This window comes from Ischnura elegans, chromosome 2 (genome assembly GCF_921293095.1).
Source record: "Ischnura elegans chromosome 2, ioIscEleg1.1, whole genome shotgun sequence".
NCBI classification, from domain to species: domain Eukaryota; kingdom Metazoa; phylum Arthropoda; class Insecta; order Odonata; family Coenagrionidae; genus Ischnura; species Ischnura elegans.
In genome coordinates this window covers 16278408-16350496 of record NC_060247.1, presented here as the reverse complement: position 1 = coordinate 16350496, position 72089 = coordinate 16278408, and the positions used below count along the sequence as shown (strand labels likewise).

Here is a 72089-nt window from a genome sequence, read left to right as displayed (position 1 = left end):
TGCCGACGCTGGGTTTCTCTCCACCCTTCCTTCCATAGCCTTCCCCTATGGCGCAAATGACCTCAGCTGTCGGTCGCCTCCTCCAAATACCATACCATACCATAGTGATTTCTAAAATTATAAGACAGAAAAAAAATTAGCCATCACTTGGTCTTGAACCCAGGACTCACCTAATGGGGAACAATGACAAAGCGCCTATTCAACCTCGGCTATCAAGGCACTTGTAAACAAGTGCCGTACAAAAATGTACAAAATCTTTAAATGAGAATATCTTACGCACCCAGGCCAGTGTGGATGAAAGCAGTGACTTTTTTCTTCCATTCCTATTTCGTTTCAGAAAATAACATCAGCATTCAAATACCGACGCATCACTCTCGCGATGTCTAAAATGCCCCCCCCAATATTTTTTCTATCACTACTTATCTACTACTCATTATATGTATATAGCATTGACAAAATGTTTTTATTTTTTAATGTATCAAATTATTTTCAACATATTTCTCACACACTGAAGGGGTACCCAAGTGCCCAGGTAGTATTGGCCCTTCTTAAACTCTTGATTGGCAAATGTAGGCTTTTGGTTGGCTCAACATTGTTACCGACATACATAGATCTTTCATTGGCGTGTAACATTTTCCATTATACAGCCAATGGAGAAACATTGACCTTCACTTGGATTAATATGGAGTGATTAACATGGATTAACATGCCCACTGCAGAGGCATAGCCAGGATTTAGAAATGGGGGAGATTTCCGGAAAACACCCCAGGGCATGGGGGCTGAGGACCTCTCCCCCAAATATTTTGGGAGTTTTGTGGTTGAAAATGTGATTTTTAGGACTTAAAATCTGTAATTTTATATGAATATCTAGCCCCAATTTTAAGATCGGAATTTGATGCGGCTGTAAGAGACCTCAGGATAAATAAAGCGTCTGGCATTGATGACATTCCTGCAGAACTAATCAAAAATTCAGGAGAGAAGACGTTGAACCAGCTATACAAAATCATTAGTGAAATGTATAAGACAGGTGAGATACCAAAGGATTTCGAGAGGAACATTATAATCCCTATTCCTAAGAAGAAAAGAGCGGAGAAGTGCGAAGATTTTAGGACCATAGGCCTTACTACACATGCATCAAAGATACTGACAAGGATCATCTATAGAAGAATAGAACGAAAAGCAGAAGATTACTTGGATGAGGACCAATTTGGATTCAGAAAAAACAAAGGCACAAGGGAAGCAATATTGGCCCTAAGACTGCTCATAGAGAAGAGAATGGAAAAGAACAAGCCAACATTCGTTGCGTTTGTGGACTTAGAGAAAGCATTTGACAACGTGGATTGGAGCACAATGCTTGGAATCCTAAAGGAAATTGGGGTTCTTTATAATGACAGAAGAATCATCCACAGTTTATACAAAAGCCAAATAGCCGTGATAAAATCAGGGCCCAGCTGTGAAGAAGCAAGAATTAAGAAAGGAGTGTGACAAGGCTGCACATTGTCACCCGTAATATTCAACGTTTAAATTGAAAAAGCCATTAATGAAATCAAAGAAAAGGAATTGGGAGTGAATATCCATGGAGAAAAAATTAGCATGCTAAGATTTGCCGATGACATAGCCGTTATAGCAGAAACAGAGAAGGATTTGAAAAATATTCTGGTTAATATGGGTAGGGTAATGAGTAGATATCAACTGAAAATAAGCACGAAGAAAACCAAGATCTTAGTATGCAGCATAAGAGAAGAAGTCAAGAACAACATTAAAATAGGGAGGCAAAAACTGATAGAGGTGGATGAATTCTGTTATTTGGGAAGCAAGATAACTAGTGACGGGAGAAGCAAGAAAGAAATTATCAGCAGAATAGCCCAGGCGAAGAGAGCATTCCACCAAAAGAGAGACCTGCTTACAGCGGGAAACTTAAATATGGAAGTAAAGAAACAATTCATAAGAACCTACATCTGGAGTATGCTACTATACGGAAGTGAGGCATGGACAATGACCGCAGTGGAGAAAGCAAGGATAGAGGCCTTTGAAATATGGTGCTACAGAAGAATGATGAAAATCAAATGGATCGACCGAGTTAGTAACGAGGAAGTCCTAAGAAGGGTAGGAGAGAAGAGAAGCCTCATGAAAACCTTAATAAGAAGACGGAACAACCTTATAGGCCACATCTTGAGACATGATGGCCTGATGAAGACAATCGTCGAATGACAGGTGGAAGGCAAGAATGGAAAAGGAAGACCTCGAACAAAATATATGGAACAAGTAAAGAGAGATGTGAAAGAGAAGAAATACATAGGAGTGAAAAGATTAGCTGATAGGAGAACTGAGTGGAGAGCAGTGGCGGATACAGATGGGGGGTGCAGGGGGCGCGTGCCCCCCCCTTGCGGGTCCGGCTGTATTGCCGAACATTGCAAAGCCACAATTGTAGCTTTTTTATATCATAAGATGGCATTGTATTTTACATGTTTATAATCACTTTACATAAAATTTTCTTATACTTTGCCTGTGACTTGATCATCTCTTATTACGATAAAAGTAAAGACAACTCAAGATATGTTGCGCCCCCCCCTTGAGTTTTTTCTGTATCCGCCACTGGTGGAGAGCTGCGTCGAACCAATCCTAGGATTGTTGACCAGTGATGATGATGATGATGATGAAAGAGAGATGTGAAAGAGAAGAAATACGTAGGAGTGAAAAGATTAGCTGATAGGAGAACTGAGTGGAGAGCTGCGTCAAACCAATCCCAGGATTGTTGACCAGTGATGATGATGATGGCAGTTGCATATTAATTGTTCAGCAAAATTACTCTCTTCATCTTTGATATTGTTTAAAGGTTATTATAAAATGTACTGCCGAGCATTGCCTTATTTGTATGTAATGGCAACCCCTAATCAAGACTCATCTTAAGGGGTGTCTAATTTCACTGTTAATGTATGCATATGTTGTAATATTTTGGGGCAGTGAAATAAATATCTTTATCTTTATCTTTTTGTAAGCACTTAAATGTTCTTTCTTCCTGATTTCAAAACTTCTTCCTGTCTTTCCAACGTATACACCATTTTAATCGCTGAATTTAAATGAATATACTCCACATCTATCCAATTGGTCTCTCTGATAGTTACATTTAAAAATCAGTCTCCTTATGGTAGCATAGGATTTAAAAGCCATGCGGAATTTGTCCTTGGGTAAATGATGAGCCATTTTCAGAGAAAGTGCATCGCGGTACGTCACTGTGTACCACTGCTTCTTTTAAGATAAACAAATCATAATTAGCGCCTAAAGATGATGATAATTCATTGAAACCCGGGTCACGCTCTGATAAAAAATAAGTGGTATAAGTAATTGTGGATATCGAGGAAAAACTTATAATGGAATATCACAGAGTAAACCAAGAGTTGGTGAATTTTGTATGTAAATTGGGGTCAAGTGAAATATTTGCATCAACAGGGCTGTTAAACGATACCTATGCTCCGCTACATAAATGCGTTAAACCCGCACACCCCCTCACATGAGCTTGGCAGCTTTGACACCGTGCATGTACAGGGTCCGTTCGATAAGTATCGGGACTGGTTCGCTGTAGCCTCAGCAATGCGGTGGATGTGGTCCGTCTTTAAGGCTCGGTAGAGGGGTCCTCCAACACTCAGGCGCACTTTAGTTCAGTCGCCTACAGAAGAATGATGAAAATCAAATGGATCGACCGAGTTAGTAACGAGGAAGTCCTAAGAAGGGTAGGAGAGAAGAGAAGCCTCATGAAAACCTTAATAAGAAGACGGAACAACCTTATAGGCCACATCTTGAGGCATGATGGCCTGATGAAGACAATCGTCGAAGGACAGGTGGAAGGCAAGAATGGAAAAGGAAGACCTCGAACAAAATATATGGAACAAGTAAAGAGAGATGTGAAAGAGAAGAAATACGTAGGTGTGAAAAGATTAGCTGATAGGAGAACTGAGTGGAGAGCTGCGTCAAACCAATCCTAGGATTGTTGACCAGTGATGATGATGATCTATTAAAATAAAGTATATATATAAATTGGATGAATTAAAAGTTTTAAAGGCTCAGGGGGTGTTGTAACCTTGAAAAAACCTCCCCACCCCCGTTGCTACGCCATTGGCCCATTGTTTTACTAGCAGCGGACCATTATTGGCCCACTATCAGCCATATACTTTACCAATAGTGGACTAATGCTATTGGCCCAATACTATGCCTATATGCAGTGACAGATCCAGGATAGGGACAATGGGGGGGCTAGGATTACGATTCTATCTAGTATAAATTGGAGGGTTGTAGTCCCCCCCATCCCCTTTTTGTATGTACCACTAGATTGTAACTTACCAAAAGCGAGTAAAATAGGCCCTAAGTTTTGAGCTAATCTGTATTTCAATTCATTAAGCTAGGTAAATATATTGGAAAATATACGTAAACACTTTTGTACAAAGTGGTAGCCCCCAAAGACTTAGATTTTATCTAGCGTGTGTTTTGACCCAATTGACCCCCTTAACCCCCCATAAATGTGCCACTCTCTATGTTACAGTTGAGGGACAAGAGCTTTTGTTTTAAATAAAGGATTTCCTGCTTTAAATATCCTGGTAAAATGAGATAAGAAAAATAATGAAGAACAGACTACCCGCAGGAAGTCTTATATGAAGTCAAAAGTGGAATGTTAGGAAGGGCATAGGTATAAGAGAGTAAAGGAAGACAGAGGGAATTTGAAATGGTGTGAGTTTTGGGGTAAGGCCGAGAAAATGAAAACATCAAATGAAGAATAAGATACAACTATCCAAATGCAGATCAATAAATCAAATATAGATAACATTTTCAGATATTTCAAAGCAAGAAGCTTAGAGTAGCCTAACAGAGAAAATAGATGAAGAAAGATTTCCCAAAAGTGTTGCTTAAGAAAAGTTCCATCATTCAAGAAGGAGAGGCAGACGAAGACGAGAGGGGTTTAATGATGTAGGTGCAAATCTGCTGCTGATGAAAGACAAGGGATACATGGAAGAGAAGATGCAAGACTTCAAAGACTGAAGACGAAATGTGTAGGAGTTCAATGCCCACCCAATTATACAATGCCACAAAGAGAAAGAGACGGTAAGAAGCTTTTGTTTTAACAAAAGAGTTTCCCTCTTCTAATATCCTGGTAAAATGAGAAAACCAAAATAATAAAGGGAAAATTACCCGCAGGAAATCTTGTACACACAAAGCCCACAAAGAGCCTTACACATGAGTAAATTCATTAAACATCATAACTTTTAAGTTAGATTATGAGGTAGTGAAAAATTCAATATTAAAAATAACCAGCCAAATATTGAAGTCATAAGGGATTTGAAAAATGTCTCCCTAAAAGATATATCACCACCAGATATCACGAAATTCCCTTTAATTATCGAATATCCCTTTCTCAACCCCGTCTCCCACCCACCCCCTCTCGCTCACTCTTCTTCCACCCTTATCCATGGAAACCTTCCCCTCCCCCCTCGGCGCACCCCCTCGAATTTTTCCTCCCATCCCCTCCTGCTTTCAACCCCCTGGCCTGTCTCGCTCCAGCACCCCTCCCCACGCCCAACCTCTCCCCTCCACTCCCTGTCGGATGGATACATCCCCACCCCCCATTTCTCTGCGAAGCCATTCCTCTTCCTCTGCCTGGGCCCGTCGTCATAGCGACTGACGAAAATCAAATCTCGTGTCCCGCCGAGGGGAACTAAAATGCAATTATTCAGAGGGACGCAGAGACGGAAGGTGGTTTGGGTGGAGGATGATACGGTGGGTGGCCAGGGGTTTGGGAAGTGGCGTCCCTTGCATCATTTTGCGTCCCCGGTGCGGAGGGAAGGCGTGCAGGTGGTGCACTTTCGAGTGCTCTGGCTTGGGCTTAAGAGGGGCTGCTTGTGCTGCTGGTGCAGGCAGGCATTCGAGAATCGTCAACTTTTCACCAAAACCGTCTCTCGACCATTTCCACCTCGGTGTGAGCTTGCGAACTGTTTCAATCAACACTAGCTATGAATTCAAAGTGAATGAAAACAAATAGCTTGGGCATATTCTCAAAAGCAGTTTTCAATTGCAAGGTTGAGGGAATCTTGGAAAGGTGCCCTGGCACTTGGATCGTCCGTCATCAATGGTGCCATTTTTTTTAAGCTTGCTTCAAACTGCCGGTAGAGTAGGAATCAGTACGGTCGACGAATGGATAGTCGCGGTTCCAGACTCAGTCCGGCCCGATGTTGCTAAACTTAAGTGATCTTAGAGGGACGGAACGTAAATGTCACGAGGTTCTTGCTTTTTTAAATGTAACTCAATAGTCAAGTACTATGGAAAAATAGGGGCATACACGGAGTATTGCTTTCATTGACTGTCGCAAGTCCTGAATCAGCCAAGAATGTTTTGATAAGGATGAAGAAATATTTCAACTAACGTAATAAAAATCTCATTCGTAAAATCCGTAGATGTGAGTAATCGTTTGACGTCCGAGTTAGACGTTAGGTATCCGGAAATGTTCAGTTATTAGTAGTCATATAACGTTAATCTGTTGTTATTTTTCGCACTCTACATTGCAATAATTAAATTAATTATAATTTAAAGACTGGCAGATAAAAATATGAATCATAACCTATCTTGTATGCAATCTCTATGGTGCTATTGGTCAGCTTAATCCATCCGTACCGGATGCTGTCATTAGATATTAATTTTGAAGAATTTTATTATGATTTACCTTTGCTAACGCTTTGTGGTACCTTTTTGTTGTAGTTTGTTGGAATTGAATAGTTTTTCTCATTCATGACTGAGGTAGCTCAGTACATATCAATCCTAAAATAATCTTTTAATTTATAACTATTTAGGAATTCGAAGTTGAGCAGTCATAATCATAACCTTTGTTCTGTCATGACGAACATATTCAACTTATGTGATGAAAAGTATGTCTAGAAGAAAAAAAGAAATTATTGCCGCAATATTTATGATGTTTTGGGAAATGCACGTTCTTTGTAGACAGTTTATGGAGAAAGTTAATGGAGAAATTTGTGAGAGATAGTTCTAAAGTGATAATGAAAGCAGGTAGTGAAGCCAGATGAGGCTTACATGCCTTTATTAAAGGCTTATTGAGACGAAATTCGGAGGTGCCCTTCTCTTTCCAATGATAATTTGTACAGGGAAAACCCTAGTCAACATTTATATTGATTCATTTTAAATTAAAATCGGCTTCTTATAAATGAGGAAAATAAGCTTGAATAATTCCATTCGGTATTGCCAATTGACTAATTTTCGCCGTAATGAATTGAATGTTCTCTTTCTACCTTGCTGCTCGAAATTAACGTTTGTAATATTCACAATAATTACTGTGATGAAGAACGATGTTTGCTTTGATTTCACATTGCTTGATTCATACGCGCATATTAAACTGTCCTGCGGTTCAAATGAAAACATAATTGCCGAATATTCATTTAATGCTTTCCCACTGATAAATGTCGCTCATCACTGAAAACGACCGTCAGCCATCTTTATGAGTTTTCATTTCATGAATCGTGATGGCAATGGTGTTTATCATTTAGGTAGTTGTCTACCGTTCAGATTTAGCATCCACGCGAGGAATATTTTGGGCGGTTTACAGTGGTTTTTTTATATTCCTGAATGAGTGGCTAACGTACCTACTATCGTTTCCAAAAGTATGTAGACACCCACGAGCCCCACTGAACGTTTTTTCTCACTTTGCCCTTTATTTCACCACTAAACCTAACGACCATTCCCTGGAATTGACCAAATCTCGCGTTTCCCTGGAAGAAAAACAACTTTATGCTTACCTGGACTTCAGGGGTTCGGTGGTCCAGAGTTCTTCATTCAAGGACATTAACCCCTTTCTCAGAATGCCATCCGCCGAGATCAAACATATTCACCGAAAGATAGAATCAAAACTTAAGGAGTTTTTTTATGCTATCCGACTGACGCTTATTGAGGTGGCTTTCGTGGTGATATGTACTATCGTTTTCAAAAGTATGTAGACACCCACGAGCCCCACTTAACTGATGTGGTAGGGTCGGTAAAAACTTGGAAGGTTGGCACATGAGGTAGCCTGCATCCCTCACCAGTACGCCAACAAGAGCCCACGAGGACGGACGCGGGGGCGATCAGGATAGCGAGACAGGAGTCAAAATACAGGCTCAAATGCCCTAGCGGATAGAATGCATCGAGGAAACTCGCGTTCACGCACAGGTTGGGCCGTCAGAGTGTTTTCTTGCGGGCTCCGAGGTGAGGATTTCCTCTTAAGATTCATATTTGGACTTACCGTCAACACGGATTGTATATGTGGCTCCGTATCTTAGTAGGATTACTTCACGCGAATTTGTTGCACTGAAGTTGTGGGGGGCATTCGAATCTTATCAAATTGTATTTTTTCCACTTTATAAAAGATTAATTGATAGCATCAACATAATAGAAACAGTTGACTCAAGAAAAAAAATTAATACCGAATTTTTTTAGCGGCAATTTGTTTAAAAATTAATGACTCAATATGCGTTAACACATTTATTTCTTGGCAGATTTATTGAATGAGTGGAAATCAGTAGGGGAAGTGGCAGAGGGTGAATTTTATCCTTGCGACTGTCAAATCTCCGTTGAAGAAGTGGATGATATCCATTATGTCATAAATTTATAATTATTTATTGTTGTCCAATCGGTTTGGTCAGGCTGGTTGGTCGGCAATATCCGAGGGCCCCCACAACTCTATCGCGAAATGTACTATATGAAAGGTGTAGTAGAGAAAGACTCAGATTACCTGAACCAAAGTTTTTTTATCAATTCGAAAATTCTAAGCTTTGATTATTTGCTTTATTTACAGCATAATCAGCATACAAGGGTAGTAAAAATATAAATGAAATAAGGTGTTAGAAAATAAAAGAGAACCTTATGCTTTTTGTAAGGGTAAGTCGAAAAAGTTAATTTAGAAGTTTTCAGATTTCAGTACGGTTTCAAGGGAAAAAAATCAGTAAAAAGATAATCATAATAATAATACCATTAGAACCATCATACATTATTAAATTTTATAAGCTGTAAATTCTCGTTTTTCTTAGTAATTTTATTTACGAAATTGCTGTCTTTTATCTAGATTTCAAGAGCCAGAAAAACGTCAAAATCTATTCTGGGCAAGCGATTTCCCAAAATCTTCTCGGGGAGGACCCCCGAATTCCCCGGTAAGGGAGGCCCGGAGGCCCCATCATGAGTGGCGGCTCGCGAGTCAAATGTTTGGGTGGTGGGGGCACACTTCACCGGTTGAAATTTTTGAATATTTTGTGTATTTTAGTGAGTTTTAAGGCAATGTAGGTACTAAATTTGTGATGCCACATGTTCTGTTTTTTTTAAATATCTAGTTTTCTTAATAATGCTGGATTAAAAAATACTATTATATATACTAAAGCTTAAATATACGATTGGCATCTATCAATCTTAATACGTAACGGGCTTTTGACACTTATTTATTTAGTTTTTGTATTCTTAATCACCACGCACTATCAAATGGAACTCTTATGTCATCTTTGCCTGACTCAATGTAAGCATTACTACGTTTTTAACTCAATTTATGTTTTTACGCTATCATTTAAATGTTTTGAATCCGAGACACCATCCATCGTCCACGCTCGGTCTGCAACTCCAATAACCAAACAAGGATAGAAAAAAAGAATGTTTAACTTCGCACCCACACAACCTATCAGCATAGTTGTACGAATTATTGGAAAATTTCCGAACGAAACCGTTTCGTGCTCATGAGGCTTTTAGTTGTTGATTTATATTTAGTATAGGCCCTAGAGAGCCTAAATTCTTGAGCTCGATCTTATGTTCCAAGTACTTAATTACATTACTATTAATAAAATTCACATAGTTGGAAACAGACGAGACTATCATGACTCAGTTATACACAAAATAATCATCTACATCTACATAATACCCTACGAGCCACCTCTAGGGTATTTGGCAGGGGGTGATCAATCACCAGTATGCAGGATGCAATTGGATTCCCACATGCACACCACACGGTCCAAAAAACGTTACGCATACTTAAAAATTATAATACCGCATTATTATTATAGTATTCGACCGATTAAGGTAGGTTGCCATGGAGTACTAAAGAAGTGATCTGGGAGCCTCCCTTTCCTTCCACCACTGCTTTCTTCAATTCACTGTAAGGCCTACTCTCTTTCAATCCATCTAAAAATCCTAATCTTTTCCTTCCCTCCCTCGTTTCCCTAACATTCTACCCTTCAATACCATTTTCAACATCCCCTCCCCGCTAAGCACTAACTCCATCCTCCGTATCTCATCTAATAGCTGCCTCTCCTCGCCAACCATATCCAGCACTTCGTCGTTCCTTTTCCTCTCCGTCCATTTCACCCTCTCCATTCTTCTCCATACCCACATCTCGAATGCCTCCAATCTTCTCTCGTCTTCTTTCCTCAGTGTCCACGTTTCCGCACCGTAGAGAGCTACACTCCAGATCAAACTCTTCACTAACCTTTTCTTTAAACTCTTACATAACGATCCTCTTAGAAGCTCCTTCCTGTTCACGAACGCCTCCTTCGCTAATGCAATTCTCTTCCTGATGTCCTTACTACTGTATCCGTTTCCTCTAAAGTACTGCCTAAATAGTTGAATTGCTCAACCTGCTCAAGTTTTTCACCACCTACCTTTATCTTTAGTCTCACATTCCTCGCTCGTGATGCTTTACAAAACCGCATAACCTTAGTTTTCTTGTGATTAATCCTCATCACATACTCCTCGCAACCAGTGGCGGCTCGTGAGTCAAATGCCTGGGGGGGCGCACTCCACCGGGCACCACTCCACTTTTTTAATATTTCGTGTATTTTATTAAGTTTTTACGGCAATCTAGGAATAAAATTTAGTAATGCCATATGTTCCGTTTTTTTCAACAAAAATACCTAGTTTTCCTAATAAAGCTTGATTAATAAATACTAAATGCGGTAGACTCTCGTTCATGCGGATCCGCTTAGTCCGGACTCTCGATTATACTGATCAATGATCTTGAAGAATAAAAATATAATTGCTGCGATATTTTGCAAATACAAACGAAAATACGTAACTTTAGGTTTTAGCGCCTACATTCTTCGTGCGGATATGCCCGCAATACACTTATGTTGTTCGTTTTGCAATCATAATGCGTTATTTGTCAAATCTATTCGACATTTGCAAAGATTTAGGTAGAAATGACACTTGTAACACCTGAGGAGGGAGGGGAGTGTCACTGACTTCCACTAGGCAACAAACACTACTAGAATGCGCGCGCTTTGCTATTGTAGATGTAAACTTTGATTGCGGTGTTCGCGTTGCTTCTTGAATACAGTATGATTTAAACTCAATAATTAAATATTTCTCACACATTTTTAACAAAATCTGAAATACTCACATGCCTTTAGTTATATTGCACAAGTCCATCCTTCTTTCCTTTTGTCCAGCAAAGTGATCAATTACACGTTCGTTGAAATCAGCGCCGGACAACAATTTCTTTCCGATTGAACACATAGCAAGGGCACTAGTCTATATATAAACAAGGGACGACACAAAATGAGCCGACAAAAAATACGACCAAAAAGAACAAGGTGCCAGGACACAGATTTGGGGACAATTTTTCCCTATATTTCCCTAAAACAAAAACGAGCACTGTTGATTAATTCAAAATTGTCTTCTTGAATGTACACTTAGCACTAAGAAACTTCTTAATCGGCAATTAAGCACAGTTAACTCCTCAAAAATGATGTCTGAACTCATTTCACTCCGTTCTTAAGGAGAGTCTTGCGTTACTATAAGGAAGACTCAAGGGAGATAGAAGTCGTGGTCCACAAATGATGATTCAGCTGAGGGACGAATTTAAGGTCAGCAAAGGCACTCAAGCAAACAAAAGACGTCACGCACCATCTCCTTGAGTCTAAGATTCATATGTGGCAAACACACGGAACGCCAACGGGTCGCACTTGGAATAACCATGTCTTCGAAATCATTGCCATGATATAATAGAAAATAAATTCTAGATCGTAAAAGAAGACGGCTCTGAACCACAAATAGGAGCTGTAAGGATCTCCGCACTGATATGAACTCTTCGAAGCCACTTAAATCAGACCCAAGTGGACATTTTCCGTCAGACAGCTACCGCTCTGCCACTGAGGAATTAGGTGAACATGAACTAATACAACAAGGACGGCTAGAAAAATGATGAACCTACACACAAAAGGTGCATTGTACGCGAAACTTCTTGACATTCATTGAATGACTCCATTTAAAGTCACGTTTACGGGTTAAATCATGTTTAATCCTTCACACTATCACGCACGCACCTATTTCTTAAATTATAAATAAGTGGGGAATGTTAACTGATTTTTCCTAATACTGCAGGTCTTTTGATAAATTTATCTGAAAAATAGGTACCGCATTTCTAATCATCGGGAAGATATGAATACATTGTTCAGGCCTAAACATTATAACATTAGTTTCCCCAAGGTTCTTGAAATTCGTAATCATAACAGAACTGTGGCAAATACTCGAGAATAGTTTTCATACGTCAATACGGCCTTTAACTGGTTGGATTTTATGTGTTCCGGAATTCAAACACCCAAAAACGCAAGCATAATGAGATAATTTATTTTCTGTAGCAATATCTACCAGTAATTAAAAATTAAAATCGTATAACTACACCCAGTACAGTGACCATTCTGATTCCGTACGTCCCTTTTCTGTGGCAGCACCAAGTAGACGCCAGTTTATACGCCCGCCGGCCTGCGCAGCGATGTCAACTCACACGTCGCTCTGCGCATTCTCGGACGACGTCCCAAGACCTCCATAAGACACAACGTTAGACGCGTCATAGCACCAGCGGCCCCCACCACTACCACTCTCCATATAACTGCATGGGGATGGATTGGGACGTTCTGGCCAGCGCCCCACGGCTACAAATACGAACTTCTCGCGCCATTTCTTTTCGTGTTTTTCCAATACTTTCGATGTATGGGACTGAAAAAACACTTTGATTAATTAGATGTTTAATTATAAATTAATGGATATTTATTTTTTTTACTTTTTCAAATATTTGGGAGGGGCGGCGTCCGAGAGTCCTTATGGGCAAGCCGCCACTGCTCGCAACGCTCGTATAACGCATCCACTAATGCCTGAAGCCCCCTCGCTGACTGGCTAATCAGCGCCTGATCATCCGCGAATCTCACTGATTTGAACATCATTACTCCCACTTTTATCCCAGCTGCTAACTCATCCCACGCTTCCCTTACCATCTCTTCAGCGTACACGTTAAAGAGCAGCGGCGATAGAGGACAGCCTTACCTCACACCTCGGCCAATGCTTGCCCACCCAGATTCTCCGTCCGCTACCCTCACTCGCGCAGTCTGGGCCATATACAGATTACGAATTAGTCGTCTATCCCTCCAATCTACACCTATTCTCTTGAGAATCTCCATTAACTTTACCCAGTTCACCCTATCAAACGCTTTCTCAAAATCCACGAAACACGCGTATACGTCCTGGTCATATTCTAGGTTCCTCTCGACGTGGGACCTCATTATTACTATTGCATCACGAGTTGACTTCCCTTTTCTGAAACCAAATTCATCTTCGCCCAAATACTCGTTTGCCCTCGCCTCCATTCGTCTGTTCAATATCCTCAGCACCACTTTCGCCGCATGCGATATTAGGCTGATTGTCCCATAATCTCCGCATTCCACGGCTTTCTTCTTTTTCGGAAGCGGAATTAAAACCGTCTCCACGAAATCCTCCAGCCATCATCCCTCCTCATAGATCCTGCGCACTAGTTCGAAAAACCTTTTCTTACCTTCCTTCCCTAGATTCTTCAGAAGCTCACGAGGGATATTGTCCACGCCTACTGCTTTCTTAGCCTTCATATCACGAAGTGCTCTCTCTTATTTCCGAATCTAATATCTCCAGCACAAGATTATCCTCTTCCACTGCACTTTCCTCCTCTAAACTCAATGTCTCAGGCATGTTTCTTCCATCATACAAGTCCTCCACGTATTCCTTCCATCTACTCTATATCTCTTCTCGCTCCGTTAGCATCCTCCCATCTTTAGCATTAATTTTAGACATGGCTTTTCCTCTTTTTCCGCCAGATAGCGACTTAACTTTGGCGTGCAACGCGCCTACTTCTCCATCCTTCTGGAACTTTTCCATTTCCTCACACTGTCTTTTCCACCAAGCCTCCCTTGCCATCTTAGTTTCACGTCGTAATCAATTATTTAGTTCCCTATACTTTCTTTTGCCCTGCTCTGTGTCCACGTTCTTCCACTTCCTCCTCTCCTCCATTTCTTTTACCATTGCCTCAGTAACCCAAGGCTTCTTTATCCTTCTGCTGTCAACGTAGCCAATTGACTTCTCCGCCGCATTGGCTATTCCCATTTTAATATTAACCCATCTTTCTTCAACAGTCTTAGTACTTTCAATCTCCCGTATACTAATGTCCACTAGTTCCTGATATTCTCTCCTCATACTCCCCTTCAGGTCTTCTACGTTTCATTTCTTCGCCTTCCTAACTTTCGTAAGTCTTTTGAATCTTACGTTGCATTTTATGAGCACTAGATTGTGGTCCGAATCCGCATCCGCTGCGGGGAAACTGCGCGAGTTTTTCACACTATTCCTAAACCTCTGTCTTACCATAATGTAGTCTATTTAATATCTCCCCACATCCCCTGGACTTTTCCATGTGTACCTTTACCCTTTATGATGATTGAACCACGTGATTGTGATGAATAATTTGTTTCTCCTACAAAATTCTGCTGCTCTCTCTCCCCTGTCGTTTCGTCTTCCTGACCAAAATCTCCTATTTCGTGTCCATCCCTCCCTTCCCCGACTGAGGCGTTCCAGTCCCCCATCACTACCAGATGTTTCTTACCCGGTGTGTCTCTAATTATTTTCTCGAGCTGTTCGTACACCTCATCTACCTCTTCTTCCCTATGATTGCTAGTGGGCATGTAAACTTGGACCACCTAAAGGTTGGTGGGCCGCGCCTCAATTTCTACCACCAGAATACTATCGCATACCTGGTCTATACCTACCACCCGCTTACCCATCTTACCGTTTAATACTAAAGCTACCCCTCGCTGGCTCTCTTCCCCTCCACTATATATAACCCTATACCCATCACTCTAATAGTCCTCGCCATCCCTCCACCTCACCTCGCATAATCCTAAGACATCTATCCTCCCTTTATCCATTTCCCTTTTGATATTTTCTAACTTTTCCCCGCCCTATCATAGTCCTCACATTCCACGTCCCTACATTTATAGCAGACTTCTTCTTCTCCATCTTCTTGGTCCTCTTTTCTTCTTTCTTCATTGCTGCTGCTGATGATAATGATGATGATGATGATGATAAGTCTCTGCAAGGATTTCGCATGTTGGCGACCCCGAGGACCTTGCCGACCTCGCTGCCGTGCCCGACACCCGCCCTTTGCGGACGGGTCCCGGGCGATGAGATTCCGAGGCTCATTTAGTTGTACTCTATGTTTTCAGGGAAGAGATAGTTGGTAGTCTTTCCCACTTCCATTCCAACAGTGTTTTTCACGTGACACCATCACGTGGACTACCTTTCGTCTGGCTCCTACCCTTCGACCTATCTGGCATGGGTGGCCCTACCGGGAATAATTTAGAATTAATCCCGCCAGTGCAGCTCTAGGGGTCATAGAAACGCGCAAGCCTTTCCACCGCGACAAGGTTGTAGCCCAAGGGAAAGGATACTACCGCATGCTGTTAGAAATAATAATAAAATTCGGAAACATGCATTAAAGTACCTATACATAAGTAAGTAGGCTACACTACAAAGTCATCTAATCTATTTGTGAGTTCTTACGCTGCCGTTATAATCTCTTATTGATCGTGGGAAAAAAGACATTCTGAATCTGTCTGTTCTGCAGTCAATCTCTCTTATTTTATTTGCATGATCTGATCTACTGTAGTATGTTGGCTTTCAATCGATGGTATCAATTTGGTGGCTCCTGAATTTGTACGGTAAGTTATCCGAAAAAATGTCGTCTCTTCGTCCTCCGCTCCGACCGCACATTCCGCATGGCGGTAAATTCCGGAGTCTCCATCTCCTCCTTGTGCCTTTGTAGCACAACATCCAGAAACTGAAAACAAATGTCTCGATTACGAAGGGGCTGAGATTTTTCTGAAGCGATTTGAATCAAATAATCGAAGGTAACCACTCCAAAAGATAATCTTAGGTATTTTTTATTCGTTTATTCCCTTGTTCCCGCTGTTCCGAGACGATAATTCCTCACCTACAGAGGGGAACACATATACTTAAGAAATGCATTCGGATGGGCCTTGAAGAAATTATGAATCGTCAAGCGTGAACTGTAAAGGTTCTGTGAGGGTAAGGTAAATAAAGTACAACTTAACACTCGCCTGGAAACATCTAGAATAACTGGGAAGAATATCGGGTCAGGAACAGGAATTTTAAAATCATGAACTAATAAAATTGTAAAAAAAACGGTGCCAGGGAACTTAGTGAGTAACAAACTTAAAACGGGAATTTGGCAGGGAGCCACTAGCGACTAGGCACTTGGCTTGAATCGTTTGATTATTTAAGAACAGGTATATTACAGCGTAACGCGAGGTAATTTACTTAAAAACAACATCACATTTCCAGATCCGACGGCATTATCTCTTAAAAGAGAGAAAAAAATAAAATATGTAACCTATTCATATAGCGATGAACTTTTTTCAAAGTTAAAACACCAATAAATCGTCGTGGGTGTAGTGTTTCAAATGTGGACATGCCGTATATGAAAGAAGCATGCCGCATATAATTGATATTTTACGATAATTTTGAAATAGATAATAATTAGCTCTAAATGGAATACACAAACAACTGTTTAGTAACTATACACAAAGTCACTCTTTACACGCAGTAGTGTAGAAAAAGTCAATCGTTGATAATGACGAAGGAGGGTTTTAATCTTCAGCAGTGGCGCACTAAATCCGATTTTATCTGCTGTGCTACAAAAATCATATTCAGAAATTTCCCATTTTGTCATTAACGTCGGAAGAAGGAGGCCATATGATGAAACTGGTGGCGTATATTACCGGAAATGTGGAGTTCTTGTCTCGAATCCCTGCTCTGCAAATTGATTTTTTTTTGGCGAATTTCATCCATGTTGTGAAAATTATTCTTTTTTCTATCATAAGTTTCTGGAGATTTATCGCATACTTTGCGCTCAATGCATGCTCCCACCGACTCAATTTTCAGTACTCTTTTTCCGTGTCTCACCTATCATTTGCTAGACAACTTCGGGCGCGCGTGTGCTCATCCCCTTTCGCTGCGGTGTAAAATAGAGACGAGGCTATAAGGAGGTTTGGAGAAGGGTGTGCGATGAAATGGGACCCGGATGAGGAACGAAGGCTGAGTGACAGCTGGTTGGTAAAATTTAGCGAAAGAGAATGAATAAAATCCCACGTTTTTTGCTTGATTCTCCTTACGATGGAGAGTGGAATATCTCCTCCAAAGAGGGTAAGGGAGGATCCAGGTCGGAAGGATACGAGGATCCTTACTGATCCCCCATCCTCTGCGCTCCCTCCCCCCAACTCCAAAGCCTCCGTCTCCAAGGTGGAGAGAGCAACAAACGAGGATTTTATGAGAGTCGTGTCGTCGGGAAGGAAATGATTTATGACAGCGTGATATATGTTTCCTATTGCTCTCATCTGCAGCATCCTCTCACTGCCAACATTTTCACTTCCTCTTGCACACTGCTGTCTCCCTATCTCTCTCTACACCTTCTTTCACATCGTCCTTCATATGAATCTTGACGAGCTTGACAGTAGGTTCGAACAAAGGAAAGTTGCCCATCAAAAACAAGAGCGCAACATCGGTGTCTCTACTGCTAAGAATGCGGAAAATATTCATACTTTGAAGTTGAAGAGGTGCTTCCCGTCAACTTGAGTTCTTGAGTAATAGGTAGATGCATGAACCCAGAAATAGGCAGTGCGATTTTTTTATCCAAGCTAATAGTGCTTAAGAATCTTTTACGATAGAAAATTAAAAAAAGTATTTTTAAGCATCACAATCAAACCAATATTTTATATGGTACACCCTATGCCGGGCCCTCCACCGGGAACAAACATGCAGTTGTTTGTTCCCGGTGGTTTGTCCACATGTATTGAGTGCCATTTCGATTGTAACAAATAATGAACATTTAAACTTTAATGCTCTTTAAGTAACCGTGCCTAGCACATCGAGGTAGCTTGCTTTCGAAAATGTTGAAGCTCCTCCACATTTTTAGTGTTGCTATCTGACGAACTTTCAAATTGAAAGAACATCTTTTTTTTTAATACGAGATATCATTCGAATTTATTGAAATGGCAAGGAAAAAAATAATGTCATATAAGCTTTATGTTATTGAATAAATTCAGAAAAATATTCTCAGTAGATTTTAATTCCCTTTTCTTTGCTGTAGATTTCTTCATAGCTAGAAAATTAACACTTGAGGCGATTATTCCACGTAACAGGTCGCCTCCAAGTTCAAGGTAAAAGCCTACGTAATGTCAGAATTGAATTGATCCACTCGTGGGTATTAATTCCAACATACTCCCATCTCTTTCCCTACGTGAGTGGGAAGTAATATTCCGTATCAAGCGATTCCGTCACTCCGATCGGGTCGTCTGTATATTAAGCGCTCTCGAGTGGGTTATTTGTTCCATGGACGAATACAATCATCTCCATCTGCACTTGGCACAAGCGACGTAGCAACGACACCAAGGAGTCGAATATGAGTAGAATTTGTAATATGAGAAAGGCTATTTAGGGGTAGCTCGTTCTTTGCACAACGGAAAAACACGACGCTAGATGGAAACATCCAGCTTGGGAGAGCCCTCAAAATGACTGAATAGGATAGCAGAGCAATGATTTCATATCACAAACATAACCGAAGTCGTTGGGATGCGAGATAGCCTGAGGAAATGAATAGGCCTTCATACCGTATAAGAGTAAAATTTAACACAAAATTGGCTTAGTTTGGGGTAAAATCTCCTCTAACATACCCAAATCAGCTATCAGCTTACACCAATAATAGATATAGCATTAATCACGATCAGGATGTAGCTCAGATGACTTGACACTGACCTCAGCCGGCAAACATACCAGCACCCGCCCTCCATCATTCAGCTTACTGTTCAATACCTCAACTTCATTTCAGTTTTTCTTTATAGACCTAAAATTCAGCAAGTAACAAATGTAACTTTTGTACAAATTAATAGTGTTCATTAATTTATGCGTGCAGTCATTTATTATTATTTTCCTTTTTCCCTCGCGCTATTTTGCAAGTATTGTTCACAGTGAACGGACCAGGTCAAGTTCAACTATGTTTTGTTATTAGTTCAGTGATTATTCTATTGAAAGGAACCGTCGGACAATATGACCGACACTTAAGAAATTATATTCATTGGAATCATAAGAAAGTTTTATTTAATAATCGCATGTAATGGTGCTAGGCCACAAGCGGTTCTAACGGAATAAAATTGAAGGTAGTTACGTATTGATGACATAGTTATATGTAACATAATGATTAGATAATCCGTAGAATAATTGAAAGACGGGACGTCAAATGTTTGGACTTCCAAAAATAATTTATGATCGAAATTTACCAAATCGCATTGGCCATTTTAGAGTTTTGTCGCGAAAAACTAACTGTAATTGATTTTGATATTTATGGATAGTAATAGGGTGATTCAAAGCTAACCGGGTCATCTAGTAATCAATAATAATATCTGCGTTGGATTGACTTTGGTACAGTTATTGTGAAGTAGAAAGATGCGTTTTGCTGACTCAATTTCTTTAGCTTTTTACTTTAACGAGTTTTCCGCGCCACGAAGGAGTCGGATGCTGTGTTGCAAAGCGTAGTCTAACGGGTTGAACACAAAATGCTACCGAGTATCGGCTGACGAGCTGGCGATTAGCATGATACGTTAGTAACTCTCAGTAGCTCACTTAATAGAATCAATGAATACCATAACTTTAGTAGGCGACTTAAAGATCTTAGTAGCTGACTACGTTAGTCGCCCCACCAGCGTCCTTTAGCAGAAATCTATGAATACCGCCGTAAAGGCCGTTTTACACGGTACACGGAATTGCGCAATCTGACCTACCTACGTGCGAAGGCGCAATTAAAATTGCGTCGTGTAAAGCGGTGAATTACTAGAACACATGCGAGAATGCGTGGATGCGAGACGGCAAAATAGCCAATGTTCTAATTTCGTCCATGCATTCGCGCATTCCACGCCAATATAGAAATTAATGCAGCTCTAACCTGCGAAATTCCATGCCCCGTGTAAGACGGCCTTAAGGCCCTGCACCAGACACCACTTGAGCTACGCGGAGAGGCAATGGCGGCAATCCTGCCCCTTCCCGCTCGTGATGCCGATTCTCCAAAATGACCCTGGCCACGACCACCGAGAGAGGTTACAATTCGCCCCATTAAGTGCATAAATTGCCATGAAATTATTGTTTGCAGATAGGTCTAATCAAAACAATCCCTATGTAATTTAACAGAAGCACATCTAGTTTTATCCTAATCTTGCGCATTTGTAAGAACACAGCTTTTTTATTTTATCATCGTTTAATGCAGCGGTGCAGAAAAAGTAGATGCCCCGTGAAGGTTGTAAATATCCTATGACTTCTATGTTATAAATACTACTGATGCGTAAAAAATGTTTTACTCAATATAAGACTTTTAATGATATTCTCGAGGTTTCGAATCTTGCGCATTTGTAAGAACACAGCTTTTTTATTTTATCATCGTTTAATGCAGCGGTGCAGAAAAAGTAGATGCCCCGTGAAGGTTGTAAATATCCTATGACTTCTATGTTATAAATACTACTGATGCGTAAAAAATGTTTTACTCAATATAAGACTTTTAATGATATTCTCGAGGTTTCGAATGCATTTGGAAGAAAGTTGTTTCTGTGCGAAGAAGATTTTCCGGCGAAGGCGTTTGTTCATTCGAAACAATTATGCTTCCTCGAAGTAAGGATATACTGTTGGCATCATTGAAATATATGTACATATGTTGTTATATAAGGGAAATCGTGGCCAGAAAAATGTCTGCTTACGTATCGTTTGGTTTTTTTTACGCATTCCTCGCAAACCGGCGCTCTCAGCGGCAGTCTTTTCCTACCTCCCTCCGTCCGCCTACGACTCATGACGTCATGACCGAGCGCTCAGGCCTTCTCTCTCGGGGTACGGTCCAATGAATGCTACTTTCGCTACCAGAAGCTACAGACGGAAGTGCTCCGGAGCACCGGTCCATAGGCGCTACGTTCGCTACGAGAATTTCTTTTCGGACCGGTCTGGAATGAAGTCAAAATGGTGGAAATGAACGAGGGCGGGCAAACTGGGATTATGAAATCGAAGAAATGGTTTTAATTGCGAATTGAGGTGATTATGGTCATTTAATATTAATAAATATGTTCGAATACCATTGAAATGAATTTTATTTTCCAATATCGAGGTTCCACAAAGTAAAGCAAGACACTTTGGACCGTATTTCTCACACCTACCCTCCCCTACCCCTTCTAAATGAAACTCATTACCCTAGCAAAGGAAAAAGTAGGTACTCCACCGTTTTCTCACTTGAAACATATAAACTTATTATGGCTGACGACTATTATAAAACATTAATCCATTTCATGAATATCCTATTTTTCTTCAGATTTTAATTTATGGCATGAGTTGATGTGTCGATATATGTTCTTGCAGTCCTTTCTTATACTACATGCCCCTTTTAATAATTTTTTGCTGCCTTTTGTATGTAAAGGCTGCTTCCAGACACATTTGAATTCATTTTGGGGGAAATACGAGAATGTCTACCGAGAGATCGTGCGTGCTATATATTTATTTAATTAACAATTAAATTTACGTCTATTTACTATGTACGCCTACTCCGTTACTTCGTAGTCACTTCTATAGAAAAAAGGCGTCCACATTCAGCGTCCAACAATTGCAACGCGAGTAAACTCTCCATTGCCTTCGTGCATTCCCTTCGAATTTCCGCCAAATAATGACTCGCTCCTCCGCAGACCCTAGTTTTCAGAGGAGCGTCAGGAGCGAGGCGGGCAACGGGTGTATGACGTTAGCCGTGACGTCACACCTCAACCTGTAGCGCTCCGTAGCCAATTACAGACCGCTTGGGAGCTCGTCGGTGGCGCTTCGAAGCATTGGTAGCGTTCAACGGACCTCACCCTCGGTGGTCGTGTATCGGCGCGCCGATAGCGCAGGCGTCGGCGCCGAGTCATAAATGCATGCATCTCGCGGTGGGGCACAGTTGAGTCGTCGCCTAACTCTTGGAATCTACTCCGAGACGTCGTCACCTTTCAATGGGACCATGCCCAAGGCGGCCATCGGATCCGCGCGCTCACGGCTCAGCCACTGAACGCCGCGCGAAACTGTTTCATCTGATCGTCGCGGCGGGTTCCTAGCCTCAGGTGCTAAGGTAAAATTGCAACTGCTTTGTCTCTCCCGCCCTCACCAGCTATAGGCTCTATTTATGGCTGAGAGAAGGTATTGTGCGGGCCGACGATCCTAAAGGTTTGGAAAATTTTTAGGAAACCAGAAGTGAAACTAAAGACAATCACATTACTCCCTTAAGATAAGGACACAAAGACCTTTGTTGAGCTCATACAGTGGCATCCTCATTTCCTTGAGACGAAGAAGGAAGGGAAATTTCGACCGTAAAAATTAATCCAGAAAACCATCTACATCTACATAATACCCTGCGAGCCACCTCTAGGGTGTTTGGCAGGGGGTGATCAATCGTCCACGCTTACGTCAATACACCCGATGCGTCATCTCCACCTCAAAAATTTACTCTCTGCTACCTTAATGCGCTTACTTGGATTACATGAAGGAGATGGAGCTACTACGACTTCGTCATACTCCCAGTGTAAGGTGGCCATGTGTTACCCTGTGTTTCCGCACTTGTCTTTCCTTGTGATATTCTACCGTCAAACGTTCATCTCTCTGAATGCAGTATTTGTGGAAAAAGGGAATACCCCGTCCTTAAGTCACTCCCTGTCCAGTGCTGCCTGTTAGCTCAACGCGCATTCATTTTGTTCTGGTTGTTTAGTGTTTGGTGGCCACCCGGTCCTTCGACGGCGGCGAGGCCCACTCCCATCGCGGTAGCGTTGTAACCACCACACGCGCGTCAGTGACGTGACGTTGGCAAGTTTTAGCTGAAGAACAATTCTATTCCTCAAAAAGGAGTTTTCCAGACATTTCAGGTTCGGCGCCTTATTTATTGGCCATTTATCCAGTGTTATGACACCGAATGAAACATCTGGACGCTCAAAACTTGTTAACAACAAATCAACATGTATTCAGGAAAATTAGATCATACGAAACCCCGTCTGCACTTTTCACCCACGATAATTTATACTAAGGAGAGAACAACTTCCCAGTTGACGTAATTTTTCTTGATTACAAAAAAGCAGTTGGTGAAGTGCCCCACGGAAAGTTATTAATATAATATGGGAATGGTAAAAAGTAAAATTCGACTGTTAGCATACGACACACAAGTTTAAAGGTGAATCCATTCCATTAAAGATAGGGATGAACTAACGAACGTCCTAGCTGCTATCCAAGCATGGTGCGATTTGTGGCATTTAGAGTTAAATTTGAAAAAAATACGCAGTAATGAATTTCTGGAAAAAATAAGTATCCATCACAGAGCTATTTCATTCAGGGTATCCAATTAGGGACTTTAGATTCCGTGAAATATCTAGGAATTAGACTCAATAATGTCTATCGTGCAATAAAGATATTCGGGAAGTAACGGGTCAAGCTAATCGTAAATTGGGTTTTGTTAAAAGAACATCGGAAAAATGCGACGACAAAGTGGGAGAAAGTAGCTACTACTTCTCCCTCATTAAATCACATGTAGAATACGCGGCCAGTATTTCATATCATCATGATATTGGCATAAAACAGATAAAAAGCGTAAATAGAAGAGCTACCGGGTACGTTAAAAGTGGATACGATAGTCTTGTTGGTGTAACTGACCTCTTAGAATGAAGAGAATCTTTGTAAGACCGTAGACTGAAAAATAGACTAAACTCATTACACAAATGCAAGAGCAAAAGTATTTTCTGACGAAGTTTTCCATATTTTGCGAATGCCTACATACTAAGGTAGATCCGATCATATCAATAAAATAAGAAAGATAGACTGTAAAGAAGACAGATTCGGAAAGTCTTTTTCTTCCACGATATTTAAGACATTATAACGGCAGCGGTAGAACTCACTAATAGATTAGATGTCTTGTAATGTAGCCTGATAACTTATGTGTACCTTAGGGACGAAAAAATGAACGGCTGATTCAGGCTTTAGCGATTCCGTATTTCACAATAGGGTGGTACAATTGGGGGGGGGGGGGGGGGGGGGGAAGGAAGATGTGCGACCGGCAGGGGGCTGTCGAGATGAGTCTGCGCACGCTATCGATTTGTCGGGCCGTTTTAAGTGAGAGTGGGGGACGTCGGGCATGGAGGGGTGAACACGGGTTTAAATTAGCTGGTCAGGTGGTTGGAATGGAGAATCGCTCTGCAATTGGAATTTGATGAGGGCTCACTCAGCACTCGACTGACCCCGACGGCAGCAGAGTGGGCGTGTCTCACTCTATCTTTTCCAGGGGCGCGACAAACAGGAATAACTAACAATAGGATAGTTTCCTTCATCAAAGTAAACGAAAGGCATCGATTGCGATTCGTTACCCAACATTAGTGTATTCATAATATGCAAATTATTTGGTTTTTGAATTCCCATTGTAGACGAATGGCAATGGTCAATTTTAACTGCATTTGAAAAAGGCCAGATTGGCGCCCATGAGATGCCACTCCACGTGACGTCACAGGGACCTAGTTTCTATACGAGTAGATAGGATTTTTACATAGTCTGATATTACCAATGCATGCATGAGGCACAGACTTCAGGGAAACATCTCTTAATAATCACCTATTAAAACTGCCTACTCTGCTACCTGCCAGCATCCTGCGTCGTATCAGCGCTCAAAGCCTCGCCCCGGGTCACCTCACTTGCGGCAGCGGGAACCAGAACGACGTCACATGGACTTTTCCCAGCATTCCTACTCAGCCGTTGCGTTTTCGCGCGCTTGAAAATGTTCACTTTTCATTTAATGGCGAAAAATAGATATCGTCATTTAAAAATCTAAAAGCGTGAAATACGTACTCCAGGAGTAATAATCTTTCGATTTAAGCATCAAAAAAATAATAGGAAACCACCCTATTGTAAGTCGAGGGGGCAGATAGCGGTGGAGTGTGCGGGTGAGGTTTCGGGTGGTCGAAGGCTATAGAGCCCATTCTAAGGACCCCGGGATGATTAGCTCGATGTTATATCTGATCAGGGTGGTCTGTAATACGATCATACGAATATAGTTTTGGATTGTAGACATTTAATTAAAAACCACACAGATTCAACGCTGGCTTGACCAACAGGATTTTTTCTACAGTTGAAATCCTATTCCTTGTTGACATTGATTGTGATATGCAGATGTTAAATTTTTCAGAATCCTGACTAAGCTTTGGAGAAATTATCCCGATGCGTTTACAAAACTAACCAGCTGTGTTTTTGATAAGAAACGTCCTAAAATGAACTTGGAATGGTAAGCTGGAAGCACGAATAAAAGAATCTTTTAGGGTAATTGGATAGAAGTTTGCTTTATGGGAAAATATCAGTTAAAATATTTTCTACTCAGGAGAAGTGGGATAAACAAATAAAGAAGAAAGTGTAATTATCATCCTTTGCTATTGCCAGGTCTGTACTAATTGGGTGATATATCATGCCCATGGATTGCAAAGATTGGATGGCAATCAATGATGAGCAGTCTTTTATCATGAATTTTGTATTACGTGGTCAGATATTCACACATAGAATATCTTTCGTAAAGTGCTTGTAAATTAAACACTTGACTGATTTTGCCACTCTGACTATCTCCAATCAATAGGCCCGTGGAATTTAATTTACCCATGTGTCCTTTTACACGTCATTTGAATGTTATCATTATTTAAATCTCATAAAAAAAAGAACTACGACAAAAGTGCAACAACTGATTTGGGAACTGAATACCACATACCATATGTAAACATATATTAATAGGGTCAAAAATCTTCACATACATGTTTGATCTCTGAAATAAGTTAATGGAATTCGATGCCAAAAGAGACAAATGATGCCAAAGTAGCCAAATGTTGAGATGCAGTCAAAGTCCTTAAAAGATTTGAATTTTGGATTACTCCTTCCGAGTAAATGAAATAATTTCTTTAAATATCTATGAAAATTTTTCATGAATCATACTCCAAACGAGAGAAAAGGATTTCTCTCAAAATTCAGATCATATATATAATGGTGACTCTCATTTCAATATTTCATGGCTGTGTGCACAAAACGATAATTTCAAGGAAAGTGAAAGAAGTTTCGAGGAAAATAAAAACAAATGGAGCATATTTTTCTGGATTTATTTGGGGCTTTACAATTCAATAACTATTCATTTAATATTTTGAAACATTTACACATAAAAGAGGCAACAAAGAATTTGAAGTGAATCCGAAATACCAAGGCAAGAACATAGTCTTGCTTTGAGTCCTTTACAGGTATGACAGGGGCAAACAGCATGTGTTTCAACACCTTGGCAGTGTGGGACTGATTCTAGATAATTTGGACGGACGCAAAAACCAATATGGAAAATTAGCAGCCTTAATTGGACATAATAGCAGCTATTATCATATGAGGGCTTCAGATTAAACTTCTATACCAACAGGGTTGGAGCCAAATACTGTTAAGGACCCCTGCCTTAGGATAAATTCACGTAGTTACGACAAATAATCAGTTTTTTGTTCCATTAATGATGCGTTAAATAGACATTTAATCATATTAATTCTGTAGGTTGTGCATAAATTCTGAACACAATGTTTCCACTCTAGAAATATACCCTTCGTAAATTCCGATTTTTCTTAAAACAATTACAGTAAAAATCTTTAAAAATATAGTACCATATCATCACGACAATGATTCAACGTACAAATAATAATATCAAATATGTATTGTCTTTTATCTTTATATCTTTAAACTTTCATAAGCAGAGCCATCAAATCAATATGATTTTCTGGAAAAAATCTTCTCAATTTTAAAATTTTTCACGTTTTTTTACAATTTTGCAATAACAATTTGGTAATGCCAATCTGTGTTCGACAATATTAATATGACAGTCGAAACCCATGTAAAAATATAAAAATTTTCTACCGTGAAATAAGTAATAAGTGCATTAATTAGATTGTCAGTTAGCCTCCCTCACATTTTTTCTTTACTAGGAATCTATTACTGCCGAATTCCAACGAAAAAAAGGAGGCAACTTCTTCAATGATCCCATTTTCATGTAAAACATAACTCTAAAACAAAAAAAAATCAGGGGATAAGAACGCACGCCCATATATATTAGTCTGCAATTTTATATTTTATAGTAATCCAGGCTACGGAATACGGTGCACATTCGTGCATACTTAAAGGCAGAGGTACTTTTTTTGTATTATCATGGCTTAAAATTTTTTAGTAGCATTCATGTACCCAATGTATTCATTACACTCCGGTATTTAAGAACAAGGAACAGCAAAGATATATGCTCCAAGTCAATTAAATATCTAGTTATTATCTAAAAACATTAAATATATTACACCCACCACTGAATTACTAATTCCTAAGCAACCAAACAACTGACATTAATAAGGATTTTACAACTTGACACATATGCTACAACTAGGGCATAACTACACCAGAGTTGGAGTAGGTCTTCCAAGGGGCGTCTTTTACGTCAACTTTTGTGCCTCTGATATTCTTTCAGAAACCAGGTTGACAATTGGCTGATCTAGCATTCATTCGCATATTGGTTTCTTTTTAGATCCATACAACGAAGTAGGGCAGTGTGTCCAACTTATGGCCTTCGATCGCAATTTGCACTTAATATTGGCAGATTGTGTATCTGAACCAAACAGGTGACTACATTTTAGTTTTATCAAACTCAAAATAGTCATATCGGACTGGGAACTGAAATTTGTTGAACCTGATTCATCTTGCATCAGTGTTCATGTTAGCAGGAAATGCAAAGATATTCATCGAAAAAAAAATGACTTAAATTTGTTCAGACAACTTTCAACAAAAGCTGCGAAAAAATTTCCCCAATAGAACTGCGTTAATTAATACTGCACATAACATACCTATTTAATAAATTGAACGGTATATCAAAAAACTAAAAATATAATTTCAAAGAGGGATAGAATGTTACGTTCGAGCTATGTAGGCTACTAAGCGGATATAAGTGCCACAATTCTGAACCGTTAAACATGTATTCACGTGGTAATGCTCTTCGGGCATTGCTCACACTCTTTGAACATATTACGAGCAGAATGGTAAAAATACTAATAAGGGAACGAGGTAATTTAGTGCTGTTGAGCGTGTTTGGAAGAAGAATTTCTTCTGTAAAGATTGCAACCAGTCCAAAATGTTAGCTCTTCAGTACCTTATTACAATAGACTTATAATTAAATTGACTGGTAAAATACATAAATATGTACGTTTACATGATAAGTTTTTTCTCTAATAGGGAATGGCGGCGCGAGCGGACGCGGCGGCGGAGGGTCTCCAGGCGTTACGTCACGTCACGTTACGTCTGGAATGCTGGACGTGACATACTCAACATTAACGGTACATCCTCAAAGTGTGATATGACCTCGTAGCGAGGTACGTGGACAATCGGAGTACCCTCCTCATCGTACGAGAGCAAAGTCAGGTTGCGGAACTGGTGAAGCTGATGGATCTCGCCGTTAGCAGTAAAGGGTCCGTGGTGACGTCACTCTGACAGTGTGAGCACTGCATTGCGCTCATTGATGCGTTGCACGCTGTGCTGGGTCACGGACGACCTTCTAAAAGGCACCCCGCGCGGGTTGCCTCCTAAACCATTATTTATGGAACCATTGGTCCTGACCATAAAGCCAAAGGTACCAGCAGACTGCCCTGCAGTGGCAGCCGCCTAGTGCCTCCCATCGGCCAGAGAATCCTCATTATCCCCACTATACATTCGACTTTAGTTCCACTGACAGATCTCAAATCGGCTCATCTTTTTTATCTCGAAGAAAATCCTACCATAGAGATAGACTATAAGCAGGGAGGGATAATAGAAGTTTGTGATAACTACCGTGATTTTGAACAGAATGTTCCCAGCAAACTCAGTCTCACGCACTGAAGGGTGATAAGCTCGTCGGCCGTGGCCCAAGTGATGCCAACCGATGATCGGAAGAATCCAGAGAGCGGACACGGCTCAGACCAGACCTATCATGATAAGTGTACCCTTCTTCGTCCTCTTTCGCAAGTAGCGGATAGGTGAAGTTATGGACCAGTAGCGGTCGATGCTCAGGATAAGGAGGTTGAATAAGTGCTCGCCGTTGTAGTCGGCTGACAGCCAGAACTGGCACACGACAAGGCCCAGGACCCATCTTCCTGGTGGACAAAAGGGGGAATCAAAGTGTTAGTACAGGTTAGGAAATTACATGGTCACTACATAAACTATTATAATTACAGTCAACGTTTACAAAGCACATGATAATGTTAACTGCTTTTCTAAGGGAATAAGAAGATAGGTGAGGAATTGGAACAAAGTGAAAACTGCTTTTATAAGGCTGATATGCTCAAAAGACAGTGCAACTTCTCAATGCCAATATGCAAAGAAGTTGCTGAAGTCTCTTATAACTTATATGCCACGTTTGTATGGGGCTGATTCCGTAGTGTACAACATCCACAACCTCTTGCACATAGGTGATGATGTGGAAGTATTGAGAGGTCCTCTGGATAACTACAGTTGCTTACCTTTTGAAAATTAATTATGAAAGTTGAAGAATATGGTAAGAACTCCCAACAATCCTCTGGCTCAAGTTTCTGGGGGAGTATTGGAGTCCAGCTCTATTACAGTTCGTAAAGCCAGTCACACGCGGCTGAGCTTAAAGCCACAGAGTGCGTCCAACAGGTTGCGGATGGTGGGTCGACCTTTAGATATAGAGGTCAGCTGGGAGTTAAGCGAATTCTCTCGTCGAATACGCAGTCGTGGACAATAAGCGGCGGTATTATGAGGGGGTATTGGGCTACCCTTGGGTATGGTAGACCATTTAAATGATACCGAAACCTGTAAATATACCGTGACTTGGCGACTGGGGGCCGCCAACAATTATGCCTCCCATCACTCGAGGGAGAGGGTAGCAGCTCTTCTTCATATGTGCGAAGGTGGAGACCATACTGGTCGGTACAGCGACACACATTTCACTACGGGGGTGGTAACATTTACTTCAACGGCTGTAGTACTGTGATGTGGAAGGCAAGGGGAAACCACCACATTATCATCCCAAGGAGTCGCAGCTACTCCACTCAATTCAAATAATGGCATGATGGAATTCTCTCGGGTAAAATATTCCGGCGGTAAAATAGTCCCCCATTTGGATCTCCGGGCGGGGACTACTCGAGAGGGTACATCGGTCAAAGATGATAGAATGTTAAGGATAGGAACATGGAACGTGAGATCACTTCGTACCTGCGGTAGAAGTAAAGAAGGATGTGAAAGAGAAGAAATACGTAGGTGTGAAAAGATTAGCTGATAGGAGAGCTGAGTGGGGAGCTGCGTCGAACCAATCCTAGGATTGTTGACCAGTGATGATGAAAGCCAGTCACATCCAAGTATTTGGGACAAGTTTTGGTAACATGGGCACCACAGTTACAGATGTGTGTGTGGGCTCCTGGAGGTATTCCAGTGTGAAGGAGAAGGATAATTTTGTTGTGTTGTAAGATGGTAGGGCTATGAAAATGCATTCAATAGTGATGGACTGTGTAGGTGAAGAGCAGATCCAAGAAAACATGTTTCTTTCAAAGGATATGCCTCGCAGCAGAGTTATGATTTTTATCATTACCCTTGTGAATCTTCAAATATTAACATTTTTCTGGCAGTAGATTTATCTAAGAAATTGGTGCAATTTAATTACATTGACATTAAGAGGAATTTTTTTGCTATCCCTGAAAATGGTGACTATTTACTGTATCCTCTCCTCCATTCGTGACTTCAAATTTCATAATCCCATAGTTGAAATAAATTTGCCAAAATGGACATGGGAAAGAAGTTCGCCGTGGTAGAGTTCCGGGATGAGATGATGGAGGTAATTCCCAGTGGCTGAGTTATGGAAGAGGGGAACCATGTTCTTTGGCCTTCTACATTTTCAAGAAAGGCGGGAAAGGGCCATCATGGGCTGTATGCAGCCAGAGGAAGACTGGGCTCTATGGCCAGTCAAAAGAATATTTGCTACAAGTGGTAAGATACATGCAAATGCTCAAATGCAAAAAGACAAATAAATGCTCTGCTGTTAATATTTCCTTTTTTAAAGTTTTATATATGCTAATATGTGATTATTTTCTGCACTATTTCCAGAGGGCAAGGAAAAATGCAAACAATAATCTCTACACTTCTAATATATCTGAATCTTCAGATGAGGGCATTCAGAAGAGACAAGCAAAGCACCCTGGTAGGTTTAGTCTTAGCGAAGATGAAAGGGAAATTGAAGCACCAGTCCGGGAAGAAACTACTCATTATGTTACGCCTACCGTACCGGCATTTCCATGCCATAATAATGCAGCGAAAAATAATGAGGAGGATGGAGTACCCAGTCGAGACTCCAGTAAGACCACCAAATTTTAATTGAAAATTAGTTAATATTTCAATAACCATATTTGTTTTGTATTCTTGCTGATGGATCGGCAGTATGTGAATGGTTTGGAATATTTAATGTACTTCAATATTCTTTCTCTCATTGGCTTTGCTTGAAATCACTCAATAGTGTGAAATTAAACGACCACGTCGAATGGGTCCATATCGGGTGAATTCTTTTGTTCATGTTGTCCTAATTATGTATTACAGATTCCCAGGTGTTAAAATGCCTGGCGATGTTGACATACGAGGTGCAGCATATGAGGAAAGAGTTGCTTGCAATGAAGAATTCTAATAAATGTGCATGCAACAGAAGCAGTTCTCCAGCCCCACAGTTGAAGTTGACTTTGCCTCTCTTGACTGAAGAGAAAATGGCCATCATGTGTGATGAAGTCCAGGAGGGAATGGGCATGGATGCTTTGGTAACGTTTGTGATATAATAATTTGCTTTTTAGTGCCACTTCCATAAATAACATCAGGATTGCGATGCTTTCATCCACTAATTCTGAAATCAGTCCCTTTTCTGCAGGTCAATACTTTATCTGTTGCTGGAGGAGATACCCTGGTGAAGGTAGTGGGTAATATAACAAGAAAATTGATGACCAATGATCTGGCCAAAGTATATAGTGCCTGCGGAAAAAAGGGGAAGAAGAGTCTCGTGGCACTTCCTGTGTACAAGGCAATTGAAAGTGAGCAAATTACATAGAATTCCCTTTTTCGGAAGGCTTAGGATTTCTATCTCTGTTCTTGCATGAAATTTATCATTTATGCCTTGAGTTCCATTTGCGTAACCTCTATTATGATAACATTTACCGTTAACAATAAGGTGTGAAATAACTTAATTGAATTTATCACGTTTGATGACAGGGAAGAGATGTAGTGTTTGGCTTTACAGTCCCACATCCCTTGCTTGCAAATATGTAATAACTTTTTTACTAAAAGAGTAACTAAATAACTCAGCCTGTAATATCTCGAGGAAAAAATATGGCTCTGCTTTGAACAACATGACCGTCTTGGTAAAACCGTTACTTGGCAACAAAAGGTAGCGTCTTTTTCCGTTGTTCATGGTGAAATTTGCACTTTTGTTCCTTGTTTACATGATATAATTTAAAGTGGAAGTTCTTGTGCGATAGTCTCTGTACGCGAGAACGTATAGGAAATAATGTAAGTGCGAGCGGATAAAATAGAACCTGTTTTTTTTAAATGCTGAATTTGTTTCAGGCATTCACTAAAGTCCTAACGTCCCGTTCCGAAATCAGTGCAATAAAGGAGGGTTCTTGGCAATAAATATAACAAGGATTATAACGTGTAAGCGGGTGATTTTGCAACGTGCATGTATGTTTCATAGGTTTTGCGTAAATTATTAAATTTTTGAAATCGGACTACACCGTGTCATTTCTTTCGATATGTATATTCACACACACATAAAAAAAGAACATTAATGTTATGATAGAATAGCCACCAATGTTTAGCCTTTTTACAAAAAGTATTTATACTCTTTATCTGCTTAATGGAACTAGGTTAATAATTAAAACTTTTAGGTCCTAAAGGAATAAATGATCTTTTATATAAGTAAAGATTAGGCTTAGGGATTAAAATATTACAATTCCTACGTAACTTATAGCATTTAATATATTTTTTTCTGTCAAACTGTGCAAACCTACTAAACTATAAACTAATTTAATCAAAAACTAACTAACCTTGTTATTAGTCATCCAGGCATTTAATTAGGCGGAAACTATAGGTATACTCTAAGAAACTCGGGATGAATCTAAACAAGGTCTAATTGTAAGTTATATATTGTGTGAACAAACCTAAGGCTATGTTTCATGGTTCATTTATTTGATCAAACTGCTGCATGAAATCTTACACCCAGAAAATAGAATGCATCTTTCCGTACAGCCATCGGTACATGTACACATTTTGATGTAGAGTATCTTGAGCCTGGTAACTTTACATGGAGACATCTACCGACTATAGCTTTCCTTTAGTGGAGTTGAATTAAAATAGCATACTTGATTGTATTTTTATTTACTTCCTATCTCTATTTATAAGTTTGTATGTTTGTCTTCTTACAATTGTCTGTATACTTATTTGCCTCCATCCTTTACTGATGTTGCACTGAACCAGGACGCTACAGCCACCAATTCCAGAGTGGAAGTTACAGTGAAGAGTTGGCTGAAACATGCTAAAGCAAGGCATGAGAGAGAGGTGTAAGTATTCGTTGGATTATTACATGGGTTTGGGCAAGGATGAATAATTTTGGTCTGGATACTTTTTTGGCAAGTTGCTCTTGTTTAGGGAGCTCATATAAAGTACATTTAAATATGTATTAAACATATTGTAATTCAAGGTACGCCCTTCCATACTAAAGAAAATAGTTATTGTTTTCAGATGCAGATTTCAATAACAAGTAATTCAAAAATTTGTAAAAAAATTTTGTTCTTCACATGGTGAGATTTAATTTCAGAAAACATGGTTGAAAGGGATCTCGTGCTCTATAAAAGTTCTATGTATAACACCCGTAGAACTTAAAAATGGGATAACTTATTTAACAGGGATGGTAGTTGCACACTACTACAGAAGATACTATTTTCTAGTAGCTGTAGCTAACTAAGATGTTTTGAAGAAACTGTTACTGTAGGAGCTATAGAAATTCAGTAGCTCACAGATGGCCTTAGCTGCTATTCCCCTGTTATGTCCCAGTCGAAATGTGAATATTGCCAGTGTATACCGGGACTAGCCACGGTGATAACTTATACGGGAGTCACCCGCAATGCACAATCGTGCGAAAGTTCCACAGAGAAATAAATATCCAATGGCAAATATCCACAGGCAAATATCCACAGGGAAGAATGACGCCTCGGTAGCTTAACTGGCTAAAGCACTCGACCGGAAATCGGGGGATCCGGGTTCGAATTCCGGTCAAGGCGAATGATTTTTTCTCTGTGGATCTTTTGCACGATTAAGATTAGAAGAATTCGGAAATCTGAATCATGGAATGGCCTAAACTACAGCAAGTTTTTGCTAGTTTTTCAAAGTTTCTATTTTTTGAAGTTGCATCTCGGCAAATGCGGCTAAGTGGTTTGTGTGTCAAATCAGTTTGGCTGCTTTCACATTAATCCCCAGAGATCTAGTCATCCAATTTGCCATTTTATTCTTCAAAGTATTAAATTACGTAACTTTGGATACCTAGAAATGATTTCCTTCTACAGAATTCAGGCCATCAGTTTACAATGTTCATTCCTCAAACGTCCAGACTTAATAGGGTAGTTTCCTTCATTAGTGTATGCATAATATACAAATTATTTTGTTTTAGAATCTCCAGTGTAGACGAATGGCAATGGTCAATTTTATCCTCATTTGAAAAAGGCCAGATTGGCGCCCATGCGATGCCACTCCACGTGACGTCACAGGGACCTAGTTTCTATACGAGTAGATAGGAGTTTTACATGGTCTGAGATTACCAATGCATGCATGAGGCACAGAGCTCAGGGAAACTTCTCTTAATAATCACCTATTAAAATTGCCTAAGGTCGGAAAGTTTCCTTCGTTTGATAAGGTATTAATAATCCTTATTTAAGCCAAGCGCTACCAGGTAGCATGGTACTCTGCTACCTGCTAGCAGCCTGCGTCGTATCAGCGCTCAAAGCCTCCTCAAAATGCAATTGCCTACTTATTCATTCACGAGCTCCAACCATCACATGGAGAAACTTTGCCATGTCCAATATGTATTCATGCACTCATGTACTCATTTAGCAAAATTGAGAATTAATATTTAAAAAAAGTATATTTCTTCAGATGCTTTTTGCCCACGTTAAAGCACTCTTTTCCAAACAGAATTTCTTATTTTTTTAAAATCCACGAGTCAAATAGCCAGTTGCTTCTAGCTCGGGAGCCTTGCAGTAGTTTTTGTAATAGATATGTGTTGACAATCCCTTTTCACAAGTAAAATCCAAATTAAAAGACAAAGGTAAAGTTTATCTTTGTGATGGCTCAAGTTCGTTAATGAATAAGTGTACAATTTCGTTTCAAGGAGGAAAACTCACTTATAACCACTATATATCACGACAAATTGATAGACATACTGACTTATTCATCAAAACTCCTAGCCAAAACGTTGATAGGTGTGGATATATGGCTTCTGGGACTTCAAAGTATAAAATAATTCATCGGGAGGAAAAATCGAAAAAGTTAGTTAGTTTTCAAGATATGTCGACTTGAATTAACGTGGTAGTCTTATGGGACTAAAGCCTTTTCACTTATATTGGGTATTTCTTAATGTCTGTACATGAAACAAGGGAACATGAAATTCCCTTGATTGTAAGTAGACTTTTTCGATGTGATTTTCGTTACGATATTTTGATAATAAGTATTTTTTACGATTTTCTGAAAATTTCCACTGCTTTTCTTATGGCCCTAACTTTGGCGGAAAAATCCTTGAAACGCAAGGTACTAGATTGCCCGCTTGATTTGTATTTATTCATAGTTACTGATATTGAAAGTTAATATTATGCTACCTATAAAATTAATGTTAAAGCTAACAAAAGCAGTTAATATATTTGAAGGTAAGATCAATACAATAATACATTCTATAGAAACACACAGCCGCGTTAGTATTGCTGGTGCAGTTGCAGAAAATAACTTTATATTGTTTACTTGAACAACAGTGGATTCATATTACATATCATTTATAATTATCCGCATTGCTTCAATGTGAAGATATATCGATTTATAATTGTTTCCATAGCAACAAATTTCTCTCATTGTATGAAAGGCAGATATCCCAAATTATCAGACTATTGTTAGGCTGTGAATGTTTCATAAATAAAGGTCCACAATTCTGTGTGTCCCTTTTTGTTTTCATTTGATAACGAAATCCATTTTCAATATAAAGTAAATGGAAATAATGCTATAATACTTGTGCATATAATTTTATTCACATTTCTGGAATGGTACCTAACGCAACGGAGAGTATGGGCTGATTGAAGGTGGTAAGCCAACTTCTATGCACAAATACAATACTAATTTATTATTTTGGAATAAATAAGACGTTTTTTTATGTGCAATGTGTGCAATCAGGGTGACCATTTACCGGGAGGATCTTCTAATTACGGAAAGGTGTTTGTTAGTAGTCGTGAAAATGGAATGAAATTTGTGACAGATACTCGTGCAAAAATGTTGAGGGTTAAAAATGTTATGTCATTTTCCTTCCATTACTTAGCCACCATTTTTACTTTCACAGCTTATCTACCTTTGCTATTTAAGGGAATGTTAGGAATCTTTCTTAATTTCGTCTTTAAAAACATAATTTTTTAATTTGGTTGGATTCTCTGATTACCTAAGCCTTTAGTAATTACCATTTCCGCTGTTAGCCTATGCGCAATACGACACGAGAAAATATGCTTCTTTATGAGCATGAATCATTTTAAATTCTGATTCAGACCAAGCATCCTGTTGAAAGCCCTCCTGAAATTTGCATTGCAAAGAGGATAATATAAGAATTGGATTCAGGGTCGAGTTCACGTAGCTGTGGTTGCTGTTCGGGATCCAAACAGCCCTGATAGAAGTTTATCCCCAAAAGAAAGTACGAAGTATGGGAGTCAGCAGAGCATGAATGCTACCATGATGAGCCCTAGATGCCTGCTGCCTTCTTCTCCTTTTGCAGGACTATAGAGGCAGTGCCGCCCCTTTTATGGCTCCCCGGATATGTCACGTTACAGTCTGGTTCTCAGACCTGATGGGCCGAGGCGCAGCTCCACAATTGGATCGCGTGGTCCAGTTGCGGGTCGGAAGAGGCGGGTGCATCGGACGCGACGGCGGCGGAATCGGCGGCGGCGAACGCGGCGGCGGTGGACGTGGCGGCACTACGGTGGACTCGTAGCGAGGTACGTAGCCAATCGGAGTACCCTCCTCATGGTACAAGAGCAGAGTCAGGTTGCGGAACTGGTGAAGTTGATGGATCTCGCCGTTAGGAGTCGAGGGTCGGTGGTGACGTCACTCTGACAGGGTGAGCACTGCATTGCGCTCATTGATGCGTTGCACGCTGTGCTGGGTCACGGACGACCTTCTAAAGGGCATCCCGCGCGGGTTGCCTCCTAAACCATTATTTATAGAACCATCGGTCCTGGCTGTGGAGCCAGAGGCACCAGCGTACTGCCCTGCAGTGGCAGCCGCCTAGTGCCTCCCATCGGCCAGAGAATCCTCATTATACCCACTATGCATTCGAGTATGGTTCCACTGACCGATTTCGAATCGGCTCATCTTTTTTATCTCGAAGAAATCCTATTATAGAGATAGATCATAAGCAGGTAGGGAAAATAGAAGTTTGTTATAGCTGCGGTGATTTTGAACAGAATGTTCCCGGCAAACTCAGTCTCACGCACTGAAGGGTGATAAGCTCGTCGGCCGTGGCCCAAGTGATGCCAACCGATGATGGGAAGAATCCAGAGAGCGGACACGGCTCAGACCAGACCTATCATGATAAGTGCACGCTTCTTCGTCCTCTTTTGCAAGTAGCGGAGAGGTGAAGTTATGGACCAGAAGAGGTCGATGCTCAGGATAAGGAGGTTGAATAAGTGCTCGCCGTTGTAGTCGGCTGACTACCAGAACTGGCACACGAAAAGGTCCAGGATCTATCTTCCTGGTGGACAAAAGGGGGAATCAAAGTGTTGGTACAGGTTAGGAAATTACATGGTCACTACGTTAACTATCATAATTACTGTCAACGTTTACAAAGCACATGATAAGGTTAACTGATTTTCTAAGGGAATAAGAAGAGAGGTGAGGAATTGGAACAAAGGGAAAACTGCTTTTCTCATTATTTTTCACATGATGCACTTTAAGATGGTATCAATATTCAAGATACACGAGAGGGTAGTTACCGTGGTCACTTAGACTAGTGTTATGATTAAAATAAATTTTAGATAGACAATGGAAAAATGTAACATTAACTAAATTAACAAGATGGGGGAGGAAAATAAAAGAGCGGTATCCATTTGTTTTACCACTGCGCTATAAAAAAACTGTCAATGAGAAAACATCAAGAACCGGCGAGAAAAACGCATGAGCAAGAGGAAAATGTCTGAAAAAATATTATAATTCTCATAGTTAACAGCTCAGTTAACAAAAACATGACTGAGGTTTTAGATTTTGGGAAGAAGAAGAAACAATTTTAAATACATTTCACGTAAAAAGCATTCCTTATTTTATTCACTAAGGGCAGTGAAAATAGTAAATGAGAATCACTGATAGATATTGTGGGCTCATCATAGCTGTGCCTTTTCTTCGGATCAATTAGAATATAATTCCTATTGCGCACTAGTCATTGATTTGGTGTGATTTATTGTCAATTATTAATTTTACCCCTACGCCAGATAAAAACTATCAATAAGGAAACGACCAGAACGAACGAGAGAAACGGGTGGACGATAGGGATAAGTGAAGAAGAAATATTATAGTTCTCTTAGTTTACGGGTTTGCTAGAAATAAAACGATGGCTGATCGTATGTAAGACATAAGAATACATAATTATGACATTTTTTCGTGCAGTCCATTGCTTTATTCACAGGGTAACCACGCTTACCCTAAACGTTTATTAACGTTTTAGTGCATTTTACATTTATAAAAATTAAATAGAATACTATCCATCCACAAAGAGGACCACTGCGCATGTTTTCTGACGGGAAATGAACGAAGGAAGTAATTACTTATGGTTTACATCGACTTTTTAAACACTAAATTTCTTACGTATCTTCCCCATTTAAATTCGATATGTGCGCTCCTGTAGCATTCATCGTTGTTTTTAGCGTGGCTTGGAAAAGAAAGCATGAGCACGATCGCCGCTACCTCCCTTAATTTATACTCTAGGCGAGCGGGTCTTCTACGAAAGTCGCAATGCTTTCGAAGACGCGGCAAAAGAAACGACCCACCGTTCAGAGAAACAACACGTTGGCCCATTTCAACCGACAGAAAAGACCACCGAAGGAGAGTATACCTTCTTACTCTCGAAATTGAACATACGGACGTGATTAAAAAAATGTTATCAGTACGGAGTATGAGAGCAATTGATCAAGGTATACACTATGAAAAACAGAGCCTTTCTGAGAACCCATGCTCAACGCATAAGCTACTAAGTGGAAAAGCTTCACATGAAGTTTTAGTGTTAGAATTTAAGAGATGGTCTTTCGGTAAAAAATAAATTTTAGATAGACAATGGAAAAATGTAACATTAACTAAATTAACAAGATGGGGGAGGAAAATAAAAGAGCAGTATCCATTTGTTTTACCACTGCGCTAGAAAAAACTGTCAATGAGAAAACATCAAGAACCGGCGAGAAAAACGCATGAGAAATAGGAAAATGTCTGAAAAATTATTATAATTCTCATAGTTAACAGCTTAGTTAACAAAAACATGACTGAGGTTTTAGATTTTGGGAAGAAGAAGAAACAATTTTAAATATATTTCACGTAAAAAGCATTCTATATTTTATTCACTTAGGGCAGTGAAAATAGTAGATGAGAATCACTGATAGCTATTGTGGGCTCATCATAGCTGTGCCTTTTCTTTGGATCAATTAGAATATAATTCCTATTGCGCACTAGTCATTGATTTGGTGTGATTTATTGTCAATTATTAATTTTACCCCTACGCCAGATAAAAACTATCAATAAGGAAACGACCAGAGCGAACGAGAGAAACGGGTGGACGATAGGGATAAGTGAAGAAGAAATATTATAGTTCTCTTAGTTTACGGGTTTGCTAAATAAATAAACGATGGCTGATCGTATGTAAGACATAAGAATACATAATCATGACTCTCTGCCGTGCAGTCCATTGCTTTATTCGCAGGGAAACCACGCTTACCCTAAACGTTTATTAACGTTTTAGTGCATTTACATTTATAAAAATTAAATAGAAAACTATCCATCCACATTGAGAACCACTGCGCAAGTTTTCTTACGGGAAATTAACGAAGGAAGTAATTATTTATGGTTTATATCGACTTTTTAAACACTAAATTTCCGACGTATCTTCCTCATTTAAATTCGATGTGTGCGCTCCTGTAGCATTCATCGTTGTTTTTAGCGTGGCTTGGAAAGGAAAGCATGAGCACGATCGCCGCTACCTCCCTTAATTTATACTCCAGGCGAGCGGGTCTTCTACGAAAGTCGCAATGCTTTCGAAGACGCGGCAAAAGAAACGACCCACCGTTCAGAGAAACAACACGTTGGCCCATTTCAACCGACAGAAAAGACCACCGAAGGAGAGTATACCTTCTTACTCTCGAAATTGAACATACGGACGTGATTAAAAAAATGTTATCAGTACGGAGTATGAGAGAAATTGATCAAGGCATACACTATGTAAAAACTAAGATCCTTTCCGAGAACTTATGTTCAACGCATAAGCTATTAAGTGGGAAAGCTTCTCATGATGTCAAAGTGTTAGAATTTTGGAGATTATCTTTCGTTAGCTGGTATTACACGAGATCAGAAGGTGGTTATGTGGAAAGAAGAAGTGGAAAAAAATCAAAGACATTTTTTCCGTGAGGGAATAGGTTGCTAGGAAATACCGCAGTAGTTGGTGCGGAAAAAGATTCCCGCCCTACTCAAATCATGATTATATCCCGGAGTAAGGCGAATTTCAATTTATAACCCCGCAAGAAGACCTACATTCTACTATAGAAATACCTACAGTGCTCGGACGCCTATTTGGAATAATGCACCCATTCGAATTGAGGGGAGCCTGGCACGATCAAAGCACCGGCCGAAGATCCACGAACTCTGCCCCAATGCTCACACAGGTGTTTCAGAGAGTAATCACAGCCTCTTGTTGATCCAGGCATTCCTGTCCCATACTCGAGGGCCGCAGTCCGTCCGTGAAACAATGCTGCAGATGGATAATCGCATATCGACTCCAGTACCCCTCCGAACGCGATCCACCTCCGAGCTTATATCCCTAAAGGAATTTCAGAATTCATTGTCTCTTCGTTCGGAGGCATCAATAGTACCGACATGGGCAGCCACCCGCGGGCTACATCAGTCCGTCTCCTTCGCCGCCGCTTTCACTGCCGTCGTAGTATGGGGTACTAATCCCCTGGTATACCTACGCCAGAAGGTGAAATTTTGAAAGCTGAAATTTTCGTGCATTTTGACGTATCTGACGCCATATTTGAACCACAAAATCCGACTTAGATGCACATGCAGGGTGGCGGGGAGAGAAGCAACAGGTCGCTCGCGTCCCTACCCTGCTCGATTCTCCACCCCTCACCCCCAGAGTGCAATAAAATCGATTGAACAACTGATTGCGTCTATCGTCGTAAGAAGAACTATTATTAGGCATTTCACCATTCACGTTATATACCGTATTCAACAACAGAGCAGAGAGAAAAAACATCCTAATTGGGAGGATTAAACTTATTTATACAGTTTAATTTCAAATAAGCGAAAAGGTATGAAAATAAATACCAGAGCTCACCACGTGGAGGTACCAGCACTTTCAAATACCCCACCCACCCATCCATTGGCAAATAAAATGAGGAAATTATTTTTTTGTTAAGTAAAAATATTTTCTGAAACATAACCAAATGCACGTATTGCCGTAGCGCCATATTAAACCAATAAATAAATACCTTATCGGGAGGAATCATGCCGTTCGCGTGACCAGTGTACATTGAAGCCTACCAAATTACACTAGATTTCACAGCGACGAGAGGAAATGCTGGCTTCTCAGAGGCGAGCGTATACTAACCTTTCTCTCTCGCTATAACAGCGCCGTCCGACTCCGTCAGTTGGTCGTGGGCGGCTCAATATTTGGTTTGCCGATATCAACTTGCTAAATGAGTAGTTTGCGAGGTACAATACTTCAAACTTAAAGTTATCTCCATATTTTACGAGGACATTAGGCTAACAGCGTTCTGAGTTCCTCCAGAATGTTACGGGTTCTATTTAAAAATAACTTTTCAATCGAAAATTTCAAAACATACAGTTAATATTCCTCACTGCGCAGTCTTCCAAGGTTTTTGAACAGTCTGCGTCGTTGCAAAACGCTACCTTTCGCTGGTATTTCGTTTGCCGTTACTTTAATCACAGCTCAATCGGTTATCTATTGTTATCAATGGTATTTCTCCATGTAAAGTACTTCAAACTCCGCTATATATACTTTTTACGAGGAAAATAGGCTTGTAGCACTTATATACGTATTTGTCTCTAAAATTAGTGAGCCAAGTTTAAAAATCTAATTTTCAATCGAAAATTATAACATATGCGGTGAATATTCTTTACCGCGCAGTCTTCGAACGTTTTTGATCCGTCTACTTGGTTGCAAAACGCATCTCTCTCTCAGCTGCATTTTCATTTTTGGGAGGGAGGAAAATTCTGGGGGCAGCGAGACCAGGATGAAGGGGAGACGAGGCGGCGCGGCGTTGCTAGGCAATGTTAACCTCATTTGTCTCTCTGAGAGCAGACCCGTTGCTATGGTTATGCGCCCAGTCATATTGATCACAGGATCACATACAGTCCAGTATTTTCCGAAGAAGCTTGATGTATGCTGCTATCCAGGGAACATTTTCATTACTTTTAAAAACTGTTAGCAGCATGGTGAAGAAGCGATAGGTGATCTATTTGATTTCAATATTCAATATGAACAATTTACAATCGTTGGAGTAGCATTTATAAACCTTTAAATTTGTTTAATCACATAATATCGACCAAAATTTTAGAAATCCGTCCTCATTATAGTTTGTATCCCCGTGAAATGTGGATCCTGTGCTTGTCAGCGACACAAGCGGCGTCTTTTGAAAACAACTCAAATAAGCCGTCGTTAGAAATACATCGAATAATTCAACGGAGAATCCTCTGTTATAAATTATCTGGCTTGTCACGCAAACAAATCTTCTCTGTTATTTAAAGACACATTGGCCATCTACGCATATAAATTTCCCCAGTTTCCTAACAAATGGTTGGTTTGTTTCATTGCCATCCTGAGTTGTACGTTTCTTTCGAATAACAAGTGAAATGCGTGATGGCATAAATCCCCATCTCGATTCATTTGATGTAAAAAAATAAAATTCACTTGCTCATTATTAACCTTGTGGTATACCATTTTAAGTTTTCTTGGATATTACGCAATTACTCATACCACTCTTGAGGAAGAAGTGGTATAAGTAATTGTGTAATATACAAGAAAGCTCATTTGATGTTATTTTTCCCATGACGGGCAATAGTTCAAATTCTGCGACCTGTGGCTTCTCTGTTGCAATCTACGTGCATACTTCAGTCTTATGGCTGGTTTATTGACGGAATAGCAGTACTTTAAAAAATGTATGTCCTGATGAAAAATATCGATACTTCTCTGATTACATTCCCTACTTTAATTAGACACTTATTTTTAAGGCTCTCATTGGCTATTCTCCTACCAATTTCTCTATCGCTTCAATGCATAGACGGTTTAAAAAGGTTCGAAGACTACGGAGTGGAACATATTAACTGTAAGTTATATACTTTTCGAATGATGAGTGATTTTAAAAGCACTTGGTTACTGTCGGTACAAACTCAGCATGCCACCAGGCCAGAGGCTTTAGCATTAAATTAGCATTTAGGGTATATTTCCGTATAAGTTAGGTTATCAACCTTTGATGGCTTACTGCTAAAAGGTCTAATATTTTATTTTCTCTCGTAGACTTGTCAACTATTTGGGGGAGACAGTGATTTGCAAATAAATTGAGTAAGATCTCGCTAATTTCTCTATTCCTTGAATTCGCTCTTGCTGTGAAAAAAATCCCAATTTATGGATGGAAGATTAAATTCTCCCCCGATAACAATTACACTTATACTGTCTCTCAGAGTATATGCGTATGTTTCATTTTCTAGTTGGTACATGATATCAACTTCGGAATTCATAGGTCTATTAAAAGAGCGAACAGACTCCTTTTGTTTCCTTGTCTAATTGAAATCAACCACAACAAGGCTAGTGTCATATTTTGTTGCTTGAGTATCGGTTGGTTCTTTTCCATGCTTTTGTGTTCTACGCGGGGGAATATTAATGGGAATGCTGGTAACATTTGCCTTTTTTACTTTCTCTGGATCACCCGTTCCGGGAATATTGACGCTACTGTCCGGCGTTACACTTAAAAGTATACTTTCTTATTAATACTTACGCAATAAGGATTTTCTCATAAGCTACGTTAAGTCAAAGAATTAATAACTCCGCTAGAAGACCTACATCCTAGTATAAAAATACCTACAATGCTCAAAAATCCTACGAGCCACCCGTTTGGACGCCTATTTGGAATTATACACCCATACGAATTGAGGGGAGCCTGGTACGATCAAAACACCGGCCGAAGATCCACGAACTCTTCCCCATTCCTCACACAGGTGTTTCAGAGAGTAATCACAACCTCTTGTTTATCCAGGCATTCCTGTCCCATACTCGAGGGCCGCAGTCCGTCCGTGAAACAATGCTGCAGATGGATAATCCCATATCGATAACAGTGCCCCTCCGAACGCGTCCACCTCCGAGCTTATATCCCTAAAGGAATTTCAGAACTCATTGTCTCTTCGTTCGGAGGCATCAATAGTACCGACATGGGCAGCCACCCGCGGGCTACATCAGTCCGTCTCCTTCGCCGCCGCTTTCACTGCCGCCGTAGTATGGGGTACTAATCCCCTGGTATACCTACGCCATAAGGTGAAATTTTGAAAGCTGAAAATTTCGAGCATTTTGACGTATCTGACGCCATATTTGAACCACAAAATCCAACTTAGATGCACATGCAGGGTGGCGGGGAGAGAAGCAGCAGGTCGCTCGCGTCCCTACCCGGCTCGATTCTCCACCTCCCACGCCCAGAGTGCAATCAAATCGATTGAACAACTGTCTATCGTCGTAAGGAGAACTAATAGTAGGCATTTCACCATTCCGGTGGAAAAAACAACAATGATAGAATCTCGAATTTTAGATGGACGTAAAATTCCGTAATCAAAAATAGAACAGAGAGAAAAAAACCACCCTAATTGAGCAGGACTAAGCCTGTTTTTAAAGTTCTCTTTCAAATAAGCGAAAAGGTATGAAAATAAGTACCAAAGCTCACCGCGTGGAGGTACCCGCACTTTCAAATACCCCACCCACCCATCCATTGGTAAATAAAATGAGGAAATTATTTTTTTGCTAACTATAAATATTTTCTGAAGCATACCCAATGCACGAATTGCCTTAGCGTCTTATTAAACCAATAAAGAAAAACCTTATTATGAAAATCATGCCGTTCGATTGACCAGTGTACATTTAAGCTCACCCAAGGTACACTAGATTTCAAAGCGGCTAGAGGAAATACTGACTTTTCAGAGGCGAGCGTATACTAATCTTTCTTTCTCCCTATGACAGCGTCGTCCCGACTCCGTCAGGTGGTCGTGGGCGGAACTAGCGACGATTGACTGTCGGTGAGCGCAGCGTCGCTCAGGGGGCGGAATTCGGAAAAAGCCGGACAAAATAACAAAATGGATATTTTTGAGTTATAAACTTGAAACTTCGCAGGTATACTTAAAAATGATTTAAAATTACGGATATGTAGTTTATTTGACATAGATTAGACCCGTTACTGAGATACAGAGGCTCAAACGTGAGCGAATTCCCATAAAAACGCCCGTCTTCAATTTGACGTCTATTTTTAAGCACTTATATATATGTATTTGTATCTAAAGTTAGTGAGCCAAGTTTAAAAATCTAATTTTCAATCGAAAATTATAATATTAGCAATGAATATTCTGTACTGCGCAATCTTCGAACGTTTTTGATCCGTCTACGTGGTTGCAAAACGCATCTCTCTCAGCTGCATTTTTATTTTTGGGAGGGAGGAAAAATCTGGGGGCAGCGAGGCGGAGGCGCGGCGTTGCTAGGCATTCTTAACCTCATTTGACTCTCTGAGAGCAGACGCGTTGCTATGGTTATGCGCCCTGTCATATTGATCACAGGATCACATACGGTCCAGTATTTTCCGAAGAAGCTTGATGTATGCTGCCATCCAGGGAACATTTTCATTCCATTCAAAAACTGTTATCAGCATGGCGATGAGACGATAGGTGATCCATTTCATTTCAATATTCAATATGAAATGTTTACAATCGTTGGAGTAGCATTTATAAAGCATTAAATTTGTTTAATCACATAATCACGACCAAAATTTAAGAATATCAGCCCTAATTGTAGCTTGCATCTCCGTGAAATTTGGATCCTGTGCTTGTCAGCGACACAAGCGGGATCTTTTGAAAACAACTCAAATAAGCCGTCGTTAGAAACACATCGAATAATTCAACGGAGAATCCTCTGTTATAAATTATCTGGCTTGTCACGCAAACAAATCTTCTCTGTTATTTAAAGACACATTGGCCATCTACGCATATAAATTTCCCCAGTTTCCTAACAAATGGTTGGTTTGTTTCATTGCCATCCTGAGTTGTACGTTTCTTTCGAATAACAAGTGAAATGCGTGATGGCATAAATCCCCATCTCGATTCATTTGATGTAAAAAATAAAATTCACTTGCTCATTATTAACCTAATGGTATTCCATTTTAAGTTTTCTTGGATATTACGCAATTATTCATACCACTCTTGAGGAAGAAGCGGTATAAGTAATTGTGTAATATACAAGAAAGCTCATTTGATGTTATTTTTCCCATGACGGGCAATAGTTCAAATTCTGCGACCTGTGGCTTCTCTGTTGCAATCTACGTGCATACTTCAGTCTTATGGCTGGTTTATTGACGGAATAGCAGTACTTTAAAAAATGTATGTCCTGATGAAAAATATCGATACTTCTCTGATTACATTCCCTACTTTAATTAGACACTTATTTTTAAGGCTCTCATTGGCTATTCTCCTACCAATTTCTCTATCGCTTCAATGCATTGACGGTTTAAAAAGGTTCGAAGATTACGGAGTGGAACGTATTAACTGTAAGTTATATAATTTTCGATTGAAGAGTGATTTTAAAAGCACTTGGTTACTGTCGGTACAAACTCAGCATGCCACCAGGCCAGAGGCTTTAGCATTAAATTAGCATTTAGGGTATCTTTCCGTATAAGTTAGGTTATCAACTTGTGATGGCTTACTGCTAAAACGCCTAATATTTTCTCTTTAAAGGGGATAACTTTAATTTTATTTTCTCTCGTAGACTTGTCAACTATTTGTGGGAGACAGTGATATGCAAATACATTGAGTAAGATATCGCTAATTTCTCTATTCCTTACAAAGGAATTTTCTTAATTGCCTGAGCAAGGCATGCGTCGAATTTTGTTGTTTGCATCGTAATGGTACAATTCGTCGGTACAAACTCAGCATGTCACAAGCCCTGAGGCTATAGGATTAAATTAGCATTTAGGTTATCTTTCCGTATAATTGCGATCACTGTCCGTCAGCGACCCTAGCGGCAACTTTTGGAAACCCATTCAAATGTGAACAGGGTGGAAATATATCTATGGGTCGACCATAGAATCGTTTTTTGCAATATTTATGTAATCACACATTTGACCTTTGAACATATGCATTTCACCATTTTTCTGGCTCATGGGTCTCCAATGTTTTCAATGTAAGGGCAAAATTATACATTTCTCACATTTATGCTGGCCGAAGGTATAGAAATTAAAATAAGAGACTTTAAGTTAATTTCAAAAAATTGGACCATAAATATGAAAATATTAAAAAATATCTTTTTGAAAAAAATAGGTTAAACAAAATCCATTCCTGCCTTTATTTTTATCCAACCCTAATTAGTGTGACGCATAATTCTGTCGTTTTGACTTAAAAATTTCATTATAATCAGGTTTCAGATTAAATAGGCGAATTGTAGGAACTTATTTCAAAGATCATCAGACGACAGGCAACAGCCCCAGCTTTGAATAATTCAGCGATACCAGTCGTAGGATAATTATTTTTTCAAGACCAGCAGACAGGAATTTGTTTGACGGGCCGGATGTGTAGACTCCTGTCCTAGCTAATACTCATTCACATTTCGATTGTTCTAGCTATTGTCGGAACTATCGTGCATTCACACGACGATGGTTAAAACCTCTGCTGCCCTCTAGTGCTGACATCTAAAGTGAACGGGAAATTGACGGTTAGCAGAGCTGTTGAGATATGCAGGGTCACGATATTACTGTGTTCAAAGTGTATTTACCGAAAAATTTTTCTTCCGCCCATATCCTTCCTTCTTAAGGACATATCCATGAAAAAATAGAGCTTCACGAGCTTTTCGTCTTTCTCTTGTCGCTTCCGTTTCCGGTCTCCCAGCGCCTAACCATCGTAAAGTGGCAACGTTCGGAACTACGTCAACTATTGTCAGGACATGCATTCACACGGCTAGTTCGGTCAACTATCGTTAGGATGATCGCTCGGTCAATCGTAATGTGAACTAGGCATAATGGTCCACTCGTTTGCTGTCATCCTTATATCTATGTTTCTCTCAAATCATAAATGTAAAGCGTGGTGGTAGAAAGGACTGGGTCTATCAGTTGAGGAAATTCAGTTCGCAGGGTCCCAAAAAGGAAACCGAATTTTGACCATTGAAGAAGAAACTGTATCGATGTTTCTGGAAGGCGACCTCGGATGAAAGACTAGGAAGTATATTATTTCGTTGAATCTAAAAAAACTATATGTACTATTGCCCATAATCCACCACCGAGTCATTTAATTGAGATATTAATAAATTAAATAATGCATATAAGTAAAGAATTATGTCCATGGAATTCCATGCGATTAGGGAGGAGCCGCTGACTGCTCAATACTGTAAAACATCGATTTCATCTTTTGTGTTGCTAATGGACATAGATGATTTCTTTGAATGCACGATTTAGAAGCTTGATGTAATTTTGATGTAAATATCCGAGTATAACTCGTATTTCTTATTTTCATGCTGCTACATATGATCAAAAATGTTTCTGAAATCAGCGTCCGCCATTTTTTGATGTATAGGCCATAAATATGACATGACAGTGAGGAAATCAGGTTATAAAAAAGTAAAAACAATTGTAGTACTAATTCATTGTATCTTTTATTCAATGCATTCACTTTCCAGTATTTATTGAGCACGGCAATCTCCGTGGCCAACACCAAGCTCCGAACTGTGATGCATATTTGAAAAATCGATCTTAATTTTGGCGTCGCAGGCGGTCACAATTAATCTTTACGCAACATCCTTGACAGTTTTTTTTGGTATATGTGGTGTAGTCACCTCGATTTAACTCATTGATCCTTTTTTATAATCACAAAAATATAAATTTTAACATGAAATTCGATGAAAAACAACGCATTACAACGCAAACAACAAAATTCGACGCATGCATTGTTCAGGCAATGGAGAAAAGATGTCGCTCAGTAGAACGAAATTAAACACTGAACTGTGGCCCAATGCATGAAGCCTAAGCAATAAGTAGGACTTCCGCCAGTGAATGTTTTTCAACGCAATCAACTACCTAAGATTCCTTTAGGTTGTCGTGAGAAGAGTTGAGGATGAAAAAGTAAAAGGGAGTTGCTCTTTTGCACTCGTCCGGCTATACCTTGACTGTGCAGGGAATAGATGTATTTCGAATGCTACCGAATGCTACCGAATATATACTACCGAATACCGGTATTTTTTTCCCATCCATTGTAGGGATGGGAAAAAAATACCGGTATTCGGTAGTACTGAGTAAATTTTTTTCTACTCCGGTAGTACCGGCCAGTATTTAACAGCGGTACTATCGTGCCGGTACCAGAAATACCGGTACAAGTATGGCCGGTACTTCGACAGTTCTGCTATTTTTTATGTTTTATTAATCCACTTATAACTAATAGAATAGGGTAGTTTCCTTCATCAAGAAAACGAAAGGCATTGATTGCGATTATTTACCCACCATTACTGTATTCATAATATACAAATTATTTTGTTTTAGAATTCTCAGTGTAGGTACACGAATGGCAATGGTCAATTTTAACTGCATTTGAAAAGGGCCAGATTGGCGCCAATGCGATGCCACTCCACGTGACGTCACAGGGACCTAGTTTCTATACCAGTAGATAGGAGTTTTACATCGTCTGATATTACTAATGCATGCATGAGGCACAGACTTCAGGGAAACATCTTTTAACAGTCACCTATTAAAACTGCCTATGATCGGAAAGTTTCCTTCGTTTGATAAGGTATTAATAATCCTTAATTAAGCCAACCAGCTAGCAGGGTACTCTGCTACCTGCTAGCATCCTGCGTCGTATCAGCGCTCAGAGCCTCGCCCCAGGTCACCTCACTTTGCGGCAGCGGGCACCAGAATGACGTCACACGGGCTTTTCCCGGCATTCATACTTAGCCGTCGCGTTTTCGCGCGCTTGAAAATATTCACTTTTCATTTAATAGCGAAAAATAGATATCGCCATTTAAAAATCTAAAAGTGTGAAATGCGTACTCCAGGAGTAATAATCATTCGATTTAGGCGATAAAAAATAAAAGGAAACTACCCTATTGAGTGTTGATAAAATTTCATGCAAAGCTAATCTTAATGAAAAGTGGCATTAACAAAAACGGAATAATTAACGGTATACTCTTTTTTAAGAGTAACAGTATTCCTTCTTTTTCTAAGACCGTGAGTATACTGTACATATACATTCGTGAGGATTTGATTGCACGACCAGGATTTTTTCTCTATGAATGGAAATGGAATATATTTTCTCTTTCTACCAGTCGTAAAAACTGTTATGGGCGTACAGTAATCGTTACAAAAATGTTAAACGAATTTGACTGGTAGCCTATAGAAACTAGGAGGCTGCGCGCTAGGCATAGATTGATTGAGACATTGAGAATCAATATCATTAAGAGTGACACAGAGAAAATCATATTTGACCTCACTATATCTCTAGGTAACACAGAAACGATAAATTGAAAGAGAAATTTCAAGCGAAGGGATAAGTACGGGAATTCTCTTTCCGTCGAATGACTAATTAATGCGAGACCTAATTTAAATCGAGTATTACCATCTTATAAGTTAACAGCTGGTGTCTTTACATCCCCCGCGACATGTTTGTTGAGGCGTCTTGAGGGGTAGTATGTAGATTTAGAATTTTCGTTGCATGTATTTCATTCATTCATTGAATGTTAATTACGCGTGTGTCGCTCATTTTAGTTGCGGACCATCCAGCGTGAAGTGGCGGTCCTCTTTCACTTTACGTCCGAATCTTCCCTACTCTCACATAACAGCTGCCAACATGAATCTTACATGACTGCTGCCTACTGAAACAAGAACTGCATGCAATTTTTTTATTTTAAAATAATTTTGAAATATAGAAGCTATAAGTTGCTATATTTGGCATATATTTCCATTATGCATGGTAAAAATGCTCTCATTTTCAGGGAAAAGTAAGAGTGCAAAGTTCTGTTGCAAAACATTCCTTATTGTTTTGAGTATTCTACATTAAGTACTCGCAGGTTTCCATTACAGTTAATCAAATAGTACTTTGCCTTGTTATATCGGTAGCATGGGAATATTATATTTGTGAAAGGACAAGGGATAATTGCAAGCATAAGGTGATTTATAATGTCTTTATCTTTCATAGGTGTCCAACATGTTTAAATTGAGTCTTGCAGCTGCAGAATTAAGAGTTGGTGGGCTTTTATGCCGATTAGTTCTGTCTACGCCATAACAGGTAAGCCATATTTTATATTAAATATTGCTTTTTGGGATATAGACCTAGGATGCTTTTATGTGTACTATATCGCATGGACCATGTCCGTCCCCTCTGAGAACCCAATCAGGTGTTTAAGTTTTGATATGCGAACAGCATCTATTGTATTTACTCTAAATTTTTATTTTTTCCTTACACGTTATTTGATTTTTCATTTTTTGTGCTTAGCATTGGAGTTTCAAAAGCTCTGTGCATTTTTGTAATTGTTTCGCAAAGCAATGGCATTTATAATCTTTATTATTGTGACTTAATAACTAAAATTTGGGCGTCATAAACCCAAAGTCCAGGGCGGTATCATAAGGTACTTGAAAGATCAATGCTCCATATAGCATTGATTGTTTGCACATATGTGAAAGCACAAAGCTTTTATTTTATTTTAATGCTCCATATAACAATCAAAGCAATATAATTGTCACCTGCGGAGGTATTTAATGAACGTAATTCTCTTAATGAATTATATGCCTTTCATTCCTTTACGTATTAATTAATATCATGAATATTCTGGCGTAGCTGCGGCGTACAATGCTTTCTAGAGAAACTGTATTGAAATTTCCATTAAATTGCCGAACACTTGTGTTATCCAATGCAATTAGTCGATATTTACCTTGCAAGATTTAAATCATGAATATGCCTGCGTCGTTAAAATTTATTGTTAAATTCAATATAAATCCAAAAAACCTTTTATCCCCTTATGACCACCAAATTACTCGTTTGCATATAATCATACCCTTATCACAAGGCTATCGTTCCCACTTGAGGTAACAGTTTATGAATAATTTTCTTCACTGGAAAATATTTGATGATTGTTCTTCTGGATGAAATTCTTTGGATAAGAGGTTTTATATTTTTTTCCTGATAGAACAGTTAAAGTGAATAAAGAGCTTGATAACTTTTTAGTAATAATTTTATCGCCAATTAAAAATTATTTACTCATGAAATGTGCTCAAGGTGCAAAGAATTTTATCTTGGTATGGTATGGTATTTGGGGGAGGCGACTGACAGCTGAGGTCATTTGCGCCATGAGGGAAGGATAGGTAGGGAAGGGTGGAGAGAAACCCGGCGTCGGCATTAGCCTTCTCTTAACGAAAGGCGCCAAGGGGACCACGACTTAACGTCCCATCCGACGGACGGAGTGTTGCGCTTCAAATGTTCTCCACACAACATTCAAGCAGGGATCAGGCAGTCTCTGAAAATTCTCTTCCAACGCCGGGATTTGAACCCGAGCCCGCCGGGTGGGAAGCCAACACTCTAGCCACCACACCAACCCGATCAACTATGGTACAAGAGAGTACAAAACCTCATTCTCCGAATCATTTTATGACCATCAAATGTAAAGGGCATTTTTTGAGTTCCGTACTTCGTTTTATTGACGCAGCATCCTTGCTGATTGAAATTCATGCGAAAAAAGCTTCTCAGTAGTCGCCGATGGTTCGATGCATTTCCGAATGCTTCTCTCAGTTTATGTCGTGAGGATTGGGCGCGGATAATCATTGATACCATATTCAGTGAATTAATGCGGCATCAAATACCCCCAGCAGATACGCATCGGAATTAGTGAAATATTTACTATTTTTTCGAGCGTACCTGATGTGAATTGAGACATTTTTTATGTTTCTTTCAGTCACGGTTCCTCTCTATCATTTGAGCCTTCATCGAAACGATTATATGTATTGTATATATGTATTGTATACAAAACGTTTATATACAATGACAATAGCATACATTATATAATGAGCAAAATTCAAAGTTAAAATGCGAGTTACATGATGTATAAGAAAAATGAGGAAGGAAGGAAATAATTGCGGAGGTAGTCGGGTGAATTTTTAGGGAAATAATAAAAAGGATAATGGAATTCCAGTTGATTGGGTAAAATTCGGTTAATGAGGCAGTCTGATGAAATCAAAGACCTAAAGAAAAACGTGAGTAGGATGTCCGTCAAAATGAAAAATTAATCGAGATGTTGAAGACTATATTTAATTTCAAAATTTAAAGTGAGGCCAGCAAGACATTTAAAAAAAGGGGGTTTACAGGTTCGACTGGATAATTGTTGAACTGAATATGAGATATTGCTGGGAGGTTTGTATAACTTCACACCGTCTGGAAGACCTACATCATAATCGATCGATCATTGGAGCGGGAGCTAGTGAAACAATTTTACGAGAGGAAAAATACTTGGAAAATGAAGGTATCGCACCTGGAGTTCTTGTAACTAGAGAACTCTTCTGGAGGTGAAGCCAGGAATGACAAGCAATCCTATGAACCTCACAAGCACTAGGTAATGCATGATAGGAAAAAGCTGCACAAATTCGTCTGAGAGATATAGAGTTAAGTAACTTGATTCGCGGCCGAGCTTTAGGCCACCGAGTACGTCCACCGGGTTGCGAATCGGTTGTCGGTTGGGGTCCAGCCGACCTCTAAATATCGAGGTTAGGTGCGAGATAAGTGAGTTATCTCGAACGAATCGTATTCCTAAAATAGTGCCTCATTTTCGCTTCGCGACAATCCGATTTGGCTGATTGATTCCTCTCCGGCTGACAAACGCGTCCAAAAGCCGCTCGCAAATTCACCCATTTTCGTGCGAACGCCTCCATCTTGTGCTGTGTCCGGAGGGGGGAGAAGTGGTATGGCGGATCAAAGCGTCCTCGTGTTGCGAAGTCGTTGCTTGCCGTGTGCGACTTCCGAGGAAATTTAGGTGCGAGCTCAGGATGGCGAGACTGACTGCGCCGGAATCACGTGCCGGCAAATTCGGCCCCATGCCACGCCTCGGAAATGGGAGGCGCGGCGGCGGGGTGCGGGTGAAAGTACCGAACAGTCGGAGGTATCGCCAAAGGAGGCCCCGAGGAGAATAGAAGTGGATAAGGGAGGGTTCCGTTGTGACGACATCTCCGCCGTCTTAATCCACTGAGCGTAGATATTTCTATACTAGGAACATGTGTGGTGGATGCATTTGGCGATGGAAGATAAAACGGTGATAATCTCAGAAAAAAATCGTAAAATTTTTGTGCGGTCCCCGTGCCGCTGTAGGAGTTTTCCCTATTGAGCGAATTTTGCATTTATTGATACCTTAAACTGTGAAACCCAGTTTGCATATATTTTAAATTTGTGAATTTACTTCGTTTGAAAGGAAAATTTCAAATGATATGTTTTACTAGGAACATTTTTAATTTATGCTTTTTTTTTGTAAACAAAGGTGGTTTCCGGGTTGACCATCATGAAATATTATGGATAATATTTTTACAAGCCGCTGCCGCAAGTGAGGTGACCTTGGGGCGAGGCTCTGAGTGCTGATACGACGCAGGATGCTAGCAGGTAGCAGAGTACCCTGCTAGGTGGTAGCGCTTGGCTTATATAAGGATTATTAATACCTTATCAAACGAAGAAAACTTTCCTACTTTAGCTAGTTTTAACAAGTGATTATTAAGACATGTTTCCCTGAGCTCTGTGCCTCATGCATGCATTGGTAATCTCAGACCATGTAAAACTGCTATCTACTCGTATAGAAACTAGGTCCCTGTGACGTCACGTGGAGTGGCATCGCATGGGTGCCAATCTGACCTTTTTCAAATGAGGATAAAAATTGACCATTGCCATTCGTCTAAACCGGTATTTATAAAACCAAATAATTTGTATACTATGAATACACTAATGGTAGGTAACGAATAGCAATCAATTCCTTTAGTTTTCTTTGATCAAGGAAACAACCCAATTCCGAAAAATTTTCTTGTTGCTGCCTTCAAATCATGTAGGGTCAGTGATTCAGAAGAATGCTGTTTTTTCCGTTGAAAATTGAAAATAAATCGTATACTTAGGCTGTTACCCTCTGTAATTTGGTAAAGACGTGCCTGCGGACCACCGGAAAATAGCCGTTTTAGCAAAGTTAACAAAATCGTTATTGTTCATCGCAGAAACACTGTTCATAAACGTACTTTATTGTTTGATTGGCAGGAGTGTGATGAAAAAATAATTTTTTGACGATCGGATTGATTGATTGATTTTCAAATTGCAGTCAGAGCGGTCACTTTTCGGGAGGGAGGCCCCCCCGCTGGTAGGGTCGATGAGACGGTCCTGCGTGGGTGAGCTCGTCGAGGATAGGGTCCCGAATTAGCGACCCTTTGGAGGGTGTACCACGCCCTTTATTGAAGTACGTGCTCCATGGGCCCGCGAAACGCATTTTAACCTTTTCGCCGCATGAGAGGAGAAGGTTTTCGGAGATTGAACAACCGTGAAAGGGTTAATGTATTTAGTAAAGGTATGTTAAATGGAAGCCACTTTTGGAAAATTTCCAAATCTGTGAAAAAAATATATTTAATCTAAAAGTTATTCACAACCGTATTGTATCAAATGAAATACATATTAAAACCATTTTATTACATATAAAAAATAACAGGAAAAGTTATTAGAAGGCAATGATTGAAGCGTTTCTGGATATATTTTATAAATAAAAAGTTTTTGGCATGTATTTAGAAATACATGCAATTAGAGATAAAACACACTACTTACCTCATAACTAGTGGGCAGAGGAAGGAAAATGTGAGAAGCATGATTGGAATCATTCTAAGCGCGTAGATTATGTGAGATTGATGTTTTTGAAAACAATTACAACAACAAATTGTTTCCCTTATAATGATTGTGGAAATCGTTATATTATACGAGCACGTGCCCCCCAGGACACTTTAAAAATATACAATATTTTGAATACCGCTATCATGACTTTCGTTTTTTTAGTATACTACGGAGCATTAATCATTTAATTACATATTAATAACTTTAATATTTAAATAAGGAGAATATTTCACATAGTAATCGGTATATGTTGTTTTTCATCTCAAATATAAGAAGACACTTTGCCTGCCAAGCCTTTGTACCCCCCTCCAGAAAAATTCTAGATCCGGTATTGTTCCCCCGGCCCAATAAAATGGTAAAATATATTTCATTTGGGTGACAAGTTTTTCTGTAAAATGCTCACGAATTAGATTTATCTGGTTAATTATTGGGAAATACCATGAAGATATTGTCTGTTTTTACATTATTTCGTACTGAAACACCGAATCCGTTTGAAAATCTCCGGTTGCAACTGCGGTTGTAATTACTCACATGTAAGGAATTCGTGTTTATATTCTTGATTTTTTGAAAAAATAAATGGCGATGACAAATGTGACTCTTGCTGGGGCCCTTACACACATGTCAACCTATACTCCATTTACGCAATTTTTAAGGATGCTTTCCAAATACTTTGTACCAACAGCCCCTGTGAGTCCTCGTTGTTTAATATTATATACCCTAGCACCCCTACTTGATTCAGATTCGTCCAATAATGTAAAGGGAATACTTCTTACTCTTTCTCATCAAAGCTTTCCTATATTTGCAATTGTATTTTTTTTTTAAATTCCCCTGAAGACAGGCGCCGTTTTATATCTTTCCAAAAGATTTTTTCTAGTCCCGCCTTGCCTCGTTTTGCGAAAAAGCAAAGAGAATGGACTTAGGGTTCAAGCACTAAGAACTCGAAGTGGCTCTCCATCTTCTTTTATGCCATTATAATTTTCATCGTTTTATGAAACGTCTTGGTTATGGCTCCTTGTCGCTTCCATTTATCATAGTAATGGATTTTTATACTGAAAAAATATTATTTCAAAAATTTATGGATTTAATGTACTAACCGAATCAAAGTCTGTTATCACGGCACTTTATTTATAAAAATTAACCCATGTAAAAGCTTTTTCTCGGTAACCTTATGTTATTTGTAGCCAATCAAAGTCACGTATATATTGCTCGATTCCTTTAGTACCAATCTTTGTTAAATTATTTACTGCTTTTTTTGCTTTTATAGTTGCATACTTCTTTCCATCCTTGGATTGATACTCTGATACAATCCTCTTAATCTTTCATAACTTGAGGCGTTCTAATAACATTACTTGGAATGCATGCGAATGTTATATTTTACCTCAAGACCCTTGCAAACGCTTAACTGTAGTCTGCATTTAATTGAAAATAATAAAGCTAAATTGCTTTCATTACTTGCCACTCATTTCCTGCATTCCTATCCTAACGTTCTACTTCTAAAGACCATCTCTTAAATTCTAACACTAAGACTTCATGTGAAGCTTTTCCACTTAGTAGCTTATGCGTTGAGCATGGGCTCTCGGAAAGGCTCTGTTTTTCATAGTGTATACCTTGATCAATTGCTCTCATACTCCGTACTGATAACATTTTTTTAATCACGTCCGTATGTTCAATTTCGAGAGTAAGAAGGTATACTCTCCTTCTGTGGTCTTTTCTGTCGGTTGAAATGGGCCAACGTGTTGTTTCTCTGAACGGTGGGTCGTTTCTATTGCCGCGTCTTCGAAAGCATTGCGACTTTCGTAGAAGACCCGCTCGCCTGGAGTATAAATTAAGGGAGGTAGCGGCGATCGTGCTCATGCTTTCTTTTCCAAGCCACGCTAAAAACAACGATGAATGCTACAGGAGCGCACATATCGAATTTAAATGGGGAAGATACGTAAGAAATTTAGTGTTTAAAAAGTCGATGTAAACCATAAGTAATTACTTCCTTCGTTCATTTCCCGTCAGAAAACATGCGCAGTGGTCCTCTTTGTGGATGGATAGTATTCTATTTAATTTTTATAAATGTAAAATGCACTAAAACGTTAATAAACGTTTAGGGTAAGCGTGGTTACCCTGTGAATAAAGCAATGGACTGCACGAAAAAATGTCATAATTATGTATTCTTATGTCTTACATACGATCAGCCATCGTTTTTTTTCTAGCAAACTCGTTAACTACGAGAACTATAATATTTCTTCTTCACTTATCCCTATCGTCCACCCGTTTCTCTCGTTCGCTCTGGTCGTTTCCTTATTGATAGTTTTTATCTGGCGTAGGGGTAAAATTAATAATTGACAATCAATCACACCAAATCAATGACTAGTGCGCAATAGGAATTATATTCTAATTGATCCGAAGAAAAGGCACAGCTATGATGAGCCCACAATATCTATCAGTGATTCTCATTTACTATTTTCACTGCCCTTAGTGAATAAAATAAGGAATGCTTTTTACGTGAAATGTATTTAAAATTGTTTCTTCTTCTTCCCAAAATCTAAAACCTCAGTCATGTTTTTGTTAACTGAGCTGTTAACTATGAGAATTATAATATTTTTTCAGACATTTTCCTATTGCTCATGCGTTTTTCTCGCCGGTTCTTGATGTTTTCTCATTGACAGTTTTTTCTAGCGCAGTGGTAAAACAAATGGATACTGCTCTTTTATTTTCCTCCCCCATCTTGTTAATTTAGTTAATGTTACATTTTTCCATTGTCTATCTAAAATTTATTTTAATCATAACATTAGTCTAAGTGACCACGGTAACTACCCTCTCGTCTATCTTGAATATTGATACCATCTTAAAGTGCATCATGTGAAAAATAATGAGAAAAGCAGTTTTCCCTTTGTTCCAATTCCTCACCTCTCTTCTTATTCCCTTAGAAAATCAGTTAACCTTATCATGTGCTTTGTACACTTTGACTCTAATTATAATGGTTAACGTATTGACCATGTAATTTCCTAGCCTGTACTAACACTTAGATTCCCCCTTTTGTCCACCAGGAAGATGGGTGCTGGGCCTTGTCGTTTGCCAGTTCTCGCTGTCAGCCGACTACACGGCGAGCACTTAATCAACCTCTTTATCCTGATCATCGACAACAGAAACATCATCGAAAAACAGTTAACCTTATCATGTGCTTTGTACACTTTGACTCTAATTATAATGGTTAACGTAGTGACCATGTAATTTCCTAACCTGTACTAAAACTTAGATTCCCCCTTTTGTCCACCAAGAAGATGGGTGCTGGGCCTTGTCGTTTGCCAGTTCTGGCTGTCAGCCGACTACACGGCGAGCACATTTTCAACCTCTTTATCCTGAGCATCGACCGCTACTGGTCCATAACTTCACCTCTCCGCTACTTGCGAAACAGGACGAAGAAGCGTACACTTATCATGATAGGTCTGGTCTGAGCCGTGTCCACTCTCTGGATTCTTCCGATCATCGGTTGGCATCACTTGGGCCCCGGCCGACAAGCTTATCACCCTTCAGTGTGTGAGACTGAGGTTGCCGGGAACGTTCCGTTCAAAATCACCGCAGCTATCACAAACTTCTATTATCCCTCCCTGCTTATGGTCTATCTCAATGGTAGGATTTTCTTCGAGATAAAAAAAAGGTGCCGATTCGAAATCGGTCAGTGCAATCAAATTTGATTGTATAGTGGCGATAATGAGGATTCTCTGGCCGAGGAGAGGCACCATGCGGCTGCCACTGCAGGCTGGTGCGCTGGTGCCTGTGGCTTCACGGCCAGGGCCGATGGTTTTTAAAATAATGGTTTAGGATGCAACCCGCGGGGGATGCCCTTGAGAACGTCGTCCGTGACCCAGCACAGCGTGCAACGCATCAATGAACGCAATGCAGTGCTCACCCTGTCAGAGTGACGTCACCACCGACCCTCGATTCCTAACGGCGACATCCGTCAGCTTCACCAATTCCGCAACCTGACTTTGATCTGGTACCGTGAGGAGGATACTCCGATTGGCCACGTACCTCGCTACGAGGTCATATCGCACTTTGAGGGTGTGACCGTGAATGTTGAGTATGTCACGTCCAGCACTACAGACGTCACGTCTAGGCCTCCGCCGCCGCATCCGCCTCCTCCGACCCGCAACTGGACCACCGGATCCAATTTTGAAGCTGGGCCTCGGCTCATCAGGTCTGGGAACCCGACTATAAGGCCACATATCCGAGATTCGGAAAAGGGCGGCACTGCCTCTGTAGTCCTGCAAAAGGAGAAGAAGGCAGCAGGCAGCTATGGGTCATCATGGGAGCATTCATGCTCTGCTGACTCCCATACATCGTAATTTGTTTTGGGGATGAACTTCTATGAGGACCGTGTGGATCCCGAAATCTCCACGGCAACCATATGGCTCGGCTATGTGAACTCGACCCTGAATCCAATTCTTTATCTTCTTTGCAATGCAAATTTGAAGGGGGATGGATTTCAATAATGATGCTTGGTTTGAATCGGAATTACAAATGATTTATGCTCATAAAGGAGCATATTTTGTCGTGTCTTAATTGTAAAACTGCGAATTTGACTGGGTACTTGTTTCAACATTTTTGGAATCGAGATCTTCGTAGCTTTTTCGTTCAAATTGAGAGTGCATTCATTTTATAATTTTTCATAGGTGAAAATGTTTTTTTAGCACTCTTAAGAACAAATTTTCATAATTTTTCGCAGTGGTAATTATGTCTTCTGTGGTTTCTGTTTAAAAAAATACAGTTCAAGCCGTGAGGAGGAGACTGAAATTTAATTTTCATACCGCATTTTTACAAATTGTGTAATCATATAAGCTGTTTAATAACAACATAATTGGCACTTCATCTTGCGAGACATAATAATGTAATTTCTATAAATTAAAGAAGTATTATTTTTCGTCCGATTATTCTCTATTTTGTCTAATTATTGTCTATTCATGGCAAAAAGTCAAGATAGCTTTTCATTAGTTTTAGATTTTCAAGATCTGCCAGGTGATACTTTAAACTACGGCGTGAGAAACTGCGAGCCCTAAGATGCCGCATGAAATTAGAAATGACAGTAAATGAATGCGTTGCTAGTGATATGGATCAGAGCTGGCTCATATTTTTGTGACTGATTTTTAGGGCATACGGTTCTAATGTGACCAATGTCCATGGTGCAATGACAATTCCCTTCGAAGGCAAAACAATGCTTTCATTTGTGCAAGAAACTCTCTCATATAACATACCTTGTGCTGAGTTTATCTTCCATTCATTGACAAGAGACAGAAAGCTATATTTTAACGAGTACTTAAAAATTTGGATATATTTATGAGACTGCATAATCAGTGAGAAGGGTAATAGCTAAAAGGATTTATACATTTAACCAGGTGAATATCGATACTTTCGTTGCATAACGCCTGCTTATGCTGCAACATTTTCAGAGAAGTTGAGAAAATTCGAGTTAGTATTGCTGCTCAATAGATTCCTGAAGTCTAATTTTGAGTCTTCAAAGGCTTTTATATCTAAGTTTTTTTTTCTCCTCGCAATTCCGCTTAAATTTTTCTCCAACTGACTTAGCTGGTTGCCAGTGAAAAAAATCTTTTGAAACATTAAAAAAAAAAACCTTTCTACCTAGTACGAAGGTAACTTTCACGAATATTCCGCCGTAAATGATTGAAATGGCAATCCAGCCCGGATATTCCCAGATAATCATTGTTCACTTGCGTTGTGACAGCTGGATACCAGTCCAACTTTATACTCAAGACTAATTTGGCAAAAATTTTACGAACGCATTACTGTATTTGATTAAAAAATTTGTCTCATTCTATAAAGAAATTTACTTAAGCGTAAACGTTGACATAAAAATCATGGGCACTAACAACTTTGGCTCATATAAAATATACTAAACCTTCATTTTGACAAACTTAAAGTTCTTATTGAAGAATTTCGGTAATGTATCAAAATTCTTGGGAGAACAGAGATAAACACACCTTCATGAATTCGGCTTTATCCAAAGCACAACGCAGGCGGTATACTCTTCATTGCTTCAATGAAAACTCAGTACCTACGTTCTAAATCATGGAAATACCACAGACTACTCTCCCTTTTCAAGAAGAAGTTGCAGAGCATTCGGATTAACTGGGCACTGGTTTACAGCTAATTTTAATGAAAACCTTCATTACTCATTGGATGGAAAAGCGAGTAGCTGACAAACAGTTTTTTGATAGTTAAAAGTGATTTCAAGCAGTTTATATATTTTACATTTACACCGTTTGGTTTTTAGCTATTTTAAAATACTTAATATAGACCTAATTTTTAAAAATTAATATTTACAACAATTTTAATTTTTTTTCCATTAAAAATAAAGATATTTTCATAAAATATATTCCAAAATCCAAAAATATTACATAAGGTCATTGATAATAGTAGATAATGCAATCCTGAATAGAAAGGTAGTTCTCATGGCCAGTGCATTTTTTGTGTAAAATAGAAACAAGAGTAGTTTACGTATGCTCAATATGTTTCCTTCAGGTTATTAAAAAAGGGTTAAAATGTTTGAACCGGCATTTATTTAGAGTTGATATTCACAAATTTTCTAATCAATAAGTGAAAATTGAAGATTTTGAAAAATAAATTTTCAACACAGCTTTGATTTACGCTCAAAAATATAGTATTAGGATAAATTGAACGTGCAAATCCATTTATAATAGGAAAAAAATCAAAAATCGCAATTCGAAACGCATAACGGCGAGATCCATCAGCTTCACCAGTTCCGCAACCTGACTTTGATCTGGTACCGTGAGGAGGCTACTCCGATTGGCCACGTACCTCGCTACGAGGTTATATCACACTTTGAGGGTGTGATCGTTAATGTTGAGTATGTCACGTCCAGCATTCCAGACGTAACGTGACGTGACGTAACGCCTGGAGACCCTCCGCCGCCGCGTCCGCTCGCGCCGCCATTCCCTATTAGAGAAAAAACCTATCACGTAATCGTACATATTTATGTATGTTACCAGTCAATTTAGTTATAATTCTATTGTAATAAGGTACTGAAGAGCTAACATTTTGGACTGGTTGCAATCTTTACAGAAGAAATTCTTCTTCCAAACACGCTCAACAGCACTAAATTACCTCGTTCCCTTATTAGTATTTTTACCATTCTGCTCGTAATATGGTCAAAGGGTGTGAGCAATGCCCGAAGAGCATTACCACGTGAATACATGTTTAACGGTTCAGAATTGTGACACTTATATCCGCTTAGTAGCCTACATAGCTCGAACGTAATATTCTATCCCTCTTTGAAATTATATTTTTAGTTTTTTGATATACCGTTCAATTTATTAAATAGGTATGTTATGTGCAGTATTCATTAACGAAGTAATATTGGGGAAATTTTTTCGCAGCTTTTGTTGAAAGTTGTCTGAACAAATTTAAGTCATTTTTTTTTCGATGAATATCTTTGCATTTACTGCTAACATGAACACTGATGCAAGATGAATCAGGTTCAACAAATTTCAGTTCCCAGTCCGATATGACTATTTTGAGTTTGATAAAACTAAAATGTAGTCACCTGTTTGGTTCAGATACACAATCTGCCAATATTAAGTGCAAATTGCGATCGAAGGCCATAAGTTGGACACACTGTCCTACTTCGTTGTATGGATCTAAAAAGAAACCAATATGCGAATGAATGCTAGATCAGCCAATTGTCAACCTGGTTTCTGAAAGAATATCAGAGGCACAAAAGTTGACGTAATAGACGCCCCTTGGAAGACCTACTCCAACTCTGGTGTAGTTATGCCCTAGTTGTAGCATATGTGTCAAGTTGTAAAATCCTTATTAATGTCAGTTGTTTGGTTGCTTAGGAATTAGTAATTCAGTGGTGGGTGTAATATATTTAATGTTTTTAGATGATAACTAGATATTTAATTGACTTGGAGCATATATCTTTGCTGTTCCTTGTTCTTAAATACCGGAGTGTAATGAATACATCGGGTACATTAATGCTACTAAAAAAATTTAAGCCATGATAATACAAAACAAGTACCTCTGCCTTTAAGTATGCACGAATGTGCACCGTATTCCGTAGCCTGGATTACTATAAAATATAAAATTGCAGACTAATACATATGGGCGTGCGTTCTTATCCCCTAATTTTTTTTGTTTTAGAATTATGTTTTACATGAAAATGGGATCATTGAAGAAGTTGCCTCCTTTTTTTCGTTGGAATTCGGCAGTAATAGATTCCTAGTAAAGAAAAAATGTAAGGGAGGCTAACTGACAATCTAATTAATGCACTTATTACTTATTTCACGGTAGAAAATTTTTATATTTTTACATGGGTTTCGGCTGTCATATTAATATTGTCCAACACAAATTGGCATTACCAAATTGTTATTGCAAAATTGTAAAAAAACGTGAAAAATTTTAAAATTGAGAAGATTTTTTCCGGAAAATCATATTGATTTGATTGCTCTGCTTATGAAAGTTTAAAGATATAAAGATAAAAGACAATACATATTTGATGTTATTATTTGTACGTAGAATCATTGTCGTGATGATATGGTAGTATATTTTTAAAGGTTTTTACTGTAATTGTTTTAATAAAAACCGGAAATTACGAAGGGTATATTTCTAGAGTGGAAACAATATGATCAGAATTTATGCATAACCTACAGAATTAATATGATTAAATGTCTATTTAACGCATCATTATTGGAACAAAAAATGATAATTTGTCGTAACTACGTGAATTTATGGTATAGTAGGGGTTCTTAACCGTATGTGGCTCCAAACCCTGTTGGTGTAGACGTTTAATCTGAAACCCTCATATGATAATAACTGGTATTATGGTCAATGAAGACTGCTAATTTTCCATATTGGTATATGCGACCGTCCATAATATCTAGAATCAGTCCCACTCTGCCAAGGTATTGAACCACTTGCTGTTTGCCCCTGTTATAGAGGACTCAAAGCAAGAATATGTTCTTGTCATGGTATTTCAGATTCAATTCAAATTCTTTGTTGTCTTATTTATGTGTAAATGTTTCAAAATATTTAATGAATAGTTATTGAGCTGTAGAGCCCCTAATTAATAAAAAAAATATTCTACATTTGTTTTTATTTTCCTCAAAAATTCTTTCACTTCCCTTGAAATTATCGTTTTGTGCGCACAGCCATTAAACATTGCAAATCGGGTCACCAGTTAATATATGATCTGAGGTTTGAGAGAAATCTTTTTCTCCCATTTGGATTATGATTAATGAAAAATTTTCATAGAAATTTGAATAAATTATTTCATTTACTCGGAAGGAGTAATCCAAAATGTAAATATTTTAAGGACTTTGACTGCATCTCAACATTTTTGCACTTTTAGACATACAAGAATCTGTAAAGAAAAAGTTATATTTGAATACGATGAATGCATTATTCAATTAACAATGGAAACAGACTGGCAAGCTTTGCTCTGGAAAACAACTTAAAAATATCGAGGAATTTTTGCCCAAGGTGAAAATCCAAAAATATACTTAGATATGCCACAAAGTTGTAAAAATAATGGGTTAGTGGTACTTTGATCACCCCGTGCCAAGCACCCTTTAGGTGGCTCGCAGGGTATTATGTAGATTTAGATTACATGCTTTAATTTTTCCATGCGCTTGTGGTGATCCTGGTGAATGGTCATCCCCTGCCAGACACCCGTGGCTCGTATGGAGTTATGTAGATGTAGAAGAATGAATGAAGTAGTGACGGTCAGTGAAAACTCACACCCTGCCAAACACCTTTGCGAAACCTCGTCACCAGAATTCCAGATACACGCATACACGTGGACAAGCTAGAAAATGGAGTGGGGGACAGAAAGGAGATTTCGCGTTTCCCCGATCCCTCACAAAATTCCGGCGTTGCCAATTCAGTGGAGGTAATTAGCGTAAATTTGATCACTTTTCGTTATATCCTTATTTCTTATCGTAGAACCTTGATCAAAAGACGCATTTAATCGCACAACTGCAATAAGTATGATACAAGTATTTATTTACCTCTAAACGCCTGGTTACACGATACATTAACACGTACGGTTTAATGTCTAAATGTATGAACGCGTGAATGACCACGAAAATGTACCGCGTAACCACCCAACTTGTGCGAATGCATGAACGGAAAATAGAACCTGTTCTAAGTTGGTTCGAAGGCATTCGTACATGTTGCGTTCCGGTCCACCAAAATCATTCACGTAAATGCAGATTAACTTGTACGTGTTAATGTACCATATAACCAAGCCTTAAGTTTGCAATTAGTAAAGTAAAAAATGTACTACGACAGGTCATATCAACAGCGGTTACCTCATGCTGTGACGCCCGTCCCCCGAGGATCCGGATTATCTCTGAGAGCCCGATAAAGGGTTCGAAAAAGGGTTGCCCTTGGGTCCAGTATTCCTGGCTGTATCTTGTTAAGTACCACTAACCGTTTTCGCATTGTCTGGCGTGGAGATCAGCGAAAAAGAATATGAGCGGAGGCGGTGCATTTAGACTAGACAGCCGTTGAGAAGAGGGACGATAAGCCAGCCGCACATCGGCAGTCAACAAACACGAAAGCTGTAGAAGGAGACGCAAAACAGTAAACGAAATCTAATGATAACATCTTCGAAGGCACCACCTGAAATAACATACTATACAAATAGCCGGATTCGAAAAATATTAATTTTAGAGAAAATTTAACATACCAGAGGCAAAAATCTGTGAGATTTTTAGACTTGTACCTACACTGCGAGACTAACTTATGAGATGGTATCCCCGTAAGTTGCCCTACTTGACTTAGCTGTTACTATTGCAAGTCGACCACTCACCCTCCTCCCTTATGATTTGCTTGGTATTATCTGGCGTGGAGACTAGCGAAAAAGAGGACTAGCGGAGGAGGTGCAATACGGCTAGCCAGCCGTTTAAGGGAGGGACGATAATCAGGCCGCTAATCAATATTCAACAATCGCGAAAATTGCAGAAGGAGAGGAAAAATGTAAACAAATTCTAATGATATCATTTACGAAGATACCTCCTTAAATTGCATACGAAACTAATAGTCGCTTTAGAAAAATGTCATTTTATACCCAATGTCGTATCAGCGGCAACATTCAGTGAGAATTGAGGCTTGTATCTCCAAGGCGAGAATAGCATATGAGAAGGTATTCACTTAATTTGCCCTACTTGACTTGAGCTGCTGCTGTTGGTAATCTACCACTCACCCTCCTTCCATTTTTTGTTGGCCTGTGTAATTATAAATTTCCCTGTTGAAGTTTTAAACTGAGGCCATCAAATGCCAATCTGACACAAAAAGGCTTTGACCTAACTTGATCTCTTCTTCTTTCTCCTGAGAAACTTGCCCATTCGTCTATGTAGTAAATAAAATGTAAAAACCTAAATCAAACTAGCTTGAATAGATCAATTAATCTTCTCACCCAGGACATGTAAATTAGTAAGAAACAAAAATGACAAAAGCAATCAATCCTTTCTGAAATTGTGGTGATAAAATATGTATATAGACTCATATACATTGACAAGTCTATTGGAGCTCTAATGTCTTATATTTTTTATTAAATCTGATCTGTAATCTTACATCAATCCACATCAGCGGAGGATAGGACAGTGACATAACGTCTGCAATACAACCCTATTCCTTCTTCTGCAATGTCAGCATTAATTATCAACTATTACGCGGCGGATTAAGAGCAGTTTTACCCGTTTCCATCACGGCTCGGGCGAATGTTGGACTATGACCCGGAGGGAAGGAATTCCAGAGAAATATGCATGACAATCGCTGCAACATGCTAAGAAACTTATATAAACTTGAAATGTCACTTTGGCAAGCCATGAAGAGAAAATTTCCTAAACTTCTTTTTTTTTATGAGTATATATAGTAAGCCTTTCCCTTGGGCTACAACCTTGTCGCGGTGGAAAGGCTTGCGAGTTCCTATGACCCCTAGAGCTGCACTGGCGGGATTAATTCTAAATTATTCCCAGTAGGGCCACCCATGCCAGATAGGTCGAAGGGTAGGAGCCAGACGAAAGGTAGTCCACGTGATGGTGTCACGTGAAAAACACTGTTGGAATGGAAGTGGGAAAGACTACCAACTATCTCTTCCCTGAAAACATAGAGTACAACTAAATGAGCCTCGGAATCTCATCGCCCGGGACCCGTCCGCAAAGGGCGGGTGTCGGGCACGGCAGCGAGGTCGGCAAGGTCCTCGGGGTCGCCAACATGCGAAATCCTTGCAGAGACTTATCATCATCATCATCATCATTATCATCAGCAGCAGCAATGAAGAAAGAAGAAAAGAAGACCAAGAAAATGGAGAAGAAGAAGTCGGCTATAAATGTAGGGACGGGGAATATTCATAACCTACGTAAATGACATGCCATCTACAAAAAACACATCATTACACATGTATGCAGATGACACTACAATTGCTGCTACATCACGGAAGGGAGACACTAACATAAACAAACTAAATACTCATCTAAAACTGATTCATAAATGGACTCAAACATGGAAAATTAACATTAACGCTTCAAAAAGTACACACATTCACTTTTCAAGGAGACAAAAATTCCACCCACAAACATAGGCACACATTAACAAATTACGAATACCAAGAACAAACTCGCATAAATTTCTCGGAGTAAATTTAGACAAAAAATTAACTTTCCTACCACACTTGCAGTATTGCCTACAAAGAGCCACTATTGCAAGACAGGCAATAAATTCCCTATGCTCCGATTCGTCGCCGTTACCACATAAATCAAGGGCCAGATTATATGTCTCAATTGTCCGCCCTTCCCTTCTCTATGGGTGTGAAATTTTTGCACGAAATAAATCCATCAGAAGCAAACTAGAATTTTTTCAAAATAAATCGCTTCGCCTCCTACTGAACCTTTCAAAATTAACAAATATGAAAGACGTTCGCTGTGCTCTACGAATACCATCAATTAATGATTACATTAATTATTTGGTCAAAAATTTTAAATCTAGGCTCGGGGAGACTAATAATACACTGCTTACAGACATTTGGAACTACAATCCAAACGTTCCCACCACATAAATACTGCCTTTGCAAACTACTCTTCTATGAGTCTATCCTATGTCTTTCTTTCTTCTAGATTTAATGTATTGGTTATTATTCAAATAAACTGGTGTCAAATGATATGTTACTGGACTGCAAACAAAAAGAAAATATATATCAACCAATAAATATTTAATCAAAAGAGACAAAAAAAAAGATAATAAGTTAAAAAGAAAAGAACTTATAAAAAAAATAATAATAAAATGTTCAAAAATATTAAAAAATAGATAAACAAAACAAAGTAAAAAAAAATAATAATAATAAATAATTGTGCACTATATCCATGTATAAAAAAATAATTCTTTTATTTTTAATTAACCCAAATGTTTAGTATGTAAGCTTCTGTTAACGCAAACACTCACGAACTCAAACAACACAAACAAATGCGCAAAAAAATTATTCTATTGTAATCTGGCTGGTTGTGGTGAACATGGTTTACCGGTACGGCTTTAAGATAATGATTCAGTGTGAGGACTATGATGAGGGCGGGGAAGTTTGATCGGGCGTATAAGCCACTGGCTTGGTTCCCGGCCCCGGTGCGTTGTAGCCTTCGAAGGGTTCACCTAGAACCCTCGAAGTCTCTGTTCGTTTACCAACAGCCACAGCTCAAGTAAAGTAGGGCAACTTACGCGGATACCTTCTTATATATTATTCTCGCCGTGGAGATACAAGCCTCAAATCTCACGAATTATATCCTCTGCGACGTAAGATTTTCTATAAAATTGACATTTTTCCGAGCCGGCTATTGAGGCTAAGATTAGTGTCGTATGTTATTTCAGGAGGTATCTTCGTAGATGTTATCATTAGATTTTGTTTACGCTTTTGCATCTCTTTCTGCAGCTTTCGGGCTTGTTGACTGTCGACTTTAATGACTAATATTTCGTAATGTTCCCATGAAGCTTTTCCTTCATCTGTTGGATTATACTCCAGTCAATAGTTAACCCTGCTTACAAATAGTTTAGTAGTGTGAGTAGTCGCCAGTTAACAACTTCGGAAGTCAAGCGTGGCCACAAACAGGGATAATGCCTCGCCCTTATTCTTGCCGTGGTTGTACAAGCCTTACATCTCACCTGTTTTTTCTTTAGAGTAGACCCAAAATATGCTCTAAAGATGGCATCTTCGAATCTAGCTCTGAGAGATGCGTAATATAATAATAGATATTCTCGTAAATAGTAATAATGCCCCTGCTCCATTTACTTAATTCAGCATTCTTTGATTCTCTCATTTCAAAAGTGATTATACTGGTGTTAATTTCGGCAAAAAATTATGCTGCCGCGTATTTATTTGCATTTAATGTAAAACTGAAGGTTAATTTTGAAGATATATTCACAGCAGTACATCAATGAAGTAACCTTTTTTAATGTGTTTGTGAACAGTATATTATATTTGAAATGATGGCATTTCAATGCAATTCACTTACCTACCTCCTGATTGGAAGTTTCACTGATGCTCATACTGTCTGCTCCACTCTGCTTTTCGAGTTGATATGTACTTACCTTTTTAATGATGTCGTCAGGATTTACTTTGTAAAGGTAAATGAATTAACTCTGTAAGGTTCACTTCTATATTTAAAATAACACTCAATGCTTCATAAACCACCGAGTAGAGGGTGTCTTTTTACTATAATAGCGAAGCTTACAATATGTATTATTTTATTTTACAAAAATTCTACGCCAGCCAATAGTGAACACGGCTTACAAATAGTGGAGTAGGGTGAGTAGTCGCTAGTCAACAACTTCGGAAGTCAAGCGGGACCGCATACTTGGATACATCATCACGTGTTTCTCTCGCCGTGTTGGTACAATCCTTAAATCTCACCAATTTTTGACTGAACACACCAAATATGCTGTAACGACTGCATCTTCGAACCAGGCTCTGAGAGACGTGTAATACATTAGAATATATTCCCGTA

General features: G+C 39.3%; 1 protein-coding gene and 1 long non-coding RNA gene across 2 annotated transcripts; both read left to right on the top strand.

Moving 5' to 3' along the window:
• Positions 1-29953: 29953 nt before the first annotated feature.
• LOC124173974 lies at positions 29954-34038 on the top strand. The gene is made up of 6 exons (XM_046553137.1): positions 29954-30065; positions 31244-31404; positions 31522-31768; positions 32008-32219; positions 32327-32486; positions 33928-34038. The coding sequence occupies exons 1-6, from the start codon at positions 29954-29956 to the stop codon at positions 33987-33989; spliced, it is 954 nt and encodes a 317-aa protein (XP_046409093.1). The 3' UTR covers positions 33990-34038.
• Positions 34039-37474: 3436 nt separating this feature from the next.
• LOC124153426 lies at positions 37475-63367 on the top strand. The gene is made up of 3 exons (XR_006863642.1): positions 37475-37685; positions 52378-52467; positions 60108-63367. It is a non-coding gene; the product is annotated as an uncharacterized LOC124153426 (long non-coding RNA).
• The last annotated feature ends 8722 nt before the right edge of the window (positions 63368-72089 follow it).

Bases quoted from the DNA above. Each gene is read 5' to 3' on its own strand.
- LOC124173974 (XM_046553137.1), top strand. From the start codon at position 29,954: ATGGTAAGAACTCCCAACAATCCTCTGGCTCAAGTTTCTGGGGGAGTA. The intron at 31,769-32,007 runs GTAAGACCACCA...TATGTATTACAG, and splicing joins AGTACCCAGTCGAGACTCCA to ATTCCCAGGTGTTAAAATGC. The intron at 32,220-32,326 runs GTAACGTTTGTG...CCTTTTCTGCAG, and splicing joins GAATGGGCATGGATGCTTTG to GTCAATACTTTATCTGTTGC.